Raw genomic sequence first — 72,089 nt, forward strand, 5'->3', positions numbered from 1 at the left:
TGCACAGTGCTTATGCAGGTTTCTAGTATTTTGCCTTCTTCTCAGTGTGGTCTTCTTTTGCATTGTTAGGCCTCCACCCTGATTATCCCTGGCAAAACTAGACTGGTAGCCCCCAACACCTCACTCATTTTTCACCCAAGGGACACTATGCATAACTCCTATGCCTCTAGTATTTTGCCTTCTTCTCAGTGTGGTCTTCTTTTGCATTGTTAGGCCTCCACCCTGATTATCCCTGGCAAAACTAGACTGGTAGCCCCCAACACCTCACTCATTTTTCACCCAAGGGACACATAATATGCATATGCCTCTATTCACACAACCATCATCCCCCACTTAGCAGGTTGATACCAGGTTTACTGTTGTGATTACTCAGCTGTCCCTACCCCTTTGCAAACACTACTCCTGGGCGACTCAGTCCTATACCTTATACCACATTCCCCTCCCTAAGAAGGGACCACTGTGAGAACTCTCTTACGTCCCCTGCTCCTACTATGTCTTTGCTTATTGATATCATGCGCTGAAACATAACAATTCCACCCCCCTTTCTCCTTCCCCGCACACTCCACTTTTCTATCCCATGCCATTCTTAACCCACATAAGCAAGCAGATACTCTCACCTACCCTTCCCAATGCCTTATGGGTCCCCCTAGCGGTGGCGATTCCCCATCTGGATCTATGATACCCTCATTCCCCACACAGTAGGCTTTGTGAGCTGTTACTGATTTTCTGGTAATTCCCCTCCCCCCTTTCATTTTGGATATAGCTGGTCTATTATCACCTCTGGATTACTCTCATCCTTTTCCCCCTTTCCTACTGACCACCCCTCTCTACCCCCTCTTTTTTTCCCCCTCTCTCCCCCCCTTCCAACCCCTCCGCTTACACCCTCCCTTCCATAAGTCTGTGGCAACCACTCTTACTTCCACCCCCCCCTTATCTGACCTTTGTCCACCTGCCCCTGATCTTGCCCCTTCCATCATGGGAACCCCCAGGACCTCTTCAGGCCACTCCTTGAAACTGCTTTCCCTCAACGCTAAAGGTCTTAACACGCCCAAAAAACACTCCCTACTGCTCTCATCTTTGCACAAGCATAAAGCTGATGTTGTCTTCTTACAAAGGACGCATTTTCGCTCTGATTCTATTTCTAAACTCTCTAATACACATTATCCAACAGTGTACCATGCTTCCAATAAGCTATCCAAATCTAAAGGAGTCTCATTTATAATTGCCAAACACCTCCCCTTGGCTGTAACGGACTCCTTAATCGACCACAAAAGCTGTTACCTGTTTCTAAAGGGGAAACTAGCCAACAGACCCATCACGTTAGCTAATATCTACTCCCCCAATGTCAAGCAAGTCTCCTTTTTCAGATCAGTTGTTAACCTACTTGCCTACTTTCCATACAGGATTGTTAATCATGGAGAGCGACTTCAATTTTCCCTTACACCGTCTAGTAGACTCTTCCTAAGGCACCTCTTCATTGTCCTAATAAGCATTGTGTCAGATCCATATAAAACTCCAAGACCTTCTTCTCCATGACACATGGAGCACATGTAAGGGAATTCCTGTACAGCGACTGGCGCATAGAAATGCGCATGCACGCAACATCACGCATAGAAATGAGCACAGGTGCATTCCTAATAAAATTGAGCATAAGCTCGAGCATGTGCGAAAGAATGCACGCAAACAGGTGCATGCACATGGGAGCGTGCCCAGTTTCTGGCACCAGATGGACTAATTAACCACTTGCTTACTAGGCACTTATACCCCCTACCTGCCCAGGGCAAGGGACGTCATCCCAAAACCAGACAATCACGCTGTAGCTGTCCTTCGGTTAGAGCGCAGTAGGGAGTTGGTTAAAGGAGGCTCTTACTCTCTATCAGTGCTGACTGGCCTTCAGCTAATTTCCTGTGTCCTGCTGTATCCTGCGTGTTATCCGTTACTGACCCAGCTTGCCATTGACTTGCTCTTGGAATCTGTTTATGCTCTGCTCATCGGTTTTTGATCCTGGCTTCCTCCTGACCTCGTCCCTGTCTGATGTTCCGGTACCTCATCGCCTGTTCGTTGCTAACTTTGGCTATTACTCTGACTACGCTTCAGGCTCCAGTTTGGCTCTACGGCCCTGCTGAGTGCTTGTCCTGGCTATCTATTATATCAGCTCTGGTTGTCATGGTGTGTCCGTCCTCACGCTTATCAGAAGTTCTGGCAAGCCACATACCCAGATCTTGCAGTTCCAGTGGAGTGTTTCCTTAACCCCAGCTGGCCGTTCCGGCATCTCCTCTGTTCCTGACCTGTTGCCCTGCTTGATTTACCAAGGTTACACCTCCAGCCGCAAGTTCTGCAATCATTATCCGCAGGCACTCGTGTTTCTCCTGTCCCTCGGCACCATCTGTTCCACCTTCAGTGGGGCCTGGGCTGGATATACAGGAGAGACTGACCTCGTCAAGTCAGACTTCTATCAGGTACATGACAGCACACTTCACCCTAATGTTAAAGATTTCACTTTTTTCTCCCCACCACATAACAGATATTCCAGAATTGATTGCCTCTTCCTCACTCAAAATTACCTGCCTTACCTGCACGATGCTAGTATTGAACCAATGTTTATCTCAGACCATCATCCTATTACGCTCACATTACACTTCCCTGAAAGACAGATCTACACCAAAACGTGGCCATTGGATGCCTCACGCTTATCCAACAAAGTTTATGAGGCTACTATTCGCACTGAACACATTGAGTATTTCAACACAAACTGCACTCCAGACACCTTTCCCTTGACACAGTGGGAAGCCCATAAATGTGTCATACGTGGGACTTTTATTGCCCTCACCACAAAACAAAAACGAGAAAGGCAAGTTTGTATAAATACTTTAATAGATCGTATTGCTTTCCTGGAAAGAGCCCATGAACACACTCAAGCATCACTAACTTTGAAAGACCTGACAGATGCAGTCTCTCAGCTTTTCGAAGAATTGGGCAAAGTGACGAAACATAAATACGTCCTGACACAAAAACTCTTTACGAGCATGCTAATAAAAGTGGCAAATTCCCTTTGCTCAAAGAAAGCTAGTTTAACAGTTTGCCAAATACAGGATGATGACGGTTCCATAGCTACTTTGAACACAGACATAACTTCTCAATTCAAATGTTACTACATCAATCTATACAATCTCCCCTCGGAGTCCCAACCCAATGCTGGCGACGAGTCAAGATTTCTGACTTTTTGCACTTATATAGCCGGAAACCTGCTTCGGAGGACACAGCCCAAGACTTGGAAAGGTCTATATCCATCATGGAGTCAGAACAGGTAATCAAACAAATGAAGCCTGGAAAAAGCCCTGGCCCTGACGGTCTCTCTGGAGCCAACTACAAAACGTTTTCAGATATCCTACATACTCCGTTCCTATCGACCTTCAACACCTTCTCCACGCTCCCTGATTTGCAACATCTTCTCCTAGAGGCGTACATTACGGTCATCCCCAAAAGAGATAAGGACTCGACATCGATGTCAAAATCTAAGCCAAGATCTTAGCTAACTGCCTCCTCCCCATCCTACCTTCCCTCATCAACCTAAATCAGGTGGTCTTTGTCCCTGAAAGGGAAGTCAGGGACAATACCATCAAGGCCTTGAACCTTCATCATTGGCTACATACCTCTAAAAGTAGTTCCTCTCTGGGCGCTGAGAAGGCTTTCAACAGGATAGCTTGGGACTATATGGCAGCGGTCCTGAGGGCCATTGGCCTACGAGAACACGTGCTGAACTTTATTATGGTCCTCTATTCCCGCCCAAAAGCCCAGGTACGTGTGAATGGCCACCTGTCAGATGCCTTCTCCTTCGGAACAGCACGTGCCAAGGGTGCCCCCTCTCACCGTTATTGTTTGTTCTGATGCTTGAACCACTTCTCCGTAGACTTCATTCCAACCAAGACATAAAGGGTATCTCAGTTTCAGGATGTGACTACAAGATAGCCGCATATGCGGACTACATTTTGCTATTCCTGTCTGAACCCCGTCTTACTCTACCCAATTTGCTTTAAGACTTTGCACATTTCCAGAGTATTTTGAAATTAAAGATTAACTTTTCCAAATCATATGCTCTGAACATCTCCCTTTCCGCAGACTTGGTCTCTTTCTGCCAATCTCATTTTCCCTTTACCTGGAAAGCTGATGCCATCATATTCAACTTCCATGCGACCTTTCTGAACTCTATAAAAGAAACTTCCTTCCTGCTCTCTGTTTTATTCAATCTGATCTACAGAAATGGCATATACCCTTCTTCTCCTGGTTTGGGAGGGCAGCCATACTAAAGATGAAAATCCTTCCCCGTATCCTCTACCTACTACAAGCCCTAGCCATCCACTTGCCCCCTGCGTTTTTCATTCTTTACAGGCGTATCTGCTCTCAGTTTCTTTGGAATCACAAACACCCGTGTATCTCTTTCTCTCAATTGGTGCACACTAAATCCAGAGGTGGGATTGGGCTCCTAGATTTACAAAAATATCACTGGGCTTGTCATTTCTCCAGAATCATTGACTGGAACGTCCATTCATCTTCCAAGGCCTGGGTGAATCTGAAAGGCTCTTTTTCTCAAACGCCCCTTGCTTCGACTCCCTGGCTTAATGTAAAACATATCCCCCAAACACTTCTCACTCACCCACTCATAGGTCAGACTCTGAAAACCTTCTACTCAGTTTGTAAGACCGTTCCCATCTCTTCTATACCAATCCCACTGACATCTATATATTTAAACCTATAATTCCCCCCAGGAATGCAGGAGAATTTCCTTGCTGGAAACTGTCCCCATCGGCATATCCATGCCAAGCACTTTTTTCATGACGGCCAAGTGGTGGCCCATATGTCCCTAGCCAGGTCCATGCAGAAACCGACCTTGCCCTTTTGGGTATATCTCCAGATAAGGCACTTGCTTCAGACCCCGGCTTACCTACATAAATGGAATCGACCTCTTACTCCCTTTGAGACCATTTGCTCCAAAGCTGAACCTCAACAACACGTGGGGTTTATTTACTAAAGCTGGAGAGTCCAAAATCAGACTCCCTTCTGCACAGAAACCAATCAGCTTCTAACCTCAGCTTGTTCAATGAAGCTTTGGCAATGAAACCTGGAAACTGATTGGTTTCTATGCAGAAGGGAGTCTGATTTTGGACTCTCCAGCTTTAGTAAATAAACCCCCTGGTGTCAACCATGTATCTTTTATTGTTCTGTAATCAAGCACCTCAGTCACTTCCATCTTGCCGATCATGGGAAAAAAACTTATCCATTGTGAACGTACTTTTACGTATGCTCATAAAGGTTCTATTAATATTAACACCCAGGAAAATGGGTACAAACTTTTCTCACACTGGTACAGGATTCATCAGTTCAACACCTTAGTGCTCAATAAGTGTTGGAAATGTGGTGGGGTGGTGGGCTCTCTTCTACACATTTGGTGGGATTGCCCCTCTATACAACCCTGCTGGGCAGAGGTGCATCATATTACTTCCTCAGTCTCTACCCTCGCCCTCCTTATTTTTTGTCTTGTACTTGGCAATTGGTATCACAATTTTAAAGTAGCTGCTGTTATATGTTTTTGATCGAGCGTGGATTTTAATTTAAATATTTTATTAATATACAAAAAATGTTGTCTCTTTGAAAATGAATTACATCAGTGGGGTACAAAGACACTGACATTATTGTGAGGTACAAAGACACTATTCATCTTCTGGTTCATCTCTCAGCAGCCAGAAATTATCACAAAATCAAAGTGACACCAAACTCTTTTTTTTACATCAATCATTCTAAAATATCAAGTATATCATGGTTCTGGTATAAAGTCTCTAAACATTGTTTTCAGGCTTTGCGTTTTTGCCCTGTGCACACTCCCTATCCTCCAGTGATGAACTTCACTGCTACTAGTGTAGAGCAGGCAATGCTGTTATTTTTGTTTGCATGTTCCACCCTATATGCAGTGTAATTCCCTTAAAAATGAGTGTGTCTGCAAGTAGATATGTAGTCCATCTCCAGAATGAGCAGGAAAGGGTGGCTACATTTTCATTCACAAGGGGGACATGGAGAACAAGCCTAGACACCCTAGAACAGGAAGTTTGAGAATAATTTAAAAAAAGCTTGCTTTTTAGAGATGAAACAAAGAAAGGAAGAGATGGAAGGTACCTTCTACTTATAGTTAAACATGTTGCTTTTATTTTATTTGATAAAAAAATGTGAGTTTAGTGTCACTTTAAATTATCATAAATTAAAGTGACACTAAACTCACATTTTTTTATAAAATAAATTAACAAACTAAAAAAAATTTCAAAAAGTCTTAGAAACACTTAGAAATGCAAAAAGCCATATGTCAGGTTTATTTACATCTGTTTATTCTGCTGCAATTAGTTACATTCAGAATTGCTTACATGTCATTGATGGGTAAATGTATTCATCTGAATATGGAACTCATTTATTAAGACACAGGCAAAACAAACAAAACAACAGTGATATTTCCCATTAAAAAAAAAATAGGTGATAGCTGTCAGTCCTTCAAATAAAGATACACCTTTGCTTTCCTTTGCGCTAGTTTTTATGAATGAGATCCACTGCTAACAAACATTACAATTCATGTCTCTAAACATTGTGGCTCATGTTACCATATGCATCAATAACAGCAAACATGGATAAGCTTTACAATTCTATAGTTTATAATGATGGCAAATATACAAGTATTTACCTTCTATTATTGATCTTGTTGGAATGTATGCATTTAAATGTGAAATATCTAAACCTAATAAATACTTTTTATATAAAAACACATTTGAACATAAATACATAACAATACTTATGTCTGTAAAACGTAGTTAAAAAAAAATGTACAATAGGATTGACTTTCTTAACATTTTCTCATACAACACACACACACAGACAGTCATGTACTAATGCCCCTCTAATCAGTTCCGTTAATGACAGGGTACAAATTAATATGTGTATAGGTTGTTACATTCTTCAAAGATAACTGTAAAGTAAAACTGGACCAACCTAGGTAGCCATTAATGCAGAACTCGTATACTGTCTTACAGTAACTGATATTTGGATTTGGCAGACTAAAAAGTGCAATATTGATTTAAAGGTTTCTTCATCAAAGCTGCAGATTATTCTTGCTTCTCTGTGAGTTGTCTCTTTTAATAGTTATAATACAATATACAGGACTCTTTCTCTTTACCTGTACTTGTACCAGACTCTTTATCTGGACACAAAAAACTTCTGCAGATGGTTGAATAACCCCTTCAATTCTATACAATCCTTAAGAATTATGCTAATTTGATCCATTATTCTATGGAACACATCAGTATATATCAATCGCTTTGAAAAGTTATTTGCCACCTTGACAGTTGTAAGGGAATTAGATGTGAAGATTCCAACAAAATATGATAAGCAATATTATTACACTATATGGCAAAAAAGTGTGGGCAACCCTTCTTTCAGGGTTCAGGCTGAATCCTTTGGTTCCTATAAAGGGTGCTGTTAATGTTACAGCATACAAAAGATTGTATTCTTTGAGCCAAGTGAGAACAGTTTAGGGAAGTTTGGTGTGGAGGAACTCAAGTGGCCTGCACAGAGCCCTGACCTCAACCCTACTGAACACCTTTTTGGATAAATTGGAACCACGATTGTGAGCCATGTCTTCTCTTCCAACATCAGTACCTGACCTTACAAAAGCTCTTTTGACTGAATGGGTACCAGAATGTGAGTCTGCTGCATTTTGTTGGCTAGTGTTTTAGCTTAGCTCCAGCTGAAGAAGAAAACATTCACACATACCAAATGGAAAAACACTACATGTTTGGCCAGCATTAGTTCTCTGTCACAACAGGCTCCACCTCTAAAAGTGCTTAAACAATCAAACATTGAAAAAACTAAAAAAAAAAGCAAGTATTATTTACAATTCTGATTTCCACACAAAAAAAGAAACCAATCAACAGCAGTTAGCTTTCTTGTCCATCTTTCCTTGAAAAGTTAAGCTTGGCTTGTGTAATGTAGCCCATATTTTCAAATAAATTCCCTAATTACAAATAAGCATAATAATATTGCTATTAATTACATGGTGTGAACAATTTAAAAAAATATAAAACATAAGAGCTCAGTGGGAACTGAAATGAGTGTTCTAATTCACCTAACAATAATGTTAAACAAAAGCAAAATTAATAAGCAGGTGCACATGCTCCCCCAGTATCATCATCCTGCCAGGTCCCTACGTTTTAATTGACTTGCTTAAGCAGGATGTTGTATCAGCTAGAAAACAAGCCTAGATGGATAAGCCATAGCCACTGCAATACTACAAAAAAGATCTGTAGAAAAAAAAGTGCTATAGATGTCTGAATAAGCAACGTATACAGAAAATGGTTAGAGAATGAAAATGCCACCCAAAAGATGCAAGTTAGTATTTTCTACAATGTGCTTAAAGAACAGGTGTATATTTGCATATAAAAAGCCCTGTATGGGCCCCTTGTCTTGGTATTTAACCTTGTCTACATTCCATTTCCTTTTGGCACCTGTGGTGCAATGTACAGGCATGACTATAAGTTCCATAGAGATTGATACAATTGAGTACTGTCCATGATACTTTTTTTATTTGCACTAACAAACAATTTTGAGGACAAGCTTTCGGGGTATGTCCCCTTCTTCAAGGTCCAAGTGGTACTGCTTGGACCTTTGAAGAAGGGGACATACCCCGAAAGCATGTCCTCAAAATTGTTTGTTAGTGCAAATAAAAAAAGTATCACGGACAGTACTCAATTGTTTCTGTCGCAAATGCACTAATACGGCTACAATCACCTCAAGCATAGAGATTGATGGAAGAGGTCAATGTAACTCATGGAAAGCCAACAGGAATACTTGACTTTTTTGTTTAGGTGACATTACATATTTAAAAAAAATATTCTTGGCAGGTACAGATATTGTGATAACAGATCCATATAATTATCATTTTGTTTGTTGTAGAAGGTTACTGTTGGATGTTTGCAAAAATGGTAGGGAAATTTCTAGGTCTATAAGTCTAGATTAGATCACAACAGGCACCCCTAATTGATTATCCTCATTGCTAAGATATACGCATCCAAGAGAGGTCAGCAAAAATATCAGTGAATGTGCCCCAAAATATAGGCGGTCAGATCATACCTGCATGTCCAATCATCTCTTTTATATCAACAGGAAGCTATCATAGGATGTTATCAATAGACACCCCTGGAGAGAAACCTACTGTAGTCCCCTCTTGTTATATGGACAGAGGACAGCCATCGTTGAAGAGATTTAACTTAGGTTTATTTGAACTGTTCCCCATGTAAAGTGATTTCTATTTTAACTAATTACACAATAATTGTCTTTAAGTGTTGAAACTGGTGTATAAATAATTCTAACATCTATGATAAAAATACTTTGGTAAATTTTTTTCATAATTTGGGTTTTCCAACGGAATGATATGGGTCTCAAATCTACTGCATATGGTGAGTGATCCTGACATGCTCAATATGACATTTTAAACCATCAGCTTGAATTATCACACCACATTAACTTTACAATGCAATCGGTCCCTCCATTTCAATTTTTGAAATAGATATCTGCTTTAATGAAAAGATTAAAAAAACTTACACTATTCTTAGCTATTATAAAAAGTAGCATTTAGGGTTCAACAAACATGTTTATAATACACAGGACAGTTATGATGGAAGATCTTTTTAGACTAATACATTTCTTGTGTATGTGGCTGAAAAAGTTTATATGGTCGATCAACAACGGATTTTCTCTAATTAAAAGTACTGCATGTCATGTTTTTATGCAATTACTGCATTTGTTTTTGTATGAAGTCACTGTAAAACTACTCATATTGTCTAATAAGCGATGTGGATGCTGCACATTGGCACTGAGCATCCAGATATCTGAAATTTGAGTGAAGAGGGCTGGATCTGCTCATACCTGCCAATGTACAGAGTACATCAGATGTAGGAAATGCATGTTAATTGATGTAAATGCATGTACATGCATGTTAACACATTAAAAACACATAAAGTGATGTTAATGCATGTTAACAGATGTAAAATTACAATGCGTAAAGTTCAAAAACATAAAGCGCATAAAAACTGAGGTCAGAAAGCACCATGTTTGCTCCTTCCTGCAACACATTTCCACATGTTCAAGAAAAGTACTTGGCTTGAAATGAAATGACTAGATGCAGCTGCATAAAACTTACATGTAATAAAACGCCTATTTAGATAGACAGTCTATATGCACATAGCACCAGAATTTCTGTTGAGCACCTAATTTAACTGCCTGCACCATATTTAATTATTTCTAGCTATCAGAGGTCACAATGTAAAAAAATATTAAAAATACAGACATACTGCATTGCTAAAAATATATGTCTAATATAATATTAAATAACTTAACTAGCACCTACCAAAATGTATTGCAATTATAATTAATTTTTTTAATGAGCAAACACACATCTCTGCATGATAATTAAAGTCTTTTTTAAATGTTACCACCTCAAGACAAATCTGATTAGCACAGAGAAGAGTTACATCCTGTAGGGTAATTTTATTGTTGTCTGTGTCCCCGATAAGATCATTTCCTCTCCCTTCCTGTCTTGATGACTACCTCTCATTAGGACAGAAAGCTCCCTACTGGGGACATGTTAAATGTGTTTTAGGACCATAGGCATCCCCATTTGAGAGACTTACCCTTATTTCCTGTATTAGTGATCACCTGTCAATTGACCAGAAAGTAAGAAAAGTCCCTCAAAAAGTCCCCCAAGTGGAGATATCAACAAAAATACACATTTTGTGCATTTATAGTTATTACATTTAACCCTGGTCCAAAGGTTCCAAAGGTTGCTATGCATGGTACAATTTATCAAACGCTATGAATGGTAGATATAGGGGTTGATTTACTAAAACTGGAGAGTGCAAAGTCTGGTGCAGCTCTGCATAGCAACCAATCAGCTTCTGTTTTTTTTTTTCAAAGCTTAATTGAACAAGCTGAAGTTAGAAGCTGATTGACTACCATGCACAGTTGCACCAGAGTTTGCACTCTCCAGTTTTAGTAAATCGACCACATAATGTTGTTTATGTTCAGTGAACAAATATTGTTGGCAAAGAATCTAACAATTCATGATAAACTATTTAATTCTATTTTTCAGTGTGTGATAAAGTTCTATTAACAGCAAAAAAGAAATACCTTGTCTGTAAGTTGTAATTATAAAAGTAATACTAGTATGGTGTTGTTCCAGTATAAATTACTTCTAATCACATAATATGTGGTACAATTAGTGTCTCCACATTTAAAAATAAACTTAGACAGAGAAGACAGCTAAATTAATCAAACATACAGAATGAGAATGTTCATTTTGGAAAAAAAGGGATGTCTTAGAGGCACCTTTATTAACATGTTTGAAATATATCCAAGACTATTTTAAAGATCTGGCAAACAAACATTCCCCTATAACTGAGGAAAAGGGGATATTGATTACTTATAGGTCAAAAAGATTGTACTGTTAATTTAGGCAGGGGTTCCTTAATTTAAAAAATAAAAGATGGTTCTTACAACCAACACCAATATCTAGAGCTATAATTACTAAAGTATAATTTGGGAATATTCTAATCCAGGGAGCAGATTCCACTATATTTTGTGAGCTAAGAAGGGTTTTGTATTTCCTCTTGGGTGGCAAAATTAGCAGTAGAAGAAGGTGTAGAACGGGAACTATGGCTATAATCAATAATTACTTTTATAATTAATTATAAAACAATGTTCAAATAGTGTATCCATTGCCTCTGTTAGTTAAAAAATCTAATGTGCAAAATGTAATGGAAAATGTGATCCTTGTTGGAACTCATTGGTCTAATGAGCACTCTTACACCTGGCCTCTAGTGAGAACTGCTGGTGCAAGATTTTGTTGATGGCACCTGAGTTTGTGGATGTAGAAGTTATTGTAGTGGAAAGAAGGCTTATTCATGCAATATCATAGCATTAAAAATTAACATGTTTATCTTTGCTCTCCAACTCTCATTTTAAAGTACCGTAATCACAACAAGAAGAGTTGAACCATTCTAAAACAATGATTAAAACAACTGCATACTAAGTGCTTTCATAGCAAACTGCTATGAAAACTATAAATACATTTTATTTTAACCTAAAATGCCTGCCAATTGTCACAAGTGCCTAGAATAAATTATTAGGAAGCCAAGCTGTAAAACCCTTACACATCTAGACCCCTTAGCAGTAACGTATTCTACTTCTTTTAAGCACTTGAGTAGAAATGTCAACCTCAGATTTCTGGCTGAAACCTATAGCAATAGTATTAACTGCAGCAAGAGGATGGATCTGGACAGTACAGTTTCTTTGTGTAGGCCCTGAAGGTAAGTAGAAGTTAGTATGGATTCCACCCAATGGCAAATTTCCAGTGCAAAGTGAAATATCTTTTAAACCAAGTTTTTGTACCATGTATGGCGACCTTTAGAAAGTCAGTCTCAGAATTTCCAAATATGAAATATAATTATTGCAATAAATTTGCTAATGATTAAAGTTACTTAGCCATAAGAAGCTAAATACATGCTGCTTTTACATACATGTAATAAAGAATGAATTAGTCCTGAAGCAAAAAAAGGAGAAAAGATGGAGACTTTTAGTATTCATCTGAAGGTTGATGGAAATCTCCAAGATGTGGTCTGTATTTAAAAACAATGAAGAAACAAAACTGAGAATACATATTATATTTTTTTCTAATTGTGATCAATCAGGTTTCATGTTTTTTTGTCTGGAAAAACTTAACAAGTAATCTAATTGGATACTATATAAAAATGGCTGTTTCCCATTTTTTTAAATCAAGCCCTTCAGAACACAAGTCTGGTTATAGATTCAATCGCTGCAACCCTTGTTCCTATGGTACTGGAACTGCAATGCTGTAAAAAATATTTTCCAACCCCATCTTGTGGGATAATATCTTCCCAGATTATGTATGCATGTGAACTGCATCCCTAATGAAAACTGACAACTGTCAGAAAAGTTAAGACTCTAATATGAAATGATTGGGAAACCTTGACCCTAATCATTTAAAAATTATTAGCCAGGATTTGCATTGGCTTCTCTGAATGATGTTACCTTCCAATACATATGAGAATGAATTGAATAAAAGTTGGATATTTTCATAACTATTTTAAGAAGCCAGCTCATCATATATAATCCTTTTAGCTGGAGGTATTAATATATACTTAAAAACACTACACAGCACACAATTGGGGTGAGCAATTGTAAAAAACACTGTAAAAAACTTATATTCATTCGGAATAGTATCTAGAAGGTCTTTCCTTTTGTATAAATACATATGAAATAATGACTGAATTCTAACATGAATTCAGATTTACCTATAATGTACTTGAGGTGTGTTAATACATTGCAACAATTTCCTAATCTTAGTACTAGAGTGGTGAGGTCACTAAGTGATTAGAAGTGATAATGACACTATATGCTATAAAAAATATTTAGCCTGTATCTTTTCTTGTGTTTTGTATCATTAAAAATCACGTCAGTCTGAAATTTTTTTGAATCATCAGACAATACAACAGTTCACTTAAACCAGTATAAGTAATTTGATGTCACGCCTGGAAAGCACTGATTATCTGTACAGGAACCTCCATAACTCGGAGGACAGGCTGAGCAAGGTACACCAACTTTATAAGGGGCTTCTCCAATCCAGTTTCCCCTAAGATGAAAAAATATAAACAATATTTAAATACAATAACTTTTTTTATTAGTACATGCATTTATCAACTTGCTATAGAATAAATTAGAGCAGAAAAACTAAACTCCAGGCAGATATACAAACACACATGAATGTAGCTATATGTTTGTTAGTTTTTTTATGTATTTTTACATGCAATTAGTGTAAATCTTTAAATTTGTATTAGATTCATCCTCCTGTAATTCCCACTATGACATCACACAGGCTAGGAAAAGGAGTGTCAGCACTTGGGACCAATTACCCATTTACTGACAAGGAATATGCTGATAGAAGGAGTGAGCAAAGAGATGACCTTATTAGCTTGTCTCTGTTCCCCCACGGCCCAATCACAGGCAGAGGCAGGAAGGTGACCTAGCTGAGTTGCTTAACTGCAGCAAAGAAAAGGAAGGTCACCAGGCTGAAGGGGATATATATATTTCAGGACAGAAATACAAATCACCTGGCAAGTAAAACAACACATGTGTACAGTATATGTATTTCAGTCATGTTTTCATTTGCTTTTCAGTAGTTCAGCTTTATTTGTGTTGTTTCCACACCTCTAAAATGTATGCTAGTAACCATATAATTTCATCAGTTTGGAGTTTTAAAAATAACTCTTTCCTTGCAAAGCTAATTATAACCACTGATTGTTGTTAGCTAATAAAAGTACTAGGATTTCACAGATACAGTAGCAAGTCAGTTAAATTAATTCCTTAGAGTATATGAACTCTGAGACCATATTATGTTCATCTTTCTGCAAACGTGTTACAAGTGAGTCCAGGTTGTTAATGACATCTACTGTATGAGGTACAGACAGGAACATGAGCCTTCAGTGTTATTGAATCAGAGCTAAGAAGTGGGTATTGCACATGGAAGATATTGGTGGAAAACTCCTTTATCCTCTTCTAGGAGGAAATCAAAATTTGCACAAGAGGTGCAAAGAGTCCACAACTCAAACGTATGAGTGATTGTACTAACTAACGATAAGGCATTTTCAATACCAATGAACGTAAACTACAGCAGCCATTGAAACCTAATACATTTTTTGGAGACTGATTTTTACTACTAGTATAGTATGCAATGTTTGCTTGTATCCTGGTCTATTACCTATTATGTTCCCATTTGTAGATGACAGTCTAAGAGCTCACATATTGCAGTGTCATATGTGAAGGACATATACTCTGAAGTGCAGATCCAGTCCTTGCATTACTTTTAATTTATTACATAATAAACCTGCCTTGTGGACAACTAATGACCACAAGGAAGGTTAATGCTTGATAGTAAACCGATTACAGTATAAAATACTGGTTCTACCACCAGAACAGCTGTCATTGCTGTAGGCAATTTTCGTTAAAACAAATTGGACTTACTTTGGAGAATAATTGCAGACCAAGTACACAGCTCTTCTCCATACAGCTCCCCAGACGTTCATATTGTAACATGTGTTGATTGCACACCCTATTCTGTTAGTTGTCGCCCAAACCATCTGACCAAGAAAATACATACAGCAGAGTGAAAATTTTTACATTAAAAATAGAATCATGCTGCAATATTATTACACATTTTTAGAGCATAACAAACCTGTGTATAATGTGTGCACATCGGTCCATAACATCTCAAAGGACATCTGGGATTGCAGTCTTGAGGATAAGGAAATGCATAGTCCTTCACTTCATCATACCATGGTTTTACCAGTTGTAAAATAGATTGGTATCTGCATTAAAATGATAATATCACACTATCTTGTTATGTCTTTTCGTTGCATCAAATCCTAATTCCCTCACTACCTATTCCTTGCAATCACAACAGCATTGAGGCTAGACATACTTGGGGAGATTTAGTAAAACCAGTGCACTCAGAATATGGTGCAACTGTGTATGGTGGCCAATCATCTCCTAACTTCAGGTTGTTCAACTAGGCTTTACCAATAAAACAAGGATGCTGATTGGTTTCTATACAGAGTTGCACCAGATTTTCCACGGTGAAAAAAAATAGTGTTGCAGATCTACCTTTGCGTAGAGAATATATATATGTATTTTTACAGTGTACTGATGCAGATAAAGCCTGCTTCAGCAGGAAAAGAGCTCTATACAGATGTCAACTGACTGTAGTTTGGTGGGTGCTGCCCACAAAGAAGAGAATTCTTTAGCTAGTTGTTGCTCCTAAGTGCTGACACTTGAGAAGCATGTGTCCAAGCTTGTCTGGTTTATATAGGCAGGCAGCTGAGCCAGACTGATGTCTCTGTTCGATCAGACCAATGTCTGAACTAAGCAAGTAGTGGTCTGTGTGTGACTAGACAATAGGTCCACTCTAAGGACTGATGAAAGCAGTTAAGCAAAGAGGCTAAAATTGAAGCAGGTGGACAAAACAGCCAAGAGATTGAACTTGCTTTGTGTTGTTATGCTAAACAACCCTTCTGTGGGCTGAACACTGTAATACTTTGATGTTAGGATGAATAAAAGTGAACTACAGAGAGCGGCAGGGCAATTCTTAGCGCAATTAAAAAGCTAATGGCTGTCCATAGCAAGAGGCAGGTTCTGCTGCCCATAGCAGCACTGCAATTAGACCAGCTGACTTTATGCAAAGATGTTGCTAACTAATGATGCAAATGTTTTTCTAAATGTCTTTGAGAGGATTGCTATGCTGGAAGCATGGCCCAGATAGTACTGATTGGAAATTGCTACTGTTCCTCCTGGCAGTTAAATTTCAGGTGGCCCATTAGGTAAAAGGCTAGAGTAGTAACAGTTATTTAACCCCTTGTCTACCAAGGTACATTTCTATGCAGTCTGGGGGATATTTAACAATGCAAAAACTTTTTTTTTTTACAAATACTTAGGGCAACATAGTGGCACTTCCGCCTGGCGGCACTAGGGTCGTTGGTTCGAGTTTCAACCACAGCAGACCTGCCTGGAGTTTGCATGTTCTCCCTGTGCTTGTGTGGATTTCTCCCCCACTCCAAAGACATGCTGGTAGTTTCATTGGTTCCCTAGTATATGTATGAATGTAAATTAGGGACCTTAGATTGTATGCTCCTTGAGGTTAAGGACTGATGTGAATGTACAATATATGTAAAGCTCTGCGCAAATTGGCAGCGCTATATAAGTACCTGCAATAAATACTGTACAGTGGGGAGAGGGTCCTTTTGTTCAATCGCAACATGGAAAAAAGACCAATTCTTTAAATTATATGCTTAGACGATTCCTTTAAACAGTATGCAGTGTTAAGGAAGAGTATTATTTTCACTGACAGTGCAAATTACACTATTCTGGCACTACATATTTTAGATGTGTAATTGATTTTTTAAATGTTACATTTAGCCTGACCTAAATACAGCAGTAGCAGCCCAATGAGATTAATGTCAACTTGGCAGAAAAAGGCTTTTTTAGGTAGTTTTGACTGCGACACCTGATTTTTTTTATCAGGCGACAATAGGCCTGAATTGACTGAAGGAAGTAGCAGCCACGACAAATCTAAAAGCTGTAGAAAACTTTACTGTTTAAAAATAATAAAGATAAAGCTTCATACAAGTGACAAAACAATTCAATAGTATAGTTTGTGAGCTTCTTTTTTCAAACTACTACATGCATTGTCTTTAAATTTTATTAAAAACTCAAAACAGAGAGCACAAAAAAAACCACAACATTGCATTCCTCCATCAATGTATCCCCAATTATTCCCAAAACATTCAAAATTTAGACTTCGGGTATGCAATTGATGGAAGGTGTCTTAGGTCAGGACAGTACAATTTAAGAAAAAGACGCGTTTTAACATGAAAAATGCAGCAACTGGCAACCATGTTCTTGTGTGGCATCCCTATGCATCGGAACCTAACATTGCTCATGCTGGAGAGGTTGCTTCCCTCCTCCACTTTCTCCTCTCCTTTATTCTTCACCCCTCCCTCCTCCTACCCTTCCTCCTTCACCTCTTCTTTTTCCACTTCCCCCTTTTTTACTTGCCCATAAATCATACATAGTAAGGAACTGTCATGCCCCTTGTGCTGATTTTTTTATTACTAAACAAAGGCTTTGAACTAATATACTCTCTCCACCCTCTGCTAACCCTGCATGACTTTTAATGCCAAAGTGATATTATTCATGTGCATCCCTTCTACCCTCAAAAGTACATATTAAAATATAATTATTTACCTTCCTGTCCTAACTGAGAGATTTTGACCAAGAAATCTCATCAAGTAAGGAGGTCCATGATCCCAAATGCAGGCAGCTGCCCAGGCTTCGGCAGACTTTGCCAAGGTGTCATCCCAGACCTGGAAGAGACAAAATACAGAATTAGAAATTTTCCATTACTGTAAACAAACAAATACAGTATGAATTTAAGTACTGTACAGGGTTTCAAGGATTGGTTGTAGATGCGCAAAATAGATCCCCCTATTGTACCTGCAAGAGCAGATTATATTCAGGAAACACTTGGGAGCATAGGCAGATTAGTGGAAGTTTGGGAGTGAGACAGATTGTTTCAGCTGCTGAATTGTGGAACACTACTGAGAGCTGTGTCTCCGCTGGGGGGGACCCACGAGTTCCTTGGACTGTGATACCTCTTCTGCGAGTACGAATCCTTAGCCATTGACAAACTATCTTGTTTTATTTGTGCTGAAAGCAAGATGACTTTATTTTTTAATGATGGGTTGAACAAAATCCACTTTTATGTTTTAATGCTGGTTTGGGAGCATTATTTTGTTCACCTTTTGTAAAATGAAGCCTCTTTTTATAAATATAAGACTGTTTTGGTGTTACCTGACCTTGTGAACTTCAAATGTGGTGCTCAGATGAAGTCATTAGTGCTGCAGCTGTGAAATCTGTTTAAGTTGAACTGAAATTCAAAGGGACAGTGCACCCTGTGCAATAGAGATACTCTATTAGCTGGTGTAGGCCAGCCAGCTACAAATGCAGGCTAAATAGAGGCACAAAGGTATGAAGACCAACAAAAGGGTTCCAGCATGTTGGCTGACCAGCCTATTTCTCAGTGAGTAGTCATGCAATGCTTTGCTGGAGGCAGTGCAGCAGCTTTTGGGGACATAGCATGCAGCTATAACCAGACAGCTATGAAGGCCAACTTCTATCTGCAAAAGCTGACCCCAACCAATAATGTGAATGCATTCTTCATCACATCTAGAGAGATTGTCATGATCAGGGGTCAGGCTCGAAGACCAGTTGCTATAGCAGTGGAAAGGCTCACACCAAAACCAGCAGAATAGGTACACAGGCAGGTCACAGTGGTGGAGGAGTGGGCTCACCTGAGGTTCAAAGTCTAAGTACTAAATAGAGTTCATCCGAGCTCCTGATGGTGGAGAATGATTTTTCTGCGTGTTAGCACCAGGTCACGGTCCTCAGGATCACCCCACCAGGAGGTGAGCAAGCGGAGGTCTAGCAGCGTATTGAGCAGGTAAGGATCAAACAGAAGCATAGTCAGTAAACAAGCCAAAGGTAGGTAATGAGCTGTCGCAGGTTGGGATCAGGTAGAAGCATAGTCGACGAACAAGCCAAGGGTCCATAACGAGTGGTATCAAAATATGGATGACAGCAGAGAAGACAAGGAGCGAGATACTGGCTGGAGAGAGCACAATAATCTGGCAAACAGGACAATGACAAGATAAAAACAGCAGACTTGTCTCATTGCTCCTTTTCTTACTGGAGATGCACAAATGACCTTCTAAGAGCTGCCACTTGGTGAGGGCAAAAATTATAACTAACTGAAAGTGAAGGTTATGGCCTCGCTTGGGGTGACTACTGCTGTCCAGGCACAAAGAGTGTATATCTGGAGGTATTAACCATATCAGTTCCTGAAGAAAAATTTGATGACTAGATACAGCTTGTTAAGTGGTGGCTGCAGCCAAACTCTCTATCTAGCCTACAAATGTTGGAGTGAGTCATGATAGACCAGTATCAGAGGTTCCTGTCTGGCAGTCTCCATCATTGAGTCAGATGAAGATTTTTGGTTGACATCTGGTCAACCAAAGTTAGGCATATTCAGGTTGGAGACCAGGTAGCCATATTCATAAACACAGTAGAGAGTACGTTTTTGGTCAAGTGGCAGGAACCATTTAAGGTCATGGAAAAATTATGGTGAAGTGAACTACAGGTTATATCAACCTTAAAAGAAAAGGTAACTCTCCAAAATTTACCAATTGAAACCTTGGAGAGACCAGGAACAATTTCCACTCTGGTTAAAGTGTTACTAAACCCAAGACCCTGCATTCAATGTATCTGGTCTCCCACAGTACACAGAACATGGAAATGCTATTAATGTATCTGTTCTCCCACAGTACACAGAACATGGAAAACCAATTAATTTAGTACACATAAACTGCTAAATACCTTTTCTCATCAGGAGTTAGAGCAGTCTTGTAACTTCTATCAGTGTCCAGCAGAGCACTGGTTAAAGCTTGTAGGAGGAGTTTTCATTCTCCCCTGATTTTCCCATGAGGCTGCAGGACCAATTACCCTTCCAGAACGACGCTTTTTGATGTTTATGGCCAGCAGGAAGGCCACTTACTACTACATCTGAGTTTCTATGCTCTTTTTATCTGGATTTACTGCAATATCCATAAACATACTACAGTATGAGAACCCTTTTTGTCCTTGGGCTTGTTCATTGAGAGCCTCATAATATGGAGCCATCTGGGAGCAAGAGCCAGTATTTATATGCTATCTGACGAGTCTGAGAGCAGAGTGAGACCCCGGAGTGTGAGCCATCATCCCGTGTGTCCACTGCTGAGCCTGATGACCATACAGCCCCAGACCAGACCCTGATGACACCACCATTAAGGATATACATATAAGGCGCATATTATATGTACTTCTAGTAAGTGCATCACTTTACCAGATGCTGGTAAATTCTGGATATTTAAAGTCACGGAGCACGGATTATCACATCATAATGACAATATTATTATATGTTTTGATCCTTGATTTCTGTTATGGTGGTATAATTCGGTCACCCTTGGATGTGATCCCACTGCACTTACTGTTGCGCTCATATTTGTGCTCCTGCACCTAAATACTCAATTTATATTGTTCAGCACTGCATATCCAATCATGCACTATCTTTTGAGGTGTTGAGGATTTACCTTTATATGTCAGCTGCTTCTTTTAGGGATTTATACAACTGCGCTCACATTATTTCCTTTATAAGTGTCTAAGTTTGATGCAAATTCTGTAGGTGGATGAATGAGGTTGGGATCAGCCCAATAATTCACCATACTGGATCTCACCAAGGGGTACTTGTAGAAACCCATGGTCATGGAAGCCAAAGAAAGAAAACTGCATTCTCCACTTCTGATGGCCAGTTCCAGTTCAAAAGAATACCAGTTGGGTTACATACTGCTTCTGACAATTTTCAAAGGGCAATAGATAAATTGCCACACCTTTGTGAAAAATGTACCTCAATCTACCTGGATGACATTGTCATCTTCAACACAGATTGAGAGTTCCATATAACCTGGTTTCAGGTATTGCTGGATTCTTTGAGGAAAGGGTGGGCTCACTGCCGACACTGACAAAATGTGCTATTGGGATGGAGGAAGCAAGGTTCCTGGGATACCTTCTGGGTAGGGGAGGGTTGGCCCTGTCTCCTAATGAAAAATCAGGTCCCAGCCTTTATTGGTATAGATGAGTATAATAGAAAGTTTATATCCAACTTCATCACCTTAGCTGCACCAATAACCAACCTAATAAAGGTAAGAAAATCAAGGATGATTTAGTGGAATGCTGATGCAGAGGGAGCCTTTCTGAAACTGAAAGTGGAACTACACTCTCCCAATCAACACTATTTTTAATCCTTATGTTGCTAGCATTAGTAAATAGATATAGAAATAGGAAAATCTATAATTTTTACACGTTTTAAACTTTTTTTTTACATTTTTTCAATTACTTTCTGGTTTCCAGGCCTAGGCAAATGATGTCATACATCCCAGGAGCCTTCAGGAGGGAAGAAGGGATTTTCTCAGCTAAGCACACCCTCCTGCCTGTCTGAGCCACGGGCAGATGAAGTAAATGCTACATGAATCATCTGCCCTTACTCAAGATAGCCATGGCCAGAAATGCTAGGGGTGTTTTTCTAAGTGATTTCTCAGCAAAATAAAACATGGAGACATGGATGGATGGGTGAGTGTGCACTGAATATTAAAAATAAATTAGATATCATTTTTGGTTTGTGGTACTCAGATGCAGTATAGTTCCACTTTAAGGCTGCATTATGCCAACATCCAGTGAAAATTGCTTTATCATACAAACAAATGTCACGGTGAAGGACTAGGAACCATCTTGTCCCAACAGGTCAATGGAAATGAGCACCCCTTTTTTTTTCTCAGCAGAAAACTATGGCCACTGAGAGAAAATATGCAGTTTAGGAGCAAGAGTGTCTGGCCATAAAGTGGGCTATGAATTTCCTGCAGTGCTTTCTGCTGGGCAGAAGACTTCGCTTGGTGTCAGTCCATGCTCCCTTGATGGGACAAAACAAGTAAGCAAGCACCAGAATGACTCATTAGTTATTGTCTCTCTAGGGATATAGTTTTGTGGTAGAGCATAGACCCAAGAGACAATATCAAAATTCTGGAGCTCTCTCTCAAGTATATTGTAATTCATGGTGCCTTCAACACCTCTGGTTTGAGGTGGGGGGGGTATGTCCAGACATCAGGGATGGATCCTGGATGGGCTATTAGTGGACCCTTATTGGATTATGCTTATTTTGAGGCAGTAGAGTATAAGTGTACCAGCTGGAAGGTTTATATTCAGGAACCTGCAGGGAACACAGGAGGGTTAGTGGATATATGAGAGTGAGATGACTGTCTGACGAAGTTGTTAAACTTCTAAATTGTGAGCACCACCGAGGGATGTGCCTCCACTGGCAGAGACCTAGGGGTTCTTTGGACTGTTAATCCAGCCATACATGGAATGATTTTCTTGGTTTCAGGAAAGAAAGTCACCTGATTCCCCATCAACACAGTCAATGTTGATGGGGGAATCCCTCCCACAGAGACATTGTGTTCTTCTGGTGGGGATTAGGGGGGGTAGTTGAACCATCCTCACCAGAAGAACACAGTGCATACTGTTAGTGGCTATAAAATCTGACAGGCTGGTTGTACCCAAGTTGATTGATCGATCAACTTGGGTACATTTAGCCTGCCCATTCATGATTCGAATCTCAACTGGTCCCTGCTGAACCAGCCGAGATTCGAACTGTCTATGGCCGGCTTTATACCTCTCTCTCAAATAAAAGCCTTGAGCCTGAGAGCCACTATATTGTTTCATTTTTGCTGATGATAGGCTGACTTTGTTATGCTGTTATGCTAATGTGTCATCTTTCCATTTTGCTGATGGAAGCATTATTTTGTTTGTCTTTTGGCAAATAAAGCCTTTTTCTGTTATTATATGGTTGCACTTTGTGTTTAAACAGTTTATTCTAAATGTAGTGGACAGGTCAATCAACAAAAGATAAACTACAATTGTCTCCTAATGCAATTTGAGATTAACTAAAATACAAGAATTTGAGGTCTATAGGCTTGCACCCAAGTCCCTATTATCTTGAGTATAGTTAGACAGTAGAGGTTTATATTTAGCCAAAAGTAACTCACTTTTCTGCCACTGTATATATAGTATTTGTATGTAGACATTTTTTGATCACATTTGTTTTCTGAGTATATAAAAGAAAACTTTCATGTGCTCTTGGAGATCAAGAGCTGAGCTGCATGACAGGTATGTAACACAAAAATAGAGCTAAAGGCTATATTCACCTTTTTGCAGAGAATAATTTGTAAAGTTAAAGTTGGAGAAGTTCACCAAATTGCACAAAATAAAGATGGACGACCTTTACCCCATCCCAGGGCCATCTTTAATATTGATTGGACCCTGGGCAAGTATTTTCTTGGGCCCCCCTGAAATTTTCAGGTCAGTGTGAAGCGATACACTGGGTATAATAGTACAGGACTGCTTTCATACTGATGCGCTGCAGTTTACCCACACCATGGGTGCAGTGCATTGTACCTGCAGCTTTCCAGCTGGTTTGCTGCACTTAGCCATAGACATCTATTATATCCTGAAGGTGTGGTGCACTTTTTGAAAATGCACCAAAACCCCTGCATGCAGGAATTTTGGTGCACTTTCTGAAAATGCACCACACCTTCAGGATATAATATAAGTCTGTGGCAAAGCTAACCCAGGAAAGTCACAAATTCACTGCACTGCACCCCCTGTAGAGGTAAACCTCGGCCCATCAGTGTGAAAGCAGCCTTCTAGGGGCTCAGAACAGCAAGGATTCATTTACATTTGCAGTTTGGGGGGTAAAATCCCATAGTTAAGATGTGTTTTTACCACCCCTGCCCCAACTGCACCCCCTTAGGCTTCAGTGGCCAGGGGTGTACACATTGGAGCTGTAGCAGGAGTTATACGCCCTGTCATGGTTGTGGGTGTAGCACCTGCTAAACGTGACTCATTCAAGAGAATGAGGCCACTCTGCAAGTGCTTTTGTGCAGTACAGCAAATATGGGGTTAAAGCAGGCAGCACTGTGCTGTATTTACATAAATGGGTAATGATTGGCAGGTGGTAGCACCCACTAAAAGCAACAAGGAGTTTAATCCTGCTGTGGCATGTGTACACCTTTGGCTACTGCTTCAGCAGCTAAAGGTGGCAGGAATTGGTGGTGGTAAAAGTGTGACTCCGCTTCAGGGTTTTGCCATCCCCCAACTTTACGTGTTAACAAGCCCTAAGGGTGCCGCTGCAGAATGCAACTTAGGGCTCATTCACAAGTGCAGCAGGCATTTCTGCTCCTCTGAAAAGAGTTCCTAGTGTGTTTACAGGTAGTGAGGAGGAGATATGTTGCCTCCTCACCACATGATTTAAAGCAATGATTGCCATGCAATGCATGCAACTGCAACATGGTAGTACGGCAGTTAGAAGTATAAATCAGGTGTAAGGAGGCGACACTGGGTGACATTGTACCCAGTGATCTTTGACTTCTTCCAAGTTGTACAGGTAGATTTCTACGTCCTTAAGGCTGCCTACCACTAGTATAAAGGCTGTAATGCTCAATTTTTTTAAAAAAAAAGCATCTCATCTCTCATAGATGATCTTTTCTTATATGTGTGAACAACTATTTATTGGCTTGCTCTCCAGAATATGGATACTTAGAAGTTTAACCTGTTCAATTACCAGAAAATGTAATTCTTGATTGCTCAAGGTTTTAGCATTTGAAAAGGATTGATATAAATTCAATCTTTTGCTTTCAGTTGATCCCACAGTAGGTAAAATAGTCAATCTGATAACATTTTAGACACACTGCATACCTAGAATAGACTTGGCCTCTTTACTAGTAGCTAATATGTAAAAATGTAACCACAGAGCAGTCAAAGCTAAGTTTGAGCCAGAGCTCATGGGGGCAGAAGCATAGTTATGCAACACTAACATTTCTGAAACAATGTATTAAATACAAATCAAAATAGTTAAAGTTCCAACCAGGCAGGGGCATTTTAGGCCATGGTCAAAACCAAATATTTATGTAAATGCACCTACTTAGAATAATTTGTCCAGAAATAGCTCATTAGATCATTGCTGAAAGGTGTTTATAATACTTAAATATTACTCTTTAATGTTTATTTGGTTTAACTTTTAACTATTCTAAGATGTGTAAGACAAGACTTTTTATTAGTAGCACCAGATGCCCACTGTTTGATCCAGAACTTGGAAGGAATCTATTCTAGACTGGCAATACAAGCCAAGGAACTGGCATATCTCAGAGCATATATGGCTGGTGTAAGTAAGAGTAGAAGGCTGAGCCTGTGCATGTAGTTGCCAGGAATGATTTATCTATTATTTGGTAAGTGAAACCTGGAGTAAAGAAGGGGTGCAGTGACATCTAACCAGATAAGTGTAATGCTCCAATAGAAGAAAGGGAGATTAGATATCAGTGTTCGGCAGTGGCTATTGGAGCCCAAATAGAGGAGTTAGGAAGGTATTTTATTTCTCAAGGAACCCTAGTAATGAGATTTAATAAATCCTAAATGCTACTGCATCCATTGCAAAGTCAAAGTAAAAAGTCATGCCCCACAAACTAGTACAGGTAAACCTTTCCAATGGATTTTTCAACACAAACAAGAAGCTTGTAGGTTATTTAATCCACTGGTGACTATTCTAAGGGTGTCATAGAAAGGTGTGAAGATCTGAGATCTTCATTTATGCATTCCCATGCCAAACTTAACAGCTTTCAATGATATTCTGTGGACCTCTATCCATCTCTATGATTAACAAACATTGGGTCCTCACATCGATGAATCAGAAACGCTGGTGTATGCATTTTTGGTATGCTGATATGCAAACCTGTGCTGACATATAGTGGTTGATTCACTAAAGGCAAACAGACTGTTCACTTTGCAAGGGAATTTGCCCCAGAGCCTAATGAACATGGGAAAGTTTCAAAATTGCAAACAATACTCAATCGTGTGCACGAAAAGTGAAAAAAAAATTCTGCTTGCACATACTTCATTCACTAAGCCCTGGGGAAGTCAAATTCCCTTTGCAAAGTGTACAGCCTATTTACCTTTAGTAAATCAGCCCCATGACGTACCCTGCAGTAACCTTCATACATTAGAATAAATGTTCCACACACAGCTGCACATGGATGTCAAAGTCACTGCAGGAGTTCAGACATGAAGTTGGTAGACACTCCTTTGTACAAAAGTGCACCCTATAGGAACATTATGTTGTAAATATTTTATCATTGACATATAAATAATTATTTGTTTTAATCATTGACGCATAAACCATTTTAAGACCAATAAGAAATGTTCAGCTTTTGCCTTTCTTTTCAAGGCATTTCTTAGATACTGGAAACTGTCTATTACTAAATGTAAAGAGCTGCCAAGATCAACATTTAATAATGTATTCTCTTTATCCATTCACAAAGAAATCTCAAATACTATTATAGAAATGTGCCTAAAATGTAATGTACGTACCTTAATATGCGTACCAGAATGTAAACAGAGCTGTGTCAAGAGTACGCATCCCTGCGTGCTCCCGACACAGTTACCAGCAACTAACGGAAAGCTCCAAATCTCTAATTGCGTTCAGGAGCATTCAGATCATGTGACTGCTGTGACAGCCAATCACAGTGGTCACATGATCAGAAACCCCTCCCTGCCTCCTGGCATCAGAAACCTCTTAAAGGGCCGGGAGGCACAGGCGTTAACGGGTTAAGAAACCCTTTGGTACACATCCAAACAGTACAGTATAAATGCTTCTATAAAAAAAAATAACAACAACAAATCTAAGGCACCCTTTTGAAATTAAATCTAATAAGCTCCTTTAATCAGATGTGATAACTGTACATAGTATCAATTATTTTACATAATTCATTGTAAATAATTTGGAGTTTAATTAACAAAGCAGAACTCTAGAAAATACAAATATTGGGGATCAGTATTCATTAGTAGATAACTTGGTTTTAAAAATGCAAACAGCGTACATACCCAAATTAAACCTCGTATCAGTCTTTTGCAGTCCCTGTACAGCAAAGTTTAGAGTGAGAGAGAAGGAAGCAGCAAAAGGAGCCTTTCATTTCATATGCTAAAAAGGAGTATGCTAACAGTAAAGGAAAATGGTAAAATGACAGACTCAGGGAAAGTGGGTTGAATGATGCTGGCCATCATTCAGACAAAAAACTAAGGACGCTTAGTGGCAGAAAAGAAGGAATGCATAGGAAAGTATTGGATTGATAGCCAGTATTGCAGCAAAAGCTGTTTCTTTTTTTATCTTTTTATGTGCTATTCATTTTTCATTCCTGACTAGAGTTCTCCTTTAAAGCAGTTTGTAGAGGTATCAATTGCACGACAAGTGCAGTAAGCTAATTCGACAAATCAGATTCCATTTATATGAAGTCAGGTGCATGAAAAATCAATTCTAATTGGTTACCATGTGTTAGTACAATTTTCATTTTTGTTTAATTAGGCATGTTTATGTTATGCAGTTTAATACTGTTAAAGCATAAAGAACAGAACATCATGCATAGTTTTTGCAGGCATGAGACCTTAAAACAATAAATAATGAAAATAATTAAATCCTAAACTCTGGCTATTGTACACAAAGTATTATGAAGGAAAACAGTTATGCAGCAACAAAATAAATTTAAACATAATAAAAATTACAGTGCATCTAAGGTTTGTTTATGACCAAATTAAATTGTATACACTCATATTGCATACCCACATGTCTTGCATAAAACAGAGATAATATAGGAACAAAGTTGGCAATCAAATCAATCAAATAGACAAATCAGCAGCAGCAATCTAAAATGTGAGATGAATCAGTAAAACACACTTTGATAAGTGACATGCTCACTTAATGAATAGTCATGAAGTTCATTGTGCAAACCTATTCAATAAGACATATACAGTGCATACCAAATAAGCTAAGTTTTGAAAATGAGTGTGAATGAATTCCTGACAAGTAAATGTACTAAATGTTGATATGATTGTAGAACTATCCTCTCGAGGACCACAGGACTTGTTTTTGGTCCCCCTAAGCTCTGCAACACACATTTTCCACACTTAGACACTTGGGGGTTTATTTACTAAAGCTGGAGAGTCCAAAATCAGACTCCCTTCTGCATAGAAACCAATCAGCTTCTAACCTCAGCTTGTTCAATGAAGCTTTGGCAATGAAACCTGGAAGCTGATTGGTTTCTATGCAGAAGGGAGTCTGATTTTGGACTCTCCAGCTTTAGTAAATAAACCCCTTGTAGTCAGTAAACAGTCCTTGAGCTGGTTTTTAGTTTTTTCTATTAAGGGGTTAACAACTTGGATGGGATCTATGGGTATATGGAATGCCCCAGGAATTGTAAACTTAAGGACAGCCTTCTTAGCATCCTGTACTCTGTACAAATAGACGTGGATACAGAAAATAGTAAATAGAGCACTGTCTCTTTTTAGGGAGCTCTAAGCCTCCTTGGTGTACCTCCTCAGACCCCAGAGGAAACCTTCCTCTTCTCCTGGCTGTATTGAGATATCCCTGGGCAAGAGAAACCAAAATCTTACAATGAGGTAGACCCAGATGGGAACTAGTTGGGTCTCACACCTGACCGACCTCTCCCTTTATCTGGCCCAGGAGGTGTAGGAGTACTCACACTTTCCTGTCCTGTTAGCGTGGTGGGTTGGTAGCTGCTTTCAGGCCTTTCGCAGGGCTGGCTCCTTCCCTGCTGCTCAGGATGCCCTCCCTAAAAGGCGGTGGAACAGTGAAGATCCTCCTGTCCAGCAACCAGCCTGTAGGTAGGCTCCCCTCCCTGGGGCCCCCTCCCAGGCTCCACACTTCAGCACCTGCCTTCAGTCTATCTTCCACCTGACTCCCCTGCTGCTCAGGCTCTTCCACATTTAAGGGTTATCCTTGGTCACCATACGTGGCCTCCTGCCTGGGGATTGGCCAACTTCCCTTAATCATGCAGATCTAGACTTCCTCCCATCCTCCGCCCCTCTTCCAGAAAGTTCCAGAAGCCCTTCCCTGCAGAGCCTCCAAGCCTGTCCTGATGTGAATGCCTGCTTCACTCCCAGGCTGACTCATCCCAGACTACTACCCAGCCCCTGTCTAACAAAAATCCTACATAGCTATGCTACAGGGCGCTACATGATACACAAACATTAACAGCAGGACAAGGACTTCAGGCACCCACACAACGCACACTACACGTCATTTGCTCTATCTTCTACAAGTGCATTTGTAGGCCAGTAGACCAATGATGCAAGTACTAGTGATGCATGTTCTGGGATCGAATTACATTGGCATCTGATGTTAAAGTAATAACACTTTATTATTAACATATCCATTAAAGATCATATGTAAAGTTTTCTGGAACTATAAAACTGTCAAATATGACATGATATAAAGCACTCTCATTTAAAGTTTCATCTCCTTACACTTAACACTTGTCTACATACTTTGGGGAGTACTGGACCATGTCAAAGGAACAGATGATCATTCCAGACATTCCACTGTGGAATTCCTGTGCTTCCACTGGGATCATTAGCATTTCTCAATTCTGCCACACTTTGCAGGGCAGAAAATAAATATGGATAGAGCTGAACCCTGTTATATGATGCTATAATTCAAAACTTTATTGCCTATGCCAAATGGATGCCAGAAGCAAGAACAAAATTAGGATATGTCTGCAAAGCTTAAATATACATACACTACATTACCAAAAGTATTGGGACGCCCGCCTTTACACGCACATGAATTGTATTGGCATCCCAGTCTTAATCCGTACAGTTCAATATTGAGTTGGCCCAGCCTTTGCAGCCATAACAGCTTCAACTCTTCTGGGAAGGCTGTCCACAAGGTTTAGGAGTGTGTCTATGGGAAGGTTTGACCATTCTTCCAGAAGAATATATGTGAGGTCAGGCACTGATGTCGGAGGAGAAGGCCTGACTAGCAGTCTGTGCTCTAATTCATCCCAAAGGTGTACTATTGAGGTCAGGACTCTGTGCAGGCCAGTCAAGTTCCTCCACACCAAACTCGCTCATCCATGTCCTTAAGGACCTTGATTTGTGCACTGGTCCGCAGTCATGTTGGAACAGGAAGGGGCCACCCCCAAACTGTTCCCACAAAGTTGGGAGCATGAAATTGTCCAAAATGTCTTGGTATGCTGATGCCTTAAGATTTCCCTTCATTGGAACTAAGGGGGCAAGTCCAATCCCTGAAAAACAACCCCACACCATAATCTCCCCTCTACCAAACTTTACACTTAGAACAATGCAGTCAGCCAAGTACCGTTTTCCTGGTAATCGCCAAACCCAGACAAGTCCATTGGATTGCCAGGCAGAGCAGCGTGATTCATCACTCCAGAGAACACCTCCCCACTGCTCTAGAGTCCAGTGGCGGTGTGCTTTACACCACTGCATCCGACGCTTTGCATTGCACTTGGTGATGTAAGGCTTGTATGCAGCTGCTTGCCCATCGAAACCCATTCCATGAAGCTCTCTACACACTGTTGTGCTAATCTGAAGGCCACATGAAGTTTGGAGGTTTTTAGCTATTGGCTCTGCAGACAGTTGGCGACTTCTATGCACTGTGCACTTCAGCACTCGCTGACCTCACTCTCTCATTTTACGTGGGCTACCACTTTGTGGCTGAGTTGCTGTTGTTCCCAGTTGTTTCCACTTTGTTGAAATGCAGCTAACAGTTGACCATGGATTATTTAGTAGCAAGGAAATTTCAAGGATGGACTTATTGCACAGGTGGCAACCTACCATGGTACCACACTTAAATTCACTAAGCTCCTGAGAGCGACCCATTCTTTCACAAATGTTTGTATAAGCAGTCTACATGCTTAGGTGCTTGATTTTATACGCCTGTGGCCATGGAGAAGATTGGAACACCTGAATCCAATGATTTGGAGGGGTGTCCCAATACTTTTAGCAATATAGTTTATGTATACTCACCTATCTTTAGTCAACTCCAGTCTAGTCATGTGATCCTGCAACTCCAGCTCCCCTGTGTCAGTGATCAGCTGCTGCAGGGAAAGGGAGCATTAACAGCTGTGATGTTGGAGCCTATGAGTGATGCCACTGGTCCTGAAATTCCCAGCCATTGTTGAGCACTCCCTCCTCTCTCCTGCAGCTGCTGCTCACTGACATGGGGGGATGGGGGGGTACATGACCAAACAAGAGTAGACTAAAAAAAGTAAGCATACATATCTTTTTATACATAGGGTAGTCAGGAAAGGTAGAAGGAGGGGGAGAGGGAACATTTTTAAACGTAGTTAGTTTTGGGCTGGAATCCCACTTTAAGGCTGGAAAATAGCAATGTCTAGAGAGACTCTCTTGAATGATCAAAAGCAAGCAGTGACACTTTAAAATACAATCCATTTTCCAAAAGTGAATGTTCCTGAAACTACCTTTCCCTTAAAACACCATCCCTTTCTTTAGGCCTGGCAATGAGATCTACAATGCCCATTGTCTGACTGTTTAACGTTCAATAAAATTTCTAATTGTGTTGCTGTTGAAAATTTTGCCATCTCTTTCTGTCTGGGGAAACTGTTGTCACCAAAACAGAAATCTCTGTAATGGAGCCCTGACAATGGTTCTAGTTCTTTTACACTTTATCCGAAACAAAAAAATTATTTGGATGGGTATATTCTTTAAGGGAGCAAAATGAAATCATTATTTTATTATTTACAGTAAACGTGGGGCTTTTTAGACATTTTTGGACATTGCTAGAGGATTAAGTATTCCTGACCTCAACCCAATAGAACACTTTTGGGATGAATTGGAGCACAGACAGGCCTTCTCATCCAACATCAGTGCCTGAACGCACAAAAGCGCTTCTGGAAGAATGATCAAACATTTCCATAGACACACTCCTAAACCTTGTGGACAGCCTTCCCAGAAGAGTTGAAGCTGTTAAAGCTGCAAAGGCTGGGCCAACTCAATACTGAACCCTACGGACTAAGACTAGGATGCCATTAAAGTTCATGTGCGTGTAATGGCAGGCGCCCCAATACTTTCAGCAATATAGTATATCTTGTTTTACACAGGATAGGCAGAATAGGTAACAGAAGGGTGAAAGAAACATTTTTAAGCTAAGTGTTAGGCTGGAATGCCACTGTAAAGATTTTTTACCAATAGAGCTCATTTACTTCAGCAACCATCTGACCTGTGTAATGCAGAAGTCAACAAGCCCATGGTTTAAGGTGGAGAAAGTTGAGAGGCTAGCATAATCAATTGAAGACCATCTGTATTGTATGGTCCTGTTGGTGGTCTGTAGTCTCAGTAACCTGCTAGCCAGCTGTTGTCACTGCAGCCGCCACTAATGTTTAACACATTGTCTGGGGGATCTTTAAAGCATTTCTAGACAGGTAAGAATGTGAAACATCTCAGACCAGAATGTTTTCAGACTGTTCTTTCTACATGACCACAAACAGCTCTATACGTAGTCCAGGAAACAAGTCATGTTTGGAAAGCATGGTTTCTTTATGCCAACACAAACAATAAATCATAGTAAACAGGGCCGTCCAAGATTGACCAACTTACTGGTTAAACAAACCACTTCTGAAAGTCTGCACTGAGCACAGTACAGTAAGTCTGTATGTACACATACATTTAACGTATATCAGAGCCACAGGATGGGTGGGTGGAGGCCATAAAAGAGCTATTTATGGGAAAAGTATAGGTGTAATGTATATTTGTCTACAGTGTTTGTAATTGACGAAACATGGGGTTATGTACATGGGTGAATGAATGGAAAATCAGATATGGTAGACAAAACAGGTAAATGTGCTAAATATTATAGATACACATAAAGCAGACATGAGATTGGTTCTTACATATAAAATGTAATATATTGTACGGGATACTTATAAGTCCTGGAAACTTATTTATTCATAAAGAAATATCTGTTTTATCTGAAATTTAATAGTAAATATATTAGTTCCATATAATAACAAGTTTACACCTAGATGATTTTTTGTTACATCTGGCCTGGTTTGCTTAGTGTTCTCATGCTTTTTGTTAACAAAATGTGCTTGAACCTGTCTCCTTGAACCATGTGTATACTGATACCATTCTGCTGGGTTTTATTGGAAGTAGAGGAGTTTGGTACGATGCAAAGAAATACTGTTAACTAAAAGGTGGAATGCTGGAGAAATATCATCTGGGGCTCATTGTTAAAAATGTTGAGTAATTCTAGACACCTGCTGGGTCAATGAGGGTACTGCAAGTCATAGCAACATTGTAAATGCATGACAAATGAATTTAGATGTTTCATCTCATAACAACACATCTCCTAGTGGCCAACTGAAGCATGTTATGGCCATGTGCTTAAGAGCCCTTGTTACATGTACTATGGGTTGTCTTTTTTTTTTTTTGGGAGGGGGGGGCTGTTTTTTTTTTTTTAACCCCCTGTATGTTTCTACTAAATTACCATATACTTACACACAATGTGCTTGTACTGGTATCATGATATCTGATATATTGTATAATAATGAGCTATGTACTTTTTTAAGGTCTCTTACACACAGCTCACCTGAGCCTGTTCAGGGAAATTCCCAGCAAATTTCCTCTGCCCAGAGAGCCTAGGTGCAGCTATTAGCCTGTCATTAACATGAATGGCTGTGTGTTGCTGTACTTGTGTATACCATGGTGCTATCATATGTACTAGTACATTGTACTACGTTGTGCATAATATACTGTACTTGTGTTAATGATAGCACCACCATATACACATGTACAGCAAAGCACAACCATTCTTGTCAATGACAGGCTATATGCTTCACCTGGCTGCCTGGTGGAGGAAATACGCTGGAATTTGTGCTAAATGGGCTCAGATGGCTTGTGCGCAAAATACCTTCTGATCAAAAAAGCATGGTCAAAGCTTTTTTGGCCATACTTCTCTTCTGGGTCACAGTAGTGCACTTATTTCCTCATTCCTGTGATCCAGATCCAGCCAGCAGCAGACTAAAGCTTGCTGTTAGCAGACATCACATAGTCTCTACAAGCTCTGGAAAGATCTATACTTTAAGGTGAGGATCCACCCAAATGTCTGACTGGCAGCTGACTGAGCATCTCAATAAGCCACTAAGAGGCAGAGCCAGCCACTCCCACCCTCTCCACAGCACGGCGCTCCAGTTGGAGGGGCAGAGCAGAGAGTGGTAACTGACAGTTAGTGCTCTTTGCTCAGTGAAAACTGAGAACTGAGCAATCAGCAGTCATGTAGTTGATCAGTTCTCAGTCTTAGACCAGGCAGGGGACAGCTGCAACATTTAAAGGACATTTTTTTAACAGGGAAGGCAAGAGTTAAATTATCTGTCAGGTTTTTATTGCTGTCTGTGTTCCCTCTAGGGCAGGGGTGTTAAACTGGCGGCCCTCCAGCTGTTGCAAAACTACAAGTCCCATCATGCCTCTGCCTTTGGGAGTCATGCTTGTAACTGTCAGTCTTGCAATGCCTCATGGGACTTGTACTTTTAGCAACAGCTGGAGGGCCTCCAGTTTGACACCCATGCTCTAGGGAGAAGCACCTCTCTGTTGGCCCTGGTAACCATTGTCACTATAACAGAAAGTGATAAATCCACCTTTTATGCTTGTCACTGGAACAGAAGGAGGGATGAAATCTCCCAATGTGGACAACTGTTCCTGTGATAACTGTCTCCAGTGGGATTTCCTATTACTTTGGAGAGATTACCTCTCAATTCCTGTTGCGTCTTCACAATGGGACATGAAGAGCAAAAATGAAAGTGATGTTGTTGCCTTTAGATATACTTTAAATATGACATGCATAAAATACATATAATAAAATACTATACAATAGCTGTGCTATACAAGCTGCTGTGCTTGGTGGTAGTGCTTGTCTATCCATCCTGTAGACAAAAAATAGTAAAAATGGCTACTAATATTTGCAAATTAAGGACATACAGTTTGCATGATGCGTAAATAGCCAGCATAACGGAAACACAGGTGCGCCATACAACCTCCCATTGGAATGAATGGCTGTATGCTATTGTATGAGGGATTACCCCGGCCTAACATAAACTTGTACATGTACAGGGGGGCACAACCCTGGGCAGAGGCTGCATTTAGGGTTATATATCCATGTGCATGCATTAGTAAACCCTTACATAGCAGAGAACAGCCATTCATTGCGACAAGAGGTAGTAAACTGCACTAGTGTCTGGTGCCTTCCACCAGCTATTTACACTTCTTGCATGATGTTCAGCCTTCTGTGGTCATGTATATGAAGTCTAACACATGAAGATAAACGTCTTAATAATCATTGTTAAAAGGCAGCATACATTTACATTTTTATTCATGTAAAGTATTGTTTAAAGGAAACCTGTAATAAGAATGGAACTTGTCACAGTAGACCTTCCCTTCTGGAATTACTGAAATGTCCTGCCTGTCATGCTGGTACAGTGGCTTTGGTACTTTCTAAGTCACTGACATAGAAGAAATAGATTGCATTCTCTGACTTCACGTGGACTTTCCTAATCTAGACACATGTCCTAGGTCAGTGACTAATAGACTCCATGCACACTGGCTTAAAAATTGCTGTTTCTATAGGAGTCTTGAGTTGTGCCTGTAGAAGCAGCTCGGTGTTAGCCTATGTGTCCATGCAGGGTGATTAGAGGCATATTTTAAGCTTTAACATTTAGAGGCTGGAAAAAAAAACCTTCTGGTTTGCATTTTTGATTGGAGCTTTCTAGCAGAAAAAACACTAAACTCTCCTAAACTCACCTAAACTGTGTACAAAAACTCTCTATATCAGTGTTTTTTCTGCCAAGGAAACTGAAATTTTTTTAGGCCCAGTGTGAATGGAGCCATAGTATGATAACCAAAGACAGCCAGGCAACTAGCAATTTCAGAAGGAGGTCAGCATTGGCAACCCCCCTTACCTGCAATTTCCTTTAAATGGCTGAAAATCATCAATGAACCTAACAGAAAATAAAGATATCTGATACAACCAATCAGATGTGTGTCCTCATATCATCCCACACAGTAGAGCAATGAAAAAAGTGAACCTACTGCCAATCTTTCATTTAACATTTTTACAGTTTTTAAAGCATAAACAATTTCTTTCAAATATTCACTGTAAAATAACACACATTTTACTTTTTTATGCTTGAGTTTACCTAGTAATAGAAAAAAAACCTAATTTTTGACTGGTTGCAGGTTTTTTCTTTGTGCAGGCTTGTATGTGATATTTACACTGGGGTTAGTTTACTAAATCTGGAGAGGGCAAACTTTGGTTCAGTTCTGCACAGAAACCAATCAGCTTCCAGGGTTTTTGTCAATGCTTAATTGAACAAGCTGAATTTAGAAGATGATTGGCTACAGCTGCACCAGATTTTGCACTCTCCAGTTTTGGTAAGTCACCCCCATAGTCCCTTATGTCACTTGGCAAAGACATAAACAATCTCAAAAAACCTACAGCAATCAATGAAAGCTATGACAGCTCTAAACTGGGAATACTGAAATTCTGTTGGCTGCCATGGGTAAGTACATATCATTGGCCATTATATCCAAAGCTGGGTGGGATCAAATGACAACATTTCTGTACCCATCCATCTCCACACAGACACAACAAAAGTGTCACTCTTACTTGGATTCTCAATTATTTTAGTATCCATTATTCTAAAACCATCAAGGACATATTTCTTGGCTTTACAATTGGAAATGATCATCTCTTGCCACAGGAGCTCACCTTTAAAGGAAATCTAGCAAATATACAGGTTAGAAGATGCCAACTTGTTTTTGAAAGTGCAAGTTCCAGAGCTTTCATCTCAATACTTCCTTCATTACTTATTGTCCCTGACCCAGAACATGCATGTGCACATCAGATGTCTTGACTGCTAAGCATATTCTTGTTTGGGTCATCAAGTCATCCAATAGCAAAAGAAAAACCAATGATGGTTAACTCTGAAACTTGCATCTTCAAAAACATCAACAATAGTAGCCCCTATAGGTTTCTTTAAACTCCTGTGTTTGTAAATAGCAGCATGGATAACATTCTTTGCTTGCACATTAATGATAAATGAATGAATGACCCACCATGTACTCCATATTTGCTGCAGGTGGAAAGACTTTGCTTCTGACTTGGTTATGGTATTCAAGGATGGCGATCATATCATTTTGGGAAATGTAGCGCTTCCTTCTGGCCTTGGGTATACTTGCTGAGTCCAGCTGAGCATTCAGCTCTGGCTCTAGGATGGTGGAATTGCTGGCTGATGATGATAAGTCTGTGGAATTAGGTAACACTAAACCATATGTTTCACAGAGAAGAGAAAATATAAAGGCTGCAGCCACAAAGCACATCTCAATCATGCTTGGAAGACAATGCACAGACTTCAGATACAGCACAATGGTTTGGAATAAACCACTTCTTGAAACCTATATAAAAGAAAAGAAAAGAAAAGTGAAAAGTAAATAAATATTATATATTATGCATTAAATGTACTGTCAACGATGTTTAAAGCACAACAGTGATATTTAATAAGATAAAGAAAAAATATTAATATGCGCAAATCACTATAAACAATCAAAATATCTTAAAAAAAAAAATAAAGAAAAGTAGAAATGTTATCAAACGTGTATAGTAAATGTTGGCTAGAATAATAGCAGGTATTATTTTGAGAAATATTATAACGTAAACCTACAAGCTCAAGATATTAAGACGAAATAGGAAAATGTCTGGACTCTAATAGGTTAAACTCTATTCAAAGTTTCCCATAAAGAAATTCACCCCAATCTTACCTTTCAGCAGTTTGTCAGTCTTGCACCAGTGAGATTTCTATTGCTCTGCTATGAAGTGTACAGCCTTGTAAGGGAAGGACATATCCTGTTGTAAATTCAGTGAAAGCAAAACTCTGCTTGCTAGGAACTTCTGGCTGCAGGATTTGTTAAGTGATAACAGCTTTTTATATGTTACAGCCTGGACTCTCTTGCCAGACCCTGGAGAAGTACAGCTTGCAGAGGAGGGGTTTACAGTACAGTACAGTGATTGGGTGGCATCATATCACAGGGCTGGTAGGAACAATGGCACTTCCAAACGCAATCACAAATTAGGAGCAGATTACCTGATCTCATTTTTTTTTTTTTTTTACTATGAAGAAAACTCTGTGATTCACTGGGACACAGGGGTTTCCTACCATTAGGAATTCATAAAAAGAGTTCAGCCAAATAAAAGGAATATATTAAACTGATGACAAGGGTACCTTAACCCACCATGAACACAGTGATTCCAATTAGAAAGCTTTGGTGATTTATTTATTTCTTATTACAAACAAGTTATAGATTACACTTTATTTACTTTTCTGTTACAAACGTGTTATGGTGACCATACGTGCTTTATTGAATGATCAGTTTCTTTCCCGACTGATCTCTTTCAGCAAAAATAATCAATCCATATTTGATAACACGTTCATTTGAATTGTCATACATGGGGAAGTAGATTTTGATTGATAGTTAAAAGATGATTGTAAATTGTCAATTGCATCGCTGTTTTTACCATGCAGTCTCATAATCCGAACAACCGAAATATGATCAGATTCATGAACAGCGTACCTCCATGCTGAAGATCATTTATTTTCCACCCTGCCCAATAACTCAATTTCATTGAATCCAATATAAATAGAGTCTAAATTGTGCAGAACAGAAGTTACACCTGTTTGATTGTTTGCATATTTGATCATTTTGAATGGATAATAAAATTGAAGAGTATGTGGGTATCATTAGAGAATACTCATCATTTACTTTCTTATTACAAACATGTTATAGAATTGAGTGTACAATGTAGCTATCAATGTTCTTTCTGCTCTGATAGAAAAGAGTAAATAGAGCAGGGTTTATTAACTAGAGTTCCTCCAGAGCAGGGGGTCTCCAAACTGCGACCCCAGGGCCAGATGTAGCCCTTTTCTTGCCTTTATCTGGCCCTCCATGCATTATTACTTTCACTGATACAAGACACTATTCGTCCCATTGACAACAATGACGGGACACTATTCCTCCCACTGACACCAATAATGTAATTTGTTTTTGCTCCCTCTCAGCACCAAACCTATAGAATTGTTTACACCTGTCAATGCCAAGGCATTTTCTACCCCAAGTGTCAACAGTCTGCCCCCCCCCCCCAAAGCTTTAAGGGCAGTACACTGGCCTTTAGTTTTGAAAGTTTGGAGACTCCTGCTCTAAAGGATTCTCTCTGCTGACCATCACACTAATGTATCATGAGTAGTAGATATAATAATTTTTAGCTGGGGTCGCCTGCGACTGGAAAGGTATTTTAATGGTTGCTGTGTTTTGAAAAGGCTGAGACAGAGTAAGGTGCAGAGATAAACAGATTTATCTGCCCATGCATTTGCAGACTCTACTTCAACTACTATTGAAAGTGGACTTCTTGCATCTAAGTATATAGGTAGCTCGGTGGCTTACTGGTTAGCACTTTTGCCTTGCAGTACATGGGTACTCCTTTAAAGTGTTACTAAACCCACAACAGTAAAATCAGCCTGTATATGCAGTAAAGCATGACTGTTATACTCTCTGTGGAACCAAATGGGTTAATCCTCTGCATTGTGTAAAAAGACTGTTTGATCCTTTCTTCTCTGGCCCTCCTCTTGTTGAAATTACCACCTGATACAGACTGAATCTGTAGTCACATGCACATGCTTAGTTTGGTGTGTATTGCTAGAGAGGTATTTTTTTTTCTTGGGAGGGTGCATGTGATCAGCACAGGGCCAATCAGCACTGTCCAGACAGAGGGTCAGGGGTTTCACATCCTCCTAGAGCAGAAAGAAAACTCCTCCTCCAAGCTTTAACCAGTGCTCAGCTGAAGTCACAAGACTGCTCTAACTGCTGATGAGAAAAGGTATTTAGCAATTTACATTTACTAAAATAATTGCATTTCCATGTTGTGTGTACTGTGGGAGACCAGATATAATGAATGCAGGGTCCTGGGTTTAGTAACACTTTAAAGTCCCAGCCATGAGACTAGTTGTATGGAGTTTGCATGTTCTCCCTGTACTTGCATGGGATTTCTCCCATACTCCAAAGACATACTCATTGGATAACAGGCCCCCATCTAAATTAATATGTGTATGTATGTATGTGAGATAAGAACCTTTGACTGTAAACTCCTCGAAGGCAGGGACTCATTTCAACATACACTATGTAAAGCACTGTGTAAAATGATGGGGCCTGTAAGGCCTTGCTCACATGGGCATACTTTAGCTCACAAATATGCAATGGCAGTGTTTGCCCGCACAGGTGTGCCATGCATCCACATGCAGGTAGTCCCATTCATGTCAAATGCGGCTGCATGGACAAGGCCACTACTAGCAATATGACATCTTTGTAGGCACAGGTGGGTGTATTCCCCCCGAGCACCGACATTGTGAGTTTATGGATACTCAACCACACCCACACAGATATCAGATTGGGAGCAGCAGCTGTGTCTGCACAGCCCCTGCGTCTTAATTGACATTAATAAGACTGCTTGCACATAAATGCATGAGCCACCTGTGAATCTCTGTGTGGACAAACACAGCCCTCACATGGGTGTATGCTTAAGAATGCCCACGTGAATGAGGCCTAAGAAGTAAAGACATTTCTTAATGTGGTTTTAAAGATTGTATTTTAAAGATGTATTCTATGCATTAAGGTAAAAAACCTTCTGGGTGCAACTACCCCCTCAACCCCCTCTTATACTTACCTGAGCCAGCATCAGAGATGAAAAAACTTCTCCTGCTTAAGTCGTACCTGTTCATCTGAAATCTTCTCTTTTCTACATCCATTTAAAGTCCAGAATGTATACAGCTTGTGTGAGCTTTCAGAAAAAAGAGAAGTAAAATTACACACTGCAGAGCTCAGTGAATAGAATTCAGCAAGCTGATTGGAAGGAAAGGACACACCCCCTTCACACAGCACACATGAACAGGACCGAGGCTGTCAATCACAGGCTGTGTGCTGGAGATTCCTTCTCTATCACTTTTTCTCTCTTGGTGTCAGCAAAACTTGTCAGAAGTGATTCATGCTGATATCAGAGGAATGAGACAGCAGACAAAAGTTGCACTTAGTGCTCTTAACTGAGACAAGTACACACTATAAAGGGATATGCATTGTTCATATTTCATGTCTAAGATTTACGACCACTTCAGTATAAAACTGCATTAATATGTGTCTTTTATAGGTGCCTGGAATTCAGCTTTAGAGGCTGTTTCCTAATAATTACACAGTAAATTTCATTAGAAGTATAACACAATGATACATTGCTTTCACAATAAAATAGCTCACGTCCAAACCACAGATGTCATTCAGTCAGTTGCATCAGTTACAAGGTTTGGACAATGGTGCATGCATCATTTTGTACAATTTCTTGTTAAACAGTCATTATGGAAAAATAATGGGACATATTTCAGAAACAGCTAAAAGTTACAAAGGTTGGCAATAATTTGATAATTGTCAACAGATTGCCAAACACTTTTAAAATTAAAGTACAGCTAAATCCTAACTGGATGACATTTAGTTTGCTAAATCACTGTGTGTCATAAACAATTGCCATGATTTTTTTCTTCATAAAATACTGTTTTCACCTTTTTATTTATCCCTTTTGTATCTTAGTGCTGCTGATCTCCTCCAACCTCTTTCTAATGCTTCCTGTCTACATGCTCTCCCCCCAGCCTTGGCTACACATTATCACTCTAGACTAGTGGTTTCCAAACTGCGGCCTGGGGGCCAGATGCAGCCCTTTGCTTGCTTTTTTTCGGCCCTTGGGCCACTTTTCGCCCTACTGTCAGCAACAATGGAGCACAGTTCCTCCCCTGATATCTATAATGGGGCATTATTTCTCTCACTGATACTGAGGATGGGGCATTATTCCCCTCACTGACACCAACATTGGGGAACTATTCCTCCCCCTAATACCAAAAATAGGACACTGTTTGCTCCCAAAACATTTTCTACTCCCTCTGGCACAGTTCGGCCCTCCTAAAGTTGGAAGGACAGTAAACTGGCCCTTTCTTTAGAAAGTTGAGAGACCCCTGCTCTAGACCAACTTCCTGATAGTGGGAATGTTGGACCATGCCTGTGCAATGTGTGTCAGCAGAGCTTTTACCAGGGGTTTGTGTGGCAGGGTGACAACACAGGAGACAGTTGTCACTCCAAAACAGGAAGAGCCTTAACAAAGACCTTTATGACTAGATCACCAATGATTCTTTTAATGAAGGCTGCATTTTTTTGAAAAAAGATGGAAAACAAGCTATGAAGCTACAATAAAATGCTAAAGCTTGTATGATATTTTAATATTTGAGTTTGGGTGTACATTAATGTTGTAATATTCATTTGTAAATTACCACTTGTCACTTTTAAGTTCTTCTCTAAACGGAATATGCTGTAATGGCTGTTACCAGACTGAGTTGATGCTGACCATGGCCCATCTTCTTTAGTAATTCTGGTTCCTGGGCAGAACACACCTATAGAGCATCACATAGTGATGGTGCTGCCTCAGAACTAGCACTACTTCCTGTAGTCAATGGCAGACACCTAGAGGAGTCTCAGGTGTGACAGACAATAGCTATTCTGACAGGTTCACTGTAAGATTGGTGGATATGATTTGTTAGGAACATGGAGTGTAGAAAAGGTAGCCACTACCCTTGTTTGATGTTAATGTTTAATGTTTTATTTGGAAGTGGGATGTTAACCCCCTCTCACCTGTCCACTATGGGCCTTTAACTGGGTCTTAAAGCCTAATTCTTAGCAACGAAAATATTATACCTTGCAGTGGGGCTTCTGCTCGAGTTCATTGCTCATTTAGGTCTAGAGCAGCAATAAAAGAAAATTTACTTACTGGTTCTCCACTTCCATGCACAGCTAGACCCATCCCTAGACCGGAGCTTCTTCTTACCCATGCTCCTGTGGTTCAGGATCTTGATGTCATCAGGCCCAAAGCAAGGTGCATTGAACATAATGACACCAAGGGACAGAGCATTGTTGGAACATGGGTATCACCATCTGTTGGGGGAGTGGAGGATCAGGTAAGTAAATCTGTTTCTTCTCTCTCCTAGACAAAATTAACTTCTAACCCTTCTAGTGTGGGCACAGTTCCACTGCAAGGGATCATTTTTTAGTTGCCCAGAGTTGGGCCTTAAAGTGCGGGTGGAACAGACTTTACTACTGCAATTGGCTATCACAGTGGTCACATGATTGGAAGCCAGCCCCACCGACTCCTGATCTTAAAGTGTTACTAAACCCAGGACACGGCATGCACTATATCTTGTCTCCCACAGTATACAGAAACATGGAAATGCAATTATTTTAGTAAAGATATACTGCTAAATATATTTTCTCATCAGTTAGAGCAGTTTTGTGACTTTTATCGATGTCCAGCAGAGCACTGGTAAAGCTTGTAGAAGGAGTTTTCCTTCTCCCCTATAAGGCTACAGGATCCCTGACCCTCTGTCGACAGTGCTGATTGGCCCTGTGCTGATCACATGCACTCTCCCAAGGAAAAAACCTCTCCAGCAATACACACCAAATTGAACGTGTGCTGCTTGTTCCCAAGCCTCTGTTCCAAAAGGAGATATATTGGGGACAGTAGAAGCAGGGGAGGACCAGACAAGACGTGATCAAACATCCTTTTTACACAATGCAGAGGATTAACCCCTTAGGTTCCACAGTGAGTATAACAAGCATGCTTTACTGCATATACAGACTGATTTTACTGTTGTGGGTTTAGTAACACTTTAACTAGAGACATGGAGCTGTGGGTGATAGCTCAGTCACTATGCTGGGAGCATATAGTGATCGCACTCTCATTACAGAATCCTTGGCTGCCATGAAAGCATATGTGCGGTTTGTGGGCATTAAGGCTCATCCTCCTTACCACCGCACATATGCATTATGTGGTCAGCAAGAGGGGAAAGAGCAATTCTAGGCAACAAGTGAAAGCATTCAGTGAGCTATTAATACTATCCAGTAAACACAGCAAATGTCCTAAACTCAGGAAGTTCATTCAAAATACCTTAATATAAGTTCAATTAAACCCCCTACAGATTAATCGCAAACAATCCCATAGGGTCATTAGGGGGGGAAGGCAGTTACTCCCTTTCCTTCTGCTACTTCTTGTCATCAAACACATTCACACATTCAAGCCTGATTTCAATCTGTTTGTTGAAGGTAAAAAATCTGTTTGATATTTTTATTGCCTACTCTTACAATTAAGTCATCTGATGAGATGACCACTTTGAGCATTAGAGATCTAGAGGAGCATAAGCCCATATCCATAGTAACAGCAATCAGTTTATTGGGCACGTCTCATTTAAGAACAGGTGGCAATAACAGAGACAGAGAAGAAATACAGTCCTTGCAATTAATACCTCATAAGTTTGTCTGCACTGTGGATGACCCATATCTAATCCTTGCTGTTCACTCAAAGTACCTAAATCTAAGATCAATGTAACACTGCCAAATAACCACACAAAGTCCCAGGGGGACAATAGGAGGACAGTAGGAGCATACTTTCTAAAGAATATTGCTTAAGCAATAACATTCACACTTTCCAGGTTAATTTGAATCTGTTTATTGAAGGCAAATAGTCTGACCACTTTAAGCATTAAATTTCTAGGGAAGAAGCCCCCATCTGTAGCAACAGCAATCAGCTTAGTGGGCATTGTTTCTTTAAGAGTCGGCAGCAATTACTGGGCCAGGGAAGAAACCCATTCTCGGCAATATCTATCACATAAGGCAACCTATTGTGACCTGTAATATATATAGAACAAAAAGTATATTTACAATATTGCAATCAGTTTATATGAAGAATCATATTTTTTATTTATAATGAAGCTCATATATATGACATGAAGGTAGCATAGAAGTGCTAGCATATAAAACCTTTGACTTTACTCAACAGGCTTATCTCATAGCTCAAAGCAAAACATTAAACCCTTCAAGATTGAACTAATTCCAAAAATCAGAGGCTGCCAACATGTTTACGCAACTCAAGTAGTGACCAGAAACAGACCATGGGAACTACACATGTATGAGTTCATTGCAGTGTTACGAGGCGGACTTCTTACCAAAGCAAAGCATGCTGTTACAGATAAAGAGAGCAGAAATGGACATTTTAGCTGATGGGTACTGTGCTGCAAGGCAGCTCTTTTATGAGACATCATCATGAGTTTACGGGAACTTGCCTTGTGTAACCATACAGGAGACATTTTTTAATATGCTGAATGAACTATACAAGGTTCCTGGAATATGTTCACTTTAGCCTAACCACAATGGAACACTTGTTTCCTTTGCAATGTCAGACAATTAATATAAATATGACAGCCGCAGTTAGAATGTAAGAAACAAATCAATTGCAGTGAATTTGTTTCTGTATTGATGATGACCTTTATATAAATGATAACCTATATTTCATTATGCATAGACCCTTTGGCACAGACATGAATTAGGTGTCTCACACACAGTGAATCCCCAGCCTTATGTATTGGCTATGCCACAGAGAGGAGATGGGAATTCAAGTCCTTATACGTGTATTATTATTATTATTATTATTATTATTACTACTATTATTATTATTATTATTATTATTAATGTTTGTAGCAGAGCTCACAACTGTCCCTCATTTGAAGAGATTGTCCCTCTTTTGGAACAGTTTCCTCATTTGTCCCCATTTCGGCCTGATCTATCAAAAAGTGTTTTTTACACTGCTAAACCTTTCATCCAATTTCTAATTTGTTGCATTTGTAAATTGCAAAAGCTAATATAAAGAATAGTATCTGCAGAAACCTTGTGGATTTAACCAATGTAGCTCCCTGCTAGTAGGTTCCAAGCAGAATTAGGTAAATCTAGTTTTTGGCTCCTCTGTAGCCAGTGGAGTAGAGTTTGATTGCTTTTGTCTGTTCTGGGTCCTGCTGGTTGCAGGCTCATCTACTTTCCCCTGTCTTCTAGTAGGTTCTAGAACATGTGTGTTGGAAGAGGCAGGCCCTGGGATGAATATTCATACAGCCTCAGCCAATCCCTGGTCAAGGGGATGACCAGCAGGGGGGCTGAGGTGTGTATAGATAGTTTGGGTCCTGGAACAGCAGGGTCCTTGTCCTCCAGGAGATGACTCAGTCTAAAGGGTTGCTGCCCTTCAGGGCAGATTAGCTGAAAACTGCAGGAGTTTCAACAGTGTCCAAGCTCAGGGAGTGCTGCTGAGCCTATTTCTAAAGCTGCTGAACACAGTTTGGAGAAAGTCTTCTGAGTTTCTGGCCTGGATTCTCACGGTACAGGATCTGGCTGGTACTGGAAGCAGGCATCCATGTGCCCAAAGACACAGCGAGTAGAGGCCTGAAAGAGAGAGATCCAAGAGAGGCTTTTGTTGTTTATCCCTGCAAGAGACTGTTCCAGACTTGCTGGCTTAGGGCTGCTTCCATTGAGTCCCCAGAGCCGTACGTCCACTACCCCTTATCAAAGGGATCAATCCTGAAGGGTTTAGTTACTAACAGTGAGAGTCCGCTGTTACAGTTTGCACTAAATGTGGACTATCCCAAGGCTCACCCTACACTCCTACCAAGTTTAACCAGCACTACACTTTATAAGAACACAGGTTGCCTGGTTATTGTGTTGAGAGACTGGGAAACCACTTTGTGCCTGACTGCTTGCATCCACTTGAGAATAGAACCTGTGACCACCAGCGGGACCCGTCGGGGGTCTGTGAGCTACACAATCATTTTTGTGTGTTAACAGGGTGTAGCATGGGTGTGTCCTTTGCCTGCTTTTTGCTAATAGGTGTCCCTTCTTCTCATCTCAGAAAGTTGGGAGTCATGTTTGTAGTATACCTCTCAACACGAGCCTCCTAGAGTTGGGCTTTAACATGTAGCCATATATTAGAAATAATGTAATGTAGCACGACCAACTTAGGTGTTGCTGAGTTTTGACTCCCCCTACAGTCCTGCTCAACCAGGCATCACACGTTTTCCATTCAGACTTGCTTCAGGGGATAGAAAACCAGTCCTTGAGCTTTGTTTTGAAGTTTTATTGGGGATATAGAACTTGGATAGGTTAAGGGGTGTGCGGGATGCCAAAAGGCAATGGCAACCGAGGACAAAACGCCCTGGACTATTCTACAAGTCCTTACATAGAAATTCTCTTCTAGGAGAGCTCTCCAACCTCCCCTGGTGTACCACCCCAGACCCCCAGATAAATCCTCCTGTTGATCCAGGTGTCAGAAGGAATCCCTGAGCAATGGAGTCCAAGGTGCCACTTAAATGTATCAGTCCTGGGTGTAGAGCTAGTCAGGTTCCCCATCCAAATGCACTCTCCCCTTTCTGGCCCAGGGGGTGTAGGAGTACTCATTGAGTCCTGATGGTCCTCTCTCAGGGGTCGGTGAAGTCCACAGCTTTCTTCCCTTTAAGGTCCCAAGCCCCTTCCAGCCTGAGCTCCCTCCCAGGCTCCTGCATCCCAGCCTCTCATCTCCATCTTCCACCTGCATCTCTTCATCCAACCCTCCTGCTACTGAGCAGGCTCTAACCATTTTAAGGGTGACCCAGCCCCTTGCCAAGCCTTCTTTTGGGGATTGGTAGGGGCCCCTCAAGAGTGCAGCCAGCCACTCTTCAGAACCACCCACTGCCTTTAGAGCCTCCCCCAAAGATCCAGAGCAGAGGGGCTGGCCTGCAGAGCATCTCAGCCCTGATCATAATTTGATCCCAGACTGGCTGTTACACCTGGGCTGCTGTTCAGCTCCTATCTAACTATTGGAGTCTAGCTCCCCCTAGCTACCTAGGAGGGCGCTACAGTAATTTAGAAAGTAAAAAGGTATCGTAGAAGCCTAGCTGACCAGACGAAATTTAGCAGTATTAGTATGCATTGATTACCTTGCAAATGACTCTTGACTAATTTGCTACATGTAAAGTTTTGTTTTTTGGTTGTTTTTATTTAAGATGTACTTTTGTTTGGTACACTAATTAAAAAGTTGCTCCTTTTTTTAAGCTGAAATTAGAAAAAATTGTTAAAACTGCATTTTTGTTTATTTTACACATAAATCAAATGTTTAACCTTATTTTAATGAATGCAGTTATTTTTTTTATTTCACTGGCTATAGCTGTCAGTGTGCTTTGTACAACGCTCTGTGACAGCAGCGGGCAGTTTATTTTTACACAAATTGGCTATAATTAGCTGTCACTGTAACTACATTGGTTCTTAATCATTAGCTGAGACCAGTGGCTTTTAGTGACAGCGTGGTCTTAGAACTAGGAGTGTGAAATGGTGTGCACTGCTAGTTCTTTATTGGAACATAGATTACTGTTCTCTTACCAATTTTTTAACAGAATGAGTTCAGGCTTGACCTTAAAGTGTTACTAAACCCAGGACCCTGCATTCACTCTATCTGGTCTCCCACAGTACACACAACATGAAAGTGCAATAACTTTAGTAAATATAAACTGCTAAATACCTTTCCTCATCAGCAGTATATAGCAGTCTTGTGACTTCAGCTGAGCACTGGTTAAAGCTTGTAGGAGAAGTTTTCTTTCTGCTCTAGGAGGATGCAGATTCCCTGACCTCTGTCTGGACAGTGCTGAATGGCCCTGTGCTGATCACATGCACTCTCCTAGGGAAAAAAAACACTCTAGCAATACACACCAAACTGAGCATGTGCATGTGGCTACGGGTTCAGTCTGTTTTATAAGGTGGACATCTGAGCAAGAGGAGGAGCAGAGAAGTCAGGATCAAATGGCCTTTTTACACAATGTAGAGGTTCCACAGTTAGTATAACAAGCATGCTTTAATGCATATACAGACTGATGTTACTGTTGTGGGTTTAGTAACCCTTTAATTTTGCTTTGCAGATTAAAAAAACTAAGGATGGCGACATATAAATATGCACCCCAGAGACTAAATTAAGAAAATAGCCTATTAACCTCTTTCCACCGAACATAATAACTCATTTACTTAAAGTGTAGCTAAAGCCATTTTTTGTATTGTGAATATTGTGAAAAAGGGTTAGAACCCCTGTTGAGTTTTATTGCTGGCTGTGTACACACTGCGAAGATTCACCTTTTCTATGTGTCCTGCTGACTATTGCCAATGTAACAAAAATAGAAGGGAAATCTTCCAATGGAAACACTTGTTCTGGGGATTTACCTTATATCTTCCTTACTACAGGTCAGGAAGTGAAAGGAACTCTCCAGAATGGGACACAGATAGAAAAAAAAACCTTGCAGGGTTTAAAGGAGGAGGAGGAGGTGAAAGGTTAAAACTATCCTTTTGCCATGTATGTCTCATTAGGGAGATTTCTCTTCACTTCCTAGCATGCAGACTCAATAAAAAGTGAGATATTTTTCCAATGTAAGGGAAATCCCCTCTAAGAGAGTTGGTATGGAAAGCAGTGTCCCCTTTATTTCTGTTCCGGTGGCAACTCAAAATTTTTAAATTTCATTTCCAGCGACATTGGTGATCAGGAAAAATAGCAAGAGTTAATCTCCCTAATGGAAACATAGACAGCAACAAAAAAACCTAAATTAGTGTAGATAATCTGCACAATCACTTTACATATAAAGTTAAACAATTGATCTAAATAAATAATAAATACAAAATTGGTGCTTGCTATAGCACCTCAATAGTGATTTCACCACACTTCAATAAACAAACAGTAATAACATTTGAAAATTCAAAAAATGTTCATAATCGAGTCCATTAAATTGTTTTCCAATAACCAATGTGCTATAAGTGTGATCCTCTTCCCGAATATCACCATGCATGCACAACACCACATGTAAAATTGGACGCTCACTTTCTTATATGACCTCTCAGTTTAATTGAGGTCTAATATTGCTTTAAGATGTCTCCTTCAGACCATCTGTGACCGTGGAACATGGATGGCTGATGACACGTATCATGTAACTGCCCCTCAAAACAATTGGTGGCATACAAAATTAAAGCACAACAAGTGCTCAAACAGTGCATATACAGTTGCAAGAAAAAGTATGTGAACCCCTTGGAATTACGTGCAGTTTTGCATGAATTGGGCATAAAATGTGCTCTGAACGTCATCTAAGTCACAACAATAGAAGAACACAGTCTGCTGAACATAATACTACACAAACATTAGATGTTGCCATGGTTTAATTGCACATAACATGTAAACATTCACAGTGCAGGGAGGAAAAAGTAATAAACTCTGGAATTCATTTTTCCATCAATGACAACAATCCGTCCAGGCCCTGAGGCAGCAAAGCAGCCCCAAACCATGATGCTCCCTCCGCCATGTTTTACAGTGGGGATGAGGTTTTGATGTTGGTGTGCTGTGCCTTTTTTTCTCCACACATAGTGTTGTGTGTTCTTCCCAAACAACTCAATCTTGGTTTCATCTGTCCACAGTATATTTTGCCAGTAGTGCTGTGGAACATCCAGGTGCTCTTTTGCAAACTTCAAACATGCTGCAATATTCTTTATGGATAGCAATGGCTTCCTCCGTGGTGTCCTCCCATGTACTCCATTCTTGTTTAATGTTTTCCTTATTGTAGATGTGTCAACAAAAATGTGAGCATGTGCCAGAGATTTCTGTAGGTCTTTAGCTGACACTCTGGGATTCTTCTTTACCTCATGCAGCATTCTGCACTGTGCTCTTGCAGTCATTTTTACAGGATGGCCACGCCTAGGGAGAGTAGCAACAGTGCTAAACTTTCTCCATTTGTAGACAGTCTGTCTTACCGTGGACACATGAACATCAAGGCTTTTGGAGATACTTTTGTATCCCTTTCCAGCTTCATGCAAGTCAACAATTCTTGATCGTAGGTCTTCTGAGAGCTCTTTTCTGCGAGACATGGTTCACATCAGACAGTGCTTCTTGAAACCAGTAAACCCAAAACAGGTGTGTGTTTTTTAAGGGCAGGACAGCTGTCAGCAACACATCCAATATCATCACACTGATTGGAGTCAAGGTTGGCTCACTCCTGGCTCCAATTAGCTCTGGGAGAAGTCATTAAGCTAGGGCCTCACATACATTTTCCTCCCTGCACTGTGAATGTTTACATGTTATGTGCAATTAAACCATGGCAACATCTAATGTTTGTGTAGTATTATGTTCAGCAGACTGTGTTCTTCTATTGTTGTGACTTAGATGACGTTCAGAGCACATTTTATGCTCAATTCATGCAAAACTCCACGTAATCCCAAGGGGTTCACATACTTTTTCTTGCAACTGTAAGTCACATCACAGGTTTGGAAACCTCACCACCCATCTGTAATAGCATCTTAGGCATGACTCTCTTCATCTACTGATGAAGCCTATAGTTGGGTGTAACACGTATACGTTTTTACCACAAGACAATCTAATCTCTGTTCATTGAAAAGGATATTCCATCTATAAATTGTCCGTGCAATGGATGACTATCCAAAGAATTCATAGAAATTGCAATGCTTATGTGCAAAAGAAGCAGAATCCAGATAGAAGACTTTTGGATTAGAGGCTATGCAGCCACCCATCGGACTCATGACAGAAATAACAAAGAAGGAAGAATGGGGAGAATAAGACAATGATATGTCTATTGCAGGAAACAACATCAAATGATCTCTAAACTAAGCTACATGGCTGATTTTATTATCTTAGTTGTAGCACGCACAATCATCTTACAGTGATTAATTGCACAACTATATAAACCTTCATAGGAAACTATCTGTTTGACCTTATTAACAATCAGTTGCTACTCAGAGTGATTAATCACTGGCAATTTTAATAGCACAGTTAGGCTGCTAAAATCCACCTGGGTAGGTTTATACATAAGAAAGAGATTTTCAACATGTAGTTACAGTTCTCGGTAGCACAAGATTCAAACTGGCCATGTAGCTTACCTTTTACATTACTAACATCACTAGCATTCAGGTTCTAAGAAGAACTAAATCAATGGAACTACTGGCTATCTATTGTGTAACTAAACAAGTAGGATGTAATCATGATTCATCTTCCGTCTCACTCAAGCCTTCAATTGTTTGCAGCTGATGGTAGACTATAACATTGAAATGCATCAGCTCTGTACATTTAGCAGTCAGTTCTCTCAGCAATTAATCCCTAGCAAAGTGATTTTATTAGTGAAGTTGAGTTTTTTAAATATATTTCAAAGATTTTTCTATTCAAGTCATTGAGGATTTCTTTCAACAATGCCCAGGTTCATCTGCTCAAAAGCAGCAGTTATTATATTACTATAAATTGTTTAGCAAGTAATAAAATTATGGACAATAAACAAAGAAAGATAATAAATGGATTATCACCACCATTCAAAACGCCAAATACTGGATGCTGGATTTTTTCCCGTACTTGATGATACAAGACGATTGTTACAATAATTGAACCAGCAGGATGTGCCATTAGTCCTGCTGACTCATAAGAAGTTCATCAGGGTCTCTCACCATTGAATGCACAATGCTGACACTCCAATTGGGCCCACTATTTAACCATTTTAGTGTTTTAAGTTGTTTAAATGGTGCAGATCGGTACACTTTAAATATTTGTTTGGTCAAAGCCACCATGGCAACCTAGACAACCTGGTTAAAGGAGCAAACATGTAACAATGATTTCTGGTTTACTAGAAAATATATAAAGTGAGCAGAGGAAAGGAAAGGTTTATTTTTATAGTAACGATAACAGATAGTCGATTTACACAGCATGTGTTAAGGGTAAGTAAACTCAGCTGACCTTGCCAGACAGCAGCTGGAATAAGAACTTCACACTTACAAAAGATTGCTATATAAAACCGGAATGTTCTTTATGTACATGACCATCATGTACTGTAACTGTTACAAGAAATTACAGGGAGCAAATAATTTTTCAGGACCACAATGAAAAGAAATAGGTTAAAGGTATTTGTCAGGCATGGAAACCACAACATTTTCTTTTTTGAATGAGTCTGCAGATTTTCCTTTCCTCATATCAAATTTTTTTTAAATTTATTGTGTATACATTATTTTTTTTAATCTATTAACAAGTTCTCCTCTGATCCTGAATAATAGCTGTTTCAGTGGGTTAGAAGCCAATTATCTCTATGTAACACTCCAATATATACTTATTTACTGTAATGTATCGTATTCCATACATACTAATGCAACATTGAAATAAGTACATCTTTTAAAATTCTCAGTTTTAACAAATGTTCAGATTCTTTCTACTAGAAATAGGTGAAACTTAAGAATGGGGCATGGTCTATTAAAAAAAATGGTTGTGCAGGGTAGGTTGGGATTTTCAATGAGTGCTGATGTGGACAAGACATATTGTGAAAGCTGTAGAACTATGAGTTACTATTTAAACAGACTAAAATAAATAATTTGAAAAAATGTAAATGATTTTCAATGGACTTTAGATGTTCTGGTGATTCTGTGTTCTAGTGTTAGTGGATTTAAAGTGGACTAAGCATCAAATATATTTTCTCTTGTAAGAGTATGTTTGTTAAGCTGTTTGTAAGTGGAACACTAACAGTAGTTTATTACTGATAGTGAAATTGCATATTACACATTTCCTTATTAATATTGTGGCTCACTAATGTTTAACCACTCCTCCAGACCTCCAGAGGATTTACCCCCCTTAATGACCAGGCCTCTTTTTGCTACTCGGCGCTGCACTAATTCAACTGATAATTGCGCGGTCATGCACTGCTGCACCCAAACGAAATTTACGTCCTTTTTTTCACACAAATAGAGCTTTCTTTCAGTGGTATTTGATCACCTGTGCATTTTTTATTTTTCACGCTATAAACAAAAAAAGGCCAAAAGTTTTGAAGAAAAACGATATTTTTTACTTTCAGCTATAAAAAATATATAGTAAACTCAAAGTTAGTTATAAATTTAGGCCAAAATGTATTCTGCTACATGTTTTTGGTAAAAAAAATCCCAATAAGTGTATATTGATTGCTGTGTGTGAAAGTTATAGCGTCTACAAACTATGGTATAGATACTGCAATTTACGCCATTTTTTTGCTATACAGTGCTGCACTAGTTTAACGGACAATTGCGCAGTCATGCAAAACGGTACATAAATGAAATTTACATCCTTTTTTTCCCCACAAATTGTGCTTTCTTTTGGTGGTATTTGATCGCCTGTGTGGTTTTTATTTTTTGCGCTATAAAAAAAAGGCTGACAATTTTGAGGAAAAAAAACAATATTTTGGACTTTTTGCTATAAAACATGTCCAGTAAAAAAAAAAATTAAAAATCAAATTTAGTCATAAATTTCTGCCAAAATACATTCTGCTAAAAAAAAAACCCAATACGTGTAAATTAATTGGTTTACGTTAAAGTTATAGCGTTTACAAATGGCGGGAAAGATACTGGGATTTTTAATTTTTTTTTTATATTAATAATGGCGGCGATCAGCGATTTATGGCGGCGATCAGTGACTTATGGTGGCGATCAGCGACTTATGGCGGGACTGTGGCGGACATTCTGACATTGGGGGATACTGACTTGGGGTCACTGACATCCCCAGTGACACCAATACAGTGATCAGTGCAAAAAAAAAACCAATGGCACTGTACTAATGGCACTGGGGAGGAAGGGGTTAAGTTTACTATTCAGGGAAAGGGTTAACTGTGTGAGGGGAGTGTTTTACTAGGGGGTGGGGGTGTGGACAGCAGGGAACACCGCTGATCGGGAGAGAGAAACTCTTCTGTCCCGATCAGCGTGTCCTGGAGCTGTCAGGGAACTGACAGAAAGCACAGCCACTGCAGCTGTGCTCTCTGTCAGCGATTGCCGCTGATCGCCGGGACATAGCCGGTAACGACATCCGCAGCTGTGATCGGCGGGACAGGTAGGGCAGCGGCGCGCCTCGCGCACCCCCTATCTGTTTTAAAAACACACGTTTTAAAATGTGGTTTTGCCCAGCCGTGCCGCCCAGCCGCCATATTTCTACAGTGGCTGGGCGGCATGTGGTTATGATTGCCCCCACCCCTTGGTTAAAAGGCTATAGGAGGACAAGGACTGATTACCTTAAATAACAAAGGAATGTGACTATTTGGACAAGCCAAGCCAGACCACTGCTCTCCTTTTTGTCTGTATGGGGGGTGGGTTGTCGATTGCTTACACACAAGTCCAGTATATATCATACAGCTAGAGTGGAAATATTTGTCCCATGTCAGAGCTGCAATATGCATGAGTCTGTGGTCACCTGTGTGCCATGCCATATAATGGAGGGACCCATGATGGAAATTGCATCTTTAGTTAAGCATTCTTGTTATATTTTCTTTTTCTTTATTTGCATCTGTCATTACTTGTAATAAATGGTTTACTTATAAGTATTTGTGTGATCGCTCTTTGCACATATCAAATACAACCCCAAAACAGTAACAAAACAATTATCTCCTAGAGCTCACTTTACTTTCCATGACAATGTGTTCATCTACATTTCTGATCTAAAAGACAGCACCATCTATGTTCACATATCCAGCACCATTATCTACTTCCTGGGCTTGAGAGGTTGGCTTAGAGTTTTCACAATCTTGGAGATTCTGGTGACTGTACAGGAAACAGGATTTATGGCCCAAATCCATCCAAAACATATTTTTTATTATTGAATAGATTTGGGAAGGGTTAATTTTTTTTGCTCTATCTGATTTAATTGCATTTTAATACAAATAATTGGAAAGCAAAGAGGAACAAAAGGGCAAGGGTATAGAACAGTACATAGGGAGTACAACTGAAGAATAGGTATGCAGGCATGGGCTTGTCCAGGACTCATTTGTAGTTTTGTCAGCGTGGGGCATCATTGTATCATTGTACTCATGTTGCAAGGTTCTTCTGTGGGTTTAGCTATAGAGTAGGTTGAAAGTGGTAGTGTTAGAGGTTGGAGCCCATGCTTGAGGTGATCATGGTTCATTGTATGCCATTGTATATATGTTAGGGCGCAGAGGACAACAGATGGATAAAATAAACTGAGGGGTAAAGAGGGAAGAAGGAGGTAAGGGGAGATGGGGGGTGTATTATGGAGTAGAAAGTATTATGGGGAAGGAAAGAAGAGTTGGGGACATCTTAATAACTGTTACCAGACTCAAGGCTAGCCTGGGAAAATCCTTGTATATTATCGTAAATTTCAGAATGCTTGAGACCCTCAAAACACAGTCCAAATGGCCAAAATTTGAGTATAGGTGTCCTTAGCGTTTTTTTTGTTAACCAAAATTAGCCCCATGCCCTTACTGTAGTCTAACTGACTGATTCCAAAAGAGTTGGTACCTGTTGAGACTGCCAGTGGTGCAGGGTTACTGTTCACACAGAAAGTGGCTAGGGATTCCCTCTTTATTATTCTTGATGGAATCTGGTAACATGGAGAGCAAAACAGTTTGAGGGATAATGGGGATGAAGATTTTATTGGTCTTGGTATAAATTGTAAGAACTTTATCCCAGAACTGGTTCATGGTAGTAACAGACCACCAGTTATGTATTATGATTCCAAGGTGGTTCAAAGATCTCCAGCACTGGTCAGGGAATGAAAAGTAAATTTGCTGGAGTATATTGAGGCATTTGTACTAAAACTGGGTTCTTGAGTTTTGCTTGCTAAAGATAGTTGATGTTTTAAAATACAGTAAAGGCTGTATTCCAATCTTCAGATGAAAAGGACATGCCAAGTTCCTTGGACCACTGGTCAGTGTATTTAAGCAGTGAGTGGTGATGCAATAGAAGAGTAGGGTAGATAAAAAGAGGACATTTTTTGGTTGAGAATCTAGAAAAGAAGGTCCTCAAATGGTCCAATGGATACAGCTGAGAAGGAGATATTGTCTGATGGGTAGTGAATTTATAAAGGAAGTGACCTACTGGTAGGCCAACCATTGTAGTGCGGTTGGGGAGATTAATGTCAGGATAGTCTGACGAGGTGGTGAGAATCCTTGTCATAGGATTAGGGTGAGATGGCTGTGTCTAATTATTTTCCAAATAAAAAACTGAGATTGGATCAGAGCTGGGGGAAATGGCAGGTTTCCAAAAATTGGGGTCTTGGGCTCTGTAGTTAGAGAGATGTTAAGCTTAGAAACCGTTTTGTTCCATACAGTAAGCAAGTAGCATGTGAGGATTAGAAGGTGGGGTAGCTTATTTCGGTTTGATCCAAGGAAGTGCCCAAAATTCATATGGGGTGAGAGCCTTTTCAATGCAGACCCGTTGCTTGGTATTCAGACCAGTCAACAAATATAGAGAGGATTGAGGCTATATGGTAGATGGATACATCAGGGACCCAGTTCCCCCTCTTGGTTTGACATGTATGTTTAAAGGCATGATTTAATATGTGTATCGAACGTGTTTAGAAATAGTGGTATAATATAAATTTTTAGCATATACTGTATATGTTGCCAAACCAGGAGTAGAATTTACTGTCATATGCTTTCAAGTCTGTAAGGGTTTTCAAAAAAGGGGTGGTGTAATTGAGAGCAAATAGTCTTTGGGATGTGGATCCCTATCAAATGCCTTTTCTGCATCTACTGTAAGAATACACATTGATGTATCTGTGGTTTGGCATAGTCTGTTAGGATGACCAATTTTAGGTGTTGTCTAGGCCCTCCCAGCCCTGGACAAATCCTACTTCATGTTGATCGATTGCTCATAGAAGATGTGGTTGTATGCCATTGCTATCATTTTAGCATAGATTTTAGGGTCTACTATCAGCTGATATTTTTGAGCACAAAGGGTGAACTTTATCAGACTTTGGAAATAATGATATATGAGGCTCTAATGCCTGGATGGGAATGGTCTTGGGGTTTTGGTAGAGTTGAATTTAAAAACTTTAATAAAAATGTGGGATGAATAGCGCTTTGTAGGTTTTATAAAATTTGGGAGTAAACCATTTTGAACCTCAACTTGTGCCTGCCAGAGTGAATCGAACAGTAGGCAGAAGTCACTTGGCCGTTAAGGGGGAATTGTGTGAGATCCTGGTGGTGAGGTCTAGTGGTGGTAGCTCCATTTCTGCCATGTATTCCATAATTAGTTATGTTTTTAGATCTATGGTTCTGTCGCAGGCATGCCAAAATTATATAACTCCTAAAAATTGTCATTAAAAGTTTGGAGGACATGAGGGGGAAATGATAAACATTTGACAAACCCATTATAAGGTTTTCCTTACAGTTTTTATGGGACTGGTTGAATAGTTGGCAGAGGTAGGATCTAGTCACAGAAATTGATGCAAGTGTGTTTGGCAGGTGGGACAATTTATGTTGGGTTTTGGGATTCGTAATTTATGAAGCATATTGGAGATGGCCTTTGTGTGTTTTTTTCTATTTGGGCCCATTGTTTTATTAAAATCCCTTGAAGTACTGCCTTCAGTGCCTCCCTCTGAGGTGGAAAAGAGATATCAAGGTTTTTGTGGTTAGATGATAAATGGGTTATTGTGTCATTAATGGCCTAGTGCCAAGTGGGGTCATTACGAAGGGTATACTTGAGGTGTCAGGATCATTCAGTCTGTGAGGCTTAAGGTAGTTCAACAGTGAGCAAAACAAGGAAATGGTCTAGAGTATGATGATTGACATAGAGACAATCAATATAGCTGTATGACTGGCATGGTCCAATTAAAAGGATAACTTTTGGCCTGGAGATCAAGAATCCACCATATCTCTATCAATTGATGTTGAAAAGTTGCTTTTTGAAGGCGTTCATTCGGCTGTAGGATATGTTAGATCTAGTGGAAGAGGGGTCCAATTGGTTTTTGAGGACAAGGTTGAAATCTCCTATCAGCAGAACAGTGCCAGTAAAGAATTCATGAAGGATTTCCAATTATTGTGTGGCTGCAGATTTTCCTCTGACTTCCTGTTCTGTCTGATGTCTGTGAGAAAGACAGGAAGTGGAGAGAATTTCCACCAATTCCTGTTCGGTCAAGCAGAAAGATAGTTAGTCCTCAAATGCACATAGATGTGTATATTACCTTTCTATAGTTTTTGAAAATCAGATCTTTCCTAGAGATAAATAGTACCACCAGTATAATGTACAGAACCACAATACATAAAAAGCAGAATTGTAATAGAAAAACTGTATGACACAACAGACCCCTATACATGTTTGGTCAGCTACCACACAGATTCAGAGCAGGTAGTTCCCTTCTGATCAGTCCACTTTTGTCCTCTATGGAGGACAAATGAATAAAATAGTCTAAGAAAGTGCTCTCTGCAGATCTTACTGTGGAGGCCCTATGATATTGTGATAAACCATTAGTCTATGCATTTGCATTCTTATTATTTTCATTTAAGAAGAGACAATCTACATGTTTCAGGCAAGGTGCTTGATCATCAGTACAGAATATCTAAACCATAATGTAAAGCGCTGAGTAAACTATTGGTGCTATATACGTCCTGTATAATAATAATAATAATTGTGAAGGAGTATTTGAAATGTGGCTGCAAGTGCAAGACTATTTGTAAGTGTTAAACCCAGCACCTTTCTACTATATAGAGACTAGAGATGCAGGGCATCAAAACTTCATGTATAAATGTAAAGCTCCTGATGAACACTACTCTGCACTCTATGAAGCTCTTAGAATCTAATTATGTACTCTATATTTATCTATTATGGTGTGATCTATACAAATGTTTGAGGGCTTTTTATGAAGGCTCTCTGGTTTCTTACAAAATCTACAAACTAGTTTGGTTAACTGGCTTCCACCTAAATTGACCCTAGTGGAAGGTTATGTCTGTAATATTCTGGTAAGGGACATTCGGGGTGGGTGAATAGGCTATGTATTTTTGTGAAAAGCTGTGCAATTTGTTAGCACCATTTAAACAAATGAATAAATATAAATGATATTATATGAACCTTAGATATTATATTACTGACATGTTTCTAATATTATTGGAGTCAAAATGGATCGAGCTTCAAATCAAATTTTCTTTTTTTAAGCCCAACTTTAGTCAAGAGGAGAGTAAAAACACTTTAACTTATATAGCCCTCTCCTCCTCCAGCAGATGGCGCTCCCCCATACTTAGGTGGTGGACTGTCCCTCTGTGTCATCACTTCCAATGCAAAGCTATGGACTCTGCATTGGCTTTGATGAGGTCAGGACCTTAGACTGCTGGATTGTGGGGGGGGGGAAATGAGGAGGGGACCAGTCTAGCAGGGAGGAGGAGCAGAAGATCAGGTAAATAGAGTTTATTTTTTATGTCCCCTAGATCTAAGCAAGCAAGCCCCACTGTGCAGCCTCAGTGCAAGGGAGCATTTTTAAATTTCCTGGAGTTGAGCTTTAAGTGCATGTGCACTAAGTAGTTTGTAAGTGTAATATTACAGCTATTTATAATCTCTCACAGAGATCACAGTACTTTCTTTGACATGCCTTTGTCTGCTTTTCTTTTTTAAAGGAGAGTGATGCCATTTTTTGGGAATTATCCAGGGTTGCCATCCACTTCCTGCACTGAGAGGCTGGCTCAGAGATAACACAATCTTGGGAATCCATGTGTCTGTACAGTTCTGGATGTGTTCATACAGATCACCCACATTGGCTGATACAAGCTAACAATGTTGCAGTCTGATTACTGGGGGAGGGGAGACTGAGGAAATGTTTCCTCTTGCCTGCAATAGATTTATGACATCATCTTAACCTTGGCAAGGACACTGGATTTGAGCTGCAGGACTGATTTTAAAATGTATATAAAGCCAAAACTTCAATTTGAATTTTGGCTAAAGTGAGGAAAAATTAACAACCCTGTTGTGTCTTTATTGCTGTCTGTGTCCCCCTGGTGGGATTACTCATTCCCTCTGTTTGCCCTGGTGATCATGGTCTCCGTAACTGCAAAATCTGAAATGTTGAGTTTTTCTCAAAATAGGAATAGAAAGAAAGTCTTCCAATGACAGTTTACTACTGTTATAATTGTCTAAGGGAGGATTTCCCTTTCATAGAGTGATGTCCTCTTACTTCTTGTTGTATCTATGGGAACCCCCACCCTAATGGGCCTTTTTATATAAAAACTTTCATAATAAAAAATAGTACAGTATTTATCAAAGCTAATGCTGCCTTTGTAAATTGTGGCATATTAGAAATGTATTCATACAGATTTGTAAAGTTACTGAATAGTATGTGGTTAATTTTGGCCAAGGCCCACCCTTACTTTAAAAAGGAAAGCACCTTTAACCAAGGAAATCTGCAAAATGTTATGGAATACTTTTTTAAGGAAGCATATTGGCAAAATCTGCATTGTTCTGATCCAGTGTCACCATTCATCCTAAATGCAATGTTCTAATCATTACAATATAGGCATTCAATGACTCCATACTGCAGTCTCAGAATGTTGTGTGTCTATTTTTGTTATCCTCTGCTTTCCACTTTACTAGTCTGTAAAGATAAATCACTAAACCTCATATAAGGGTTAATGTCTTAATGATAGATCAAAAGCTGTTAATATTTTTAAAGCTACAACTTTCATTAAAATAATACCAGGTGATCATCTGACATACCTAGTTATCATTTCAACAGACATTATAACAGGCACATTCCACTGCTGTCACCATTAGGAAAACTGCCCTTAGAAATGCTATGCAGCTACAGCTGAACTGTATGTATTTGGATGAAAAATGGCTACAGAGTCTACACAAGGTCAGCAGCCTTGAGACATAAAAAAAGATGAAACAATAAGTTACAACAAGTACTTTAATAGAAAAAAAGCAATTCCAAGGATAATGCAAATAAAATGTATTCCAGTTTTGATTTGAACCACTTTAACCACTTGACCTCCAAAGGGTTTTACCCCCTTCATGACTAGGCCATTTTTTGCTTTTCAGCACTGTGCTGTTTTAACTGTCAATTGCTTGATCATGCAGCACTGTAACCAAATGAAATTTTTATAATTTATTCACACAAATAGAACTTATTTTGGTAGTAGTTGATCACCACTGGGTTTTTTATTTTTTATTAAATAAACCAAAAAAATCTAAAAAATGAAAGATATTTTCTACTTTCTGTTATAAAATGTACAGTATTCAATAAAAAATCTAACAAATCTAATTTGTTCATAAATTTAGACCAAAATGTATTCTGCTACATGTCTTTGGTAATCAGCATGACTTTATTTGTGTGAAGGTTGTAGCGTCTACAAACTATGGTGTATATAATGGAATTTATTCAGCTATGACACTACACTTGTAATGGCTGCTTTTCAGGGAGAAGAAACAGCCAGATCATTGTTCTGTGTACAGAGTTCTGTGTTTATAACACAGCCAATCAGCAGGTTTTCAGCCAAAATCATTGGCTGAAACCTGCTGACAAACGTGTTGTGTTCAATCATAGCACGGGTCAGCAGGGGGCATGCGCATTTGCACCCAAAAACCAGGAAGTAGGCGGCTACATACGGGTACTTCACCTAGCCCGCAGCTGCCTTCCATTAGCAGAAAATCTACTGTTAGTGGGCAGCAAGTGGTTAAAAATACCTTGTCACAAACTTGTAGCTAAAAGCACAGAAAAAACAAGTATTTTAAATACTTACTTGCATTGTTTTTTTCTTTCCATAAATTCTTTTTTTAGTCACTTGCTTGAACTTTCTAGAAAAGGTATTTACTCCAGAAGAGTCAATACCCTAACGCAACCCCATTCTTTCTTGCACATCATAGCCCTCTCCACTTCTGGGACAATCTAATTACTTTTTGTGCTGACCCAGCTCCTTCCTCCTCCCCTCACCTCGCATAACTGTATATGTATCTGCCAGGGGATATTGTAGAGTGTCACTTGACTGACAACTCCGAGTCTGCTGGGGCTGCTGACATCATATCCAAGATGGCCGACAGCTTTAGGGTTTTCAATATCTTCATAAGGATGATTTTTGCAGGTTAATAACAAGCATAAAATGCAATAAATGCTCAGAAAAACTTATGTGAAGATTTTTGTTGAGATGCATTGTTTGGCGACAGGGTCTCTTTAATACCATAGTGTAAACCATTTTTTTTATCTATAAACGTGTAGCAATTTGCATCACTAATTTTGAAGCTGAACAAACCTCTAAAGAGAATTCCACTGTTACGCACTTGAGGAATGAATGACCTTTCCGTCAGTGCTAGCAGGTACGAGGTTGTGGGCGTATGTCCGTCAGACGTTTGAAAGTTTAACAACACACATTTCTGTAACTGAATAATTTTAATTAGTTTGATTGAAGTTTGAGAACTTGTTGACTGTGTGATTACGATTCCCACTGTGACAGCAAAGCTCCTTTCCTGGGGCAAAATCATCCACAGTGAGGAACATTTTAATTTGTTTGACCTCACCTGACCCAAGAGGGAAAAGAGATGTTCTATTCGCAAAAAGAAAAAGATTGGTGACTTTCTTGAGGCAGGCTCATGCGTCACACAACTTGAGCCTGTCCAGCTGCCAGTATAAATTATGATCTGTTGAAGTGCATCTTTTTTGGCGCGGGAACACTTGGCAAGTTACTTTGGATGCTTAGGTCATATAACTGGATGAGATTTTATGGAATAAAGTCATTTGAAAGACAGCACGTTTTCTTGATTGGATGTGCGTATGGTCACTGTCCTCGTTTTCACACATAATTTCTTTCATTTTGCATTAAGAGAGTGTGGATACATGTGGTCTATGAGAATATCTATGTATTGTGTTGTCAGTGTCTGTTCCTGCTGTAGTTGGCACAAGCTTAAGACCACAGTCATGGAAAATTCAGAATGTCCAATTTTATTATACAGTAGTTTTACATCAGATTCTCTAATAACTAGATCATATCAAATATATGATATTATGTCAGTACTTTGTTATCACTCTCCCTATTCCACTATTAATTTTACCCTGATAAACCTTGCATAGGTTACGGAAGACTCTCTTTTGCCAAAGTACTTAAATCTGAATTCCTGGCAAACAGATGAATACAAAGTTAAAATACATGTGCAAAAACGTTTACCTGCCAAAGGATTTGTAATTTGGTTCAGTTCTAGGAGCCAGGCACAAGGGGCAGACAGTATAACTCAGGCATTCAATGCATTAAAAGCACAGCCTGGACAGGAAACCACCACCAGCATGCTGGTTTAAGTGAAGGAACAGGAGCATATGACTGAATTGACAGCAATACTTTGCTGCATAAAGCTCTTACATTTTCTGCACACGTGGACTATGGCAGAGTTTGACTGGCTGGTGGTGCTGGCACACGTTTTCCCAGTTTGAGTGTTGCCATACAGAAGAATTACAGGAGACTTATATTGACAAAAGCTTGCACTCATAGCTTTTAACATTCATTTAATGTTCTTTAAAATTATCATAAAAATGTCCTTTTTATCTTCAGTTCACACTAGAATGCAGTGTGGGACACCTGCGATGTGTGTGCATTTCCCACAATGCATTCAAATCTCACTGCCTTTGTGATTTCCAGCTGGAGTTGGTGCAATATTAACCACCTCAATACTGGCCACTTTTCCCCCCTTCCTGTCCAGACTAATTTAAGCTTTCAGTGCTCTCACACTTTGAATGACAATTACTCAGTCATGCTACATTGTAGCCAAATTGAATTTTTACAATTTTCTTTCAAACAAATAGAGCTTTATTTTATTGTGGTATTTATTCACCATTAAGTTTTTATTTTTTGAGATATAATCTAAAAAAGAGTGAAAACAAATACTACTTTCTGTTATAAAAAATATCCAACAAATTGAAATTTTCTCATAAATTTAGGCCAGAATGTATTCTGAGACATGTCTTTGGTAACAAAAAAAAATCCCAAAACTTGTATATTAATTGGTTTGTGTGAAAATTATAGTGTCTGCAAGCTATGCTATGTATCACTGAAAATGTATCAATCCTGATATACTGGCTGCCTATCTAATTTATTGAGGCCCTAAAATGTCAGGTCAGTACAAATATCACCCAAATTACCCCTTTTTGGAAAGTAAACAGTCCAAGGTATTTAGTAAGAGGCATGGTGAGTTTTGTAAAGCTGTAATTTTTTTCCCACTATTGTTTGGAAAATGAAGAAATTATAATTTCTTTCCCCTAAAATTGTCATATTAACAAGTTATTTCTCCTACACAGCCTAGGCATACCTGCAATTGCACCCCAAAAAACATTCTGCTACTCCTCTTGAGTATGGCGATACCATATGTGTAAGACTTTTGCACAGCCTGGCCACATCCAGAGGCAAACATCCAAGTAGCACCTTCAGGCGTTCTAGCGGCATAATCTAATTTCCTGACTACCTATCACATTTTTGAAGGCCCTGGAGCACCAAGACAATGGATTTATCCATAAAATGACTCCATTTTGGAAAGCAAATGCCCCAATGTATACTCTATGAGGCATAATGTGTCTTTTGAACATGTCATTTTTTTCCACAAGGTTTTGAAAAATGTGGAAAGAAATTAAAAAAGTATTTTGTTTTACACAAAGTTGTCAATTTATAAGATATTTCTAACACATAGCATGTACATACCAAGAATTACACCCCAAAATACATTCTGCTACTCCTCCTGAGTATGGTGATATCAAATGTATGAGACTTTTCCACAGTCTGGTCACATACAGAGGGCCAACATCCAAGTAGCAACATCAGGCATTCTAGAGGCATAAATTATACATCTAATTTCCCCAATATATATCACATTTTGAAGGCCCTGGAGCACCAGGACAATGGACACACCCATAACGTAACCCCATTTTGGAAAGCAAACACCCCAATGTATATTCTATGTAGCATAATGAGCCTTTTTAACATGCCATTTTTTCCACAAGATTTTGGAAAATGTGGAAAGTAAATGAAAATTAATTTTTTTACACAACGTTGTCAATTTATAAGATATTTCTAATACATAGCATGTACATACCTTGAATTAATCCCCAAAATACATTCTGCTACTCCTCCTGAGTATGGCGATACCACATATGTGAGACTTTTCCACAGCCTGACCACATCCAGAGGCCCAACATCCAAGTAGCACCTTCAGGCTTCTAATACGTAGCATGTGCATACCAAGAATTACACTTCAAAATACATTCTGCTGAGCAAAGGGTAAACAAAAGAACACATGTGGTTTTAGTAGTGTAGTTGTCCACAGATTAAGAGCATTGGTCCAGGCAGTAGGCAGGGACCTGGTCAGTGACAGCAAAAGGAATCGTCCAAGCAGCAGGAAGGCATACTGTCCACAATCAGTACAGACAGCAGGCAGAGATATTGCCAGCACAGACAAAATACTAGTCCCGGCAGCAGGCAGAGATGTGGTCAGCAACAAACAAATTGTCCAAACAGGAGGCAGGGACATGGTCAGCACAGGCAAAGTATTGGACCTTGCAGTAGGCAGGAACATGGTCAATAATCAGACAGTACAGGTAGCAGGCAGAGGTGTAGTCAATCCAGGTGGCAGATAGAAGCATGGCTGATGTATAGGCCAGGGTCAGATGGCAGCAGGCAGAAACTCAGTCAGGTAAAACCTGGGCAGAGGGGGAGAGACATCATCCCATCCAAATCTCATCTAAGCCTCTGGTCTACAGACCCTAATTGGGAATTTCAAAACCTGGAGAAAACCAAAAACTTAGTTTTCCCCTCTCGGAAAAACTATTCTGGAGCCCCTCACTTATGTGAGACCCTTATGTTGTCTTGAGTCCCACTAATACAGTGGTAGGGCAAAAGATCAGTTCAGGCAGCAGGCAAAAAGCATGGTCAATTAACAAGTCAAGGTCAATTCATGTGGAAGGCAGGTTGATAGTTCAAGCGGCAGGCAGAGGCATCATCAATAAACAGTCCACAGTCAGTTCAGGCAGCAGGCAGAGGCTATTAAACAGTCCAGGTAATGCAGGGAAATACCAGACATAAAAATATCTTCACTTCACATTAACTTCACTGATAGTGTAGTGATGGTAGTGATGTGTGATAGATCTGGAAGCACTTGCCAATACAGAGGCCTATCTGGGAGGGACATTGAGGAAAGTAGTATCGGGTGTCACAGCAAATTCCGTTACTGAAACATACACAACATTTTCTTTGAGGTTTGCTGCCTGTTTGGGTAAGAGATATCAGGGAAATGTCTTTCATGGAGTTTGGTCAATGAATCAGAGTGAATTTGTTCAGGGGCATGGCTATGAGGATAGAGAATGGCTGTAACAATGTCCTCTTGGTATTTCAGGTAGGTTAGGGATCTTTATGAGTACTCAGAAAAGATGGAATTGTACAGGACTAATTGAAATAAGTAGCTAAGTGGCTAGGTAGGGCTGTAACATCTGGTCGTTCATATCACCCCCTCCCCTCAATGAACTGGTTATAGTCGTGTATGCATTTTGGTTTCTGGACAAGACCTTGTCTTGTTTGAAGTTCCAATGAGGTGTCATCATGGATTGAGAAAAGGATATAGACATCTCTTTTTATCTCTCCACTTTTTACTGTTTGTATCTGAGGGCTTGGCTGAGCGGTAAAGGTGGAATTGTAGGTTCTGCTGAATTAGTGGGCAGCCATGTGGGATATAAAAGTATGTCTAGAAGGCTAGAATGGGCCTTACGTCCTTGCTGTGGATGGGAAACCCTGTTGTTAGTGCCTGGCCTATCATCTGGGAATGCTGCTCTGCTTGTACTTGCCACTGCAATAGGATTTGCACTGGTGGATGTCTGCCTATCTTCTGGAAGTGCTGCACTGCTTGTACTCGCCACTGCACCAAAATTTGCAGAAGGGCCAATCACAGAGCCGTTCTACTGAGCGGTGATGAGTTGTGTCTATATGTTTTCAGGTGTTTGCTGGTTAAAGTGAACTCTTGCGGGCTGTTCAACCTATTTCACCCTATTACCAAGAGAAGCTTATAAATATTTTACAGTTGGGCTTCATTAGTTTACTTTTTCTGAAAACAACATGAATTTGTAAGCAATATAGTTAAATGTGGAAAGACATTGATTACATATCAATGGAGCTTCCTTGAGACAGAAGAACACAGCCTGCAGTGTCCTTAAATAACCATATGATGCTTTTGACAGATTTACTTCTATATTTCTAAAATCTGCCTTATGCCAACCTGAAGTCTGAATCATGACGGTACAAGAGACTGGGTAACATGGGTGGCATGCATCCTTTGCAGCAAATAAATGTTTATAACAACTATGTGGTCCCAAATCTAGTTACATATAGTAAGACAGTTCCAAGTTTAATTTTTTTCTGAAAAAGGAACTGTTCCAAAATAAATATTGCCCAAACCATTTAAGGCTATACTACATTTCATAGTCAACTTGCCAGACTGTGAACAAAGAAAGCTTAGGCTGTTGGAAATGGATTAAAAGTTTTAAACTTAGAACCTATGCCTTAATTAACAGACTGTATTATAGATCAATACCTTTAAATATTTTTAAACTTTGCTGAAATCACTACAAATAAAATTTTTCTTCATTTTAACTTGTTTGAGAATATTTTTGATAAAATTGATCTTTTACCCCACCGAGATCACCAGAAGGCTGGAATATGAGTTAATTTAAACCCTCATCATTAAAGTTTCACATCAAATTCTGTTAGTGGGCTTATCTAGATGGGTATGGGGTAAAACTCCATTTACAGTTGGACAGTCACACAAAGCAGCTTAGGCTTACATCTGACTGCATCTGAGTGCATTCCCTGAACAAAGGTGTCTATTTCCAAAATCTGAAAGGCTATAACTGCGAACTACTGATCTGTTATGTAATGACAGCTTAGATTGAAACCTGTTTGTAGCTCTGCAACTGGTGTCTAATCCAGGTGTCAAACTTGACTGGTCCCCTGACTCTTTTTACTTTCAGTAGCTCTTGTTTGCTCTTTCTGTCTACCTGCTTTTCTAACCATCTGCTTGATCCTCAACCATGTGATGATGTACTATTTTACTTTGGTTCTGCTTCTAGTGTCTACTCTCATCAATTAGGCCTTTTCTATGGCCATATTCTAGTTGTTCTAGTTGTTGCTGTCCACCCAATTTCCATCTGTACCATAAATGGTGAAGACCAAATTCTTTTGGGCTTCTGTGTGAGCCCCCTTTATCTGCAGGTAGCACAAAAGATCCATCTCAGTGGAAGACACTCAAAGCCTCTACTTTTAAATCTTTTTCTAATTTGGGGCTTACTAGGTAACTTTTCATTGAAGGACCTTTGATTTTGATAAATATATATTTTTTTCTTTTTAAGGATACGTATATATAGTTTATTAGAGGGCCACCATGATGGGCCCAGTGTATATTCCTGTAAAGAATGTCTCCTCCTCAGTACTGTCTTCTGTCAGTAGACCATTTTCAAACATGAAAAAAGATCTCATGAGATAAGAATAATATATATGAGGCCATTGCTGTAAGGTACAAACCAGAGAAAGGCATGCGTCTTCTCTAATGGCATCTGAGCCTTTCATTATGAAGATGCATCCATGCTCTTCTTTTCTTGGTGTCTTTTGCATGAACTTTTTCACCCTGTAGCATGTTTTTTGTCAAGATTTGTTTATGAAAGTTGCTTATGTTTGCATTTCATTTGGAGCACTTAGTAAAGCCAAACTTAGATAAATTGTCCAACCATGTGCTTATTGTCTCTGCTTTCAGATTGCTGCAAGCCTTAGCTTAGTGAGGTGGGGCTCATGTGTACAGCACATGATCCATATTTAATATGAAAATGAGGCGTATGAAAATTCAGATTTGTTTACATGGAGTAAAAACCGTGACAAGTCTGAAAGGCAAATTAACACTAATTAAGGAACAGATGGAGGATGTGACCACTGATCCAGGAGGAAGAAAGGTGCCATAATGGGTCACTTATGAAAGTGCACAGAACTTGAGATACATACAAAGAGCTATTAAGCACATGTATGTGCTTCTGAATCTATTTTACACAGACCTGACCTTAGTTTATCAGTTAAACTAGTGCCCTTGCTCATCCTCTTGTCCTTTGTATGACCCCTCATCAGCACAATATGATCCAGTATATATAAATGCACTTAGTAGATTTACAGGCTTAAAGGTACACTCCAGCCATACATCATAGAGTCAGTCCAAAAAAACATCAGTCAGCCTTTGGCATGTCTTGGATAGTCCAGCAGAGAGCTGTCCTTGCCATAACTCTTGCCCTTGTTCCTGTCACCTGCGAGTTTTGGGTGTTCCCAATAAGCTTTGTGTTCCAACATCTCCTGTTATAATCCAAATATTAAGAAATAATTTTAAAACATCAACAGGGAGAGAGAAACCACCTGATAATGGCCACAGCAGGTACACAGAGCCAGGAAAACTCGGCTGACATTTCACCAGAAGAGCCAAGACAGAGATAGTGGTCTAATGTTTATAGCTCTAGCATCTGTCAAACACAGAAATATCTGTTTAGGGTGAGCTGACCCTAGAAAATGTTGCATTTAATTTGAATTGCTGTACTACACTCAGTTTGATCCTTTCATCTTGGTCATTCATTGTCTGCAGCTGGCCATGTTCTTATCTTTTGAATGTCACTGAATTTTCGGCTACGAAAACACAGGCCAGAGTGTTCCAATCAGAGGGATGTTTCAAGGAGAGAATCATACGTTAAAGGGCTGCAGTTCCAGAAGGGAATATAAAAAACAAATGCTAACTCTTGGTTAGCACAACTTTATACAACTGTGTGTAACTATATACTGATCCTCTGCTAGAGGAGGGAGAATGGGACCTCTCTGTACAAACTTCTCTGCAGTGCCTCAACTCAGTTGGGCCATGGAGTAGCAAGTGGGACCCCTGAACTGGGAAAAACCTGTTCCCAGAGTTTCACTTACTAAAATCTTGCCAGTCCTGTTCTTGGGTGTCTATTCCTACAGTTGTTATAGGGAGAGGGTTACATACCAAACGTTTTGGCATGGTTCACTGGCTGACCATCTCTGACATTGAGGTTCAAATTTACCCTTGCTGATCCACTCACACTTCAGGCTCTAGAAGCTTTTGCAAAACAGATGTTCCTGAATCTTCCTAAGCAAATGGGACTGGGGAGAATTTGATGAATGTGGGATGTGCAGCCAAACAATGCAATTTAAAATATTTACTGGTCAATGTGCCATGAATAAGCCTTTTTGTGTTGGAGTAATACTAAGATTGTTTGCATAATACAACAATCTTTTGATGACTGTGACAGCCAGTGAAAAACCAGCTAATGTCACATTTACAAAAACTGTAAAATTAACATTTAACCTGGCCAGCGAATGTCCAGAACGGAGCTCTCCATAGTGCTGAAGTTGTGTTTTTATAAAACTCAGGACTAAAGGGGTCTATTTTAAACATTTTATATTTCATTTTATATTTTTAAAATAAAAATTTATGAGGTAATATAAAAGCCATCACTTACAGATTATCAGCTAAAATTAACAGTAAAGATCTCACGTGGAGAGATAAAGAAAAAGGGCAATGTAAACAGGTTGGATCTGGGCAATAGTCCCTCTCTGGGAAATGAACTTTGGTGTGCTAATAGGGATCCAGCAAGCAATGGCATTTAACAGCATTATTGAAAGAAGCAAGAGAGATGACAACTGGATGGTCCACCCCAGCCATAGCCCGATGGGCAGTGAGGACTAGGCAGCATCGGGAAAATATACAGTAATCATCCAAAAATCAAGGAAGAGGTTGAAAAGAAGTAGATAAAGTAGCAGAGGGGAGGAGGGGGGACTGATTCCAGGGTATACATTGGCAATGGTCCTAGGGCTCAAACAGATGGGAAAAATATGTGGTTGGTTAAGGCTCCAAGGGGGAGGCATCAAAATTAGGAGGTGAGTATTTATCAACCCAGGGATGCCAAATTTTGGTGTACTGCCTCACCTTGTCCTAAATTGTTTCCTCAATTGTGTCGTGCATCGCCTGGGTGACTTAGTTCTTCATGGTGGTCACACAAAGAGCCGGCATCTTCCAAGCTCTAGAAATGGTCTGCTTTGCAGCAGTCATGACAGAAATGAGATAACATTGGTTCCTGGTCAGCTCCAATCAACTAATGAAGACACAATGGAAACAAATATCTGCTCAATAGG

At 39.7% G+C, this 72,089-nt stretch overlaps 1 protein-coding gene across 1 annotated transcript; it reads right to left on the minus strand.

Moving 5' to 3' along the window:
* Window positions 1-6,352: 6,352 nt before the first annotated feature.
* On the minus strand, window positions 6,353-38,114 carry PI15 (peptidase inhibitor 15). Its single transcript, XM_089661023.1, has 6 exons — window positions 37,993-38,114; window positions 37,291-37,629; window positions 17,902-18,020; window positions 15,338-15,470; window positions 15,127-15,242; window positions 6,353-13,738 (listed from the first exon to the last, which is right to left on the minus strand). The coding sequence occupies exons 2-6, from the start codon at window positions 37,561-37,563 to the stop codon at window positions 13,603-13,605; spliced, it is 777 nt and encodes a 258-aa protein (XP_089517149.1). The 5' UTR covers window positions 37,564-37,629; window positions 37,993-38,114; the 3' UTR covers window positions 6,353-13,602.
* Window positions 38,115-72,089: the final 33,975 nt, after the last annotated feature.

The sequence above is a fragment of the Staurois parvus genome, unplaced genomic scaffold (assembly GCF_062004578.1).
Source record: "Staurois parvus isolate SC_StPar_1 unplaced genomic scaffold, SC_StPar_1.0 ptg001302l, whole genome shotgun sequence".
Taxonomy (NCBI): domain Eukaryota; kingdom Metazoa; phylum Chordata; class Amphibia; order Anura; family Ranidae; genus Staurois; species Staurois parvus.

Coding starts and splice junctions, on each gene's coding strand:
- PI15 (XM_089661023.1), bottom strand. CDS start 37,563: ATGATTGAGATGTGCTTTGTGGCTGCAGCCTTTATATTTTCTCTTCTC. Junction 15,243..15,337: donor TGTGCACACATTATACACAG/GTTTGTTATGCT, acceptor TTTCTTGGTCAG/ATGGTTTGGGCGACAACTAA. Junction 13,739..15,126: donor GTCTGCAATTATTCTCCAAA/GTAAGTCCAATT, acceptor TTTTCATCTTAG/GGGAAACTGGATTGGAGAAG.